The sequence below is a fragment of the Phragmites australis genome, chromosome 4 (assembly GCF_958298935.1).
Source record: "Phragmites australis chromosome 4, lpPhrAust1.1, whole genome shotgun sequence".
In the NCBI taxonomy this organism is placed as follows: Eukaryota; Viridiplantae; Streptophyta; class Magnoliopsida; order Poales; family Poaceae; genus Phragmites; species Phragmites australis.
In genome coordinates this window covers 20,131,993-20,204,081 of record NC_084924.1, presented here as the reverse complement: position 1 = coordinate 20,204,081, position 72,089 = coordinate 20,131,993, and positions in this window count along the sequence as shown.

The following is a 72,089-nucleotide window of genomic DNA, read 5'->3' as shown; positions in this document are numbered from 1 at the left end:
AAACCTTCAGAGGATAAGTCGAAGAGTCGTCCAACCTAATAAAAGGTGAACTAAACAACTAATGCAAAATCGTTCGATCAACGGCATAAATCTGTACAAGCCGAAGTTACCTGCGACTAAAAATCGGAGGGGGGGGGACGGCGTTTAAAAAAAACAAGAAGAACTACTATGCAATCACAGGAAACTGCAGCAAAAATCAGGGGGATGGTGTCGCTCGGTACGTCGAGTCCGAAGCCCCTCCCCTCCATAAGATTTGGAATGTCTCAAATCGCAAACGATGCTTCGGGCATGATGCCACCAAAGTGTAACAAAAGAAAACAAGTCATAATCTAAATACAAAATTTATTCCGCAGAGTGATCAATATCTAGATCAACAAAATCCTTATACCAACGGCTAAAAGTAAATTGAAAAGCAAAGCCTTCGCTGGCGTGAAAATGCGTCGTTGGGGCCAGTGGGGCCCCAACATGAGTCGAATATGATGGGGATGCCCGAAGATTATCTTCGCCGCCGTCGTGCTTTACTACTTGAGAAGAAGGGCCATGGCAATAGCAAAGTTGCGGCCGGCGCAGAAGGGGCTCTTCGTCTTGAGGCTCAACCTTTGGCTCAAGGAGCACATACGAGCCTTCAACGTCTCCTCTCGCCATACGGCGCAGATCGTGTTCAGCTCGGAGACTAGCTAGCATTGAAGGACTAAGGGATTTCCAAAACGCTTTCATCCTAGCATTCATATCATCATACGATCTACACTTCGCGTGCCAATACCGCTCCAGCTCGATATCGGCATGACGACGGTGAAAAGATTCCCAGCAAGACCAAGACACATAAAAATTGTCCCTCATCATGGTCAGGGGACAGCTTCTTCGGCTACCTGCGTAGTGTCCGAAGGAAGGACCTTGCGCAGGGAGCGCAACAAGTCAAAAACACTTTGATGTAAATATAAGATATATTACACCACGCCACCAATGTGTTACATCGCCAAAATCACAAAAGCAAAACCAAAAACAAAATGACGCTTCACGCTGAATCAGCCCACCTTTCCAGTATCTTCGGCCGTCACGGTTGTCGCTTTTGATGAGGGATCATCCCTAGCCTTGGCTTGGAAAAAAGATATTCGATTACAAATAATTTATTTATGACCTTCGACCAGATAAAAGAATATGAAAACCAACGTACCCCTTGTCGGTTCATCTCCGCTTCCTGAAGAGCGAGCTCGCGAACGTGCTTGCACCAGTAGTTGGTGGTAAATGATCGAGCGGTGCTCTTCGATGCCTTCATAACTGCCGAAGTTGACAAGTCCACAGGATACTGGAAGGAGGGCTTCTGAAGAGTAATATGATGGTCACAACCCGTCATCTCAATAGACTGCACGAGACTTCGGGCAGCAACCATCGTGCAGAAGTCACCATAAAGTTGAGCAGCAGGCAGAAGGCTTCCGCTGGTTTCATTGATCCAACCTATAAGTCCCCCCAGCTCGACAAGATCTATTGTTGTGGGAGTCACCGAGGCACCAATACCTTCGAAGGTATGGCTGATGGCTTTGCATGCAGCAACTGCATTTGGCTCGAGCTCCCCAATAACATTAAGAGCATCATCGGAAAAAGCCTTCGTTTTGCTCAATTCGGATTGCAGCCACTGCGTTTTTGCTTTCTCCAATGCACTAAGTGCCTGCAGGTGCACACTTGCGCCTCAGAGGACTGCAGGTTTTGGCGTAGGTAGTTTACTTCATTTTCAGAAATTTGCTTCTCCGAGCGAAGGGTGCTGAGCTCTTTTCAAGCTGTTCCAAGCGTGATTCAGCATCCTTCGCTCGACGCGATAACTCGCATTTTTGGCCTTCGACTTTTTCTGCCCGCTTTTGCAACATATCAATCTGTACGTGTGCACTCTGTGCCCAGGCTTCAGATCTCTCAGCTTGCTTACACTGAGCCCGGGATAGAAGCAAAGCTTGGAATGTCGAACACAAGTCAGCAAAATACTAAGTACAATAATATCCGAAAATAAAAATATACCTTCGCAATGACCATGTCGGAGGCATCGAGCAGCTCGTTAGCGAGCTTCTAGCCGAGAGGGATTTCGAGTTCGGGGAGGACGAAGGTGCCAAAAATCTTCTTCGCGTCATCAACCGCCCCAGCGCTTGGTTCAAAAGAGGCAGGCCTCAACGCCTCAGGCGCAATGGCCTTTGCGTCAAGTAGCCCGCCGAGTCCCATCAATCCCTTTCCGCTGCGGTGGGGCGAACTCGGTGTCAATGCTTCAGTCTCAGAGGACGAGCTCGAAGGTGAAGAGGGCGAAGAGTATGCCACCACTTCAACGTTGTCGGTACCCTCGGCTTCGGGCTCCTGAGTGGTGGCCTCGGGTACCGTCCCCGCCTCTATCAACTCCTCATCATCGCTCAGGATCAATGTTGGAAGATCGTTGCGGGAGCAGAACACTGACTTTGAGCCCTGGCCCTCCTGGGTGCCTTCGGAAGTTTCCCGCCAGGGCAAATCGCGTGACACAGCAGAACCCTCCGGAGATGTTTCTGCATGAGCAACTTCAGGTGCAACTTCGCGTGGCCTCTTCCGGAGGGTGAGAGCTTTCTTAGTCTGACCTCCCTTCGGCGATTGCTCAGGGTGTTTTCTTTTTGTTGAAGGGCCAACGGTGGCCTCTTCACCCGCGTCTGCTACCGGAGAACCTTCCCTACCACCCTGCAGCATGGTGGCGACCTTCGGCCGTTCAAGATATGATAGGCCTCAGTATTCAAAGACTCTATTCAGTCTTCGAATGAGGCCTTGTTCAGCACACAGCTGTGTTTCGCCTGGTGTAAACTTGCTGACCAGCATTACAGCCCTGGCCTCTACTTCGGCCACCGAAAAATCTGAAAAATATCAAAACCGTTAAGCAAGGACAGACATAAATTGTATGAGTTACTACGGATAAGCGAGTACCTGCGAAGCCATGTACAGCAGGGTGGGGTCGGCAAAGCCCCTCGGGCCCTTTTTCCCTGAACTCCGGAATATCCCAATCCCGGCTCAGGGGCCAAACTCCGGCAGCTATGAACCCACCAGATCATGAGTTGAAAGATATTTCGCACACCTGGCGAAGGCCTCGAGAGCCGTCTGTTGCGATGACTTCAGTCACACATCCGGTGCGCGGTTTCCCTTCACCTCTTTGTATTTTGATATGAGAAATTCCTCAGTGTCCACCTTGTGGTAGAACCACCATTGGGTCCAGTCACTAGGCCATTTGTTTTTATACACCACAATAGGCGTAGTTAGCCCAGCGCGATACACGAAATTCAAGCACCCATAGTGAGCCTCGCTCTGAACTTCGTGAGCAAAGGCAGGCTTGGGTTGGTGATGAAGTCGGTGTGCAGCAACGAAGGCCCTAGCGAATGCTTTCACACCTTCCAAACGAACTGCCCAGGCGAAGAGCCCCATCCTCACTGTTGCATTGGGGGTCAGTTGATGGAGATAGACTTCAAACAATTTCAGTACTTTAATGACCATCTCATCGCATGGGAGGCGAAGACCCACTCGGAAGTAATGCACAAACACAACCGCCTTGTCATCAACCGGCTCCGGTGTCTCCTGTCGATCAGGGAGCCGGACCTTCGAAACATCGCTAATTAACCCTTCCCTCACAAGGCCGGCCAGCACTTCGCTGTCCACCTTGGACTGCCCGATCCAGTATGTCTTCGGGCGAGAGGATCGAAGCTTCGGCGCCATCTGGTCCAAGAGATTGATCGAACAGTAGATTGCGCGAAGAGTTGAAAACCAGGGGCATCCTCCGAAAGGCTCGAGAAAGTTTAGTCGACTTCGTACGAGAGCGATGGCTTCAGCAAAGGCATGGTAAAAAATATTGACAGTGGCGTGATATTTATAGTGTAAGGCGGTGGCAGTTACAATTGCCCGCATCAAAATTGAACCGGCACCGAAAACCATGCTTCAGTATACATCAAGAACATTAAATGCAGGTGGTTACTGAGACCTTTCGGCAGTTACCAAGGAGCCGTCTGTCAATCTACAAATTAAAAAAATGCGTAAGGATAATAATAAAACAGAAATTTTTTCCTTATACAAAACAATAAAACTCAACGGCATGCATTGACCCCAATAGACTTCGACAGGCCGAAGGGGACGGCGTTGAGATATCTCGCAGGCTACAAGCTTAGCCTATCAAAGATAAACCTTACCAGTAGGGGGCTACTATTGGGGATGATCTCCCGCCCCCCATTTTGGAGGGAACCGTGAAGTCTACTGGAAATGCTGCGTGCTAGCCTTTGTGGTTTTGTTACAGGGAGTTCATCTGCTAGTGGCAAAGATCGTAGAGCTATATTGGTCGAAGGGTGTAGGCACACTCGCACCTTCAACCTCCCATACCGACGAAGTCAAAGGAGACCTTCGACTGAAGAGCGAAGCCCGGACCCGCAGTCCACAACGTTCGTAGCGGACGAAGATGCAAGCCGACCTTCGCCGAGGGACGAAGGCTATCCGACAGGCATCCGAGCGGAGGAGGCTTCGATGCCCTTCGGAGACATGAATCACCTTGACACAGTGGGCCCATTTTGGTCGCCCAGGGTACTGCTGTAATTATGTGATTATGCTCATTTGTATCATAATGCCCCGGATATTCCGGGAATGTAGCAGGTGCGGGGGTAGGATTTGTAAACAGCACCTGTGGTTGCCGGGTACGGGCTATAAATAGAGCCACAATGCACTCGGGAGAGGTATCAAAAAACTGTTCCGTCTCCAACACGTGTCGCTCTGAGAGCCCTTCGATATCTCCATATCCGAAGGCTCACCTTGTCTAGGAACCCGGTCCCAACAATACCCTTATCCACTAACTGAAATCCCGACGAATCTACCCCTTCTGGACCATAAGCAAGCTTTACTTTTCCAAAGAAAATCTTGAAGTACAACTTGTCCGACATACCTACGAACGATTGACAAAAAACTATACTGTTATTTTGGCCTACAACAACTAAATTCAGGAATGAATAACCTAAACATACTGTTATTTTGGCCTACAACAACCAAATCCAAGGTTTACGCTAGGAATCCATGGAAAAGTCTTTACAATGCCACTCTCAACATGATGAGGACATCACTACTACGGATACACACACTAGAAGTAATCATCCATAATGGATTGTTGCTGCACCATTGCAAGGTCCTACGACACGAGCTTGTGCATGTCAATTAAATCATGAGGTGAGCTCGTTCTTCTGTGTCCATAACCATACTTATGAGGATGGGATGTTACTAAATAATTCTTGTGATGTCTTATTACTCAGAAATATGGGAGAAGATAACTCAAGTTGAACCCTTGTTGGGGCTTGTCGGGAGCTTGTCGAGGCTTACCGAGAGCTTGTCGGAACTTGTCGGGAACTTGTCAGACTTCAAGTCTAGTTCCTACTCGTTCTCCTATAGTGGGATGGTTGGATCCTGAGTAGGAACAAGCTAGTTGGGTTCCATGGCAACTGCAACCTGGACTCTAAATTCGTTTTGGACTCAACAAATAGTCATGCCACAAAAGGAAGATATCTTTGTCATATGGTGTCCAATGGAAGTGTTTAGCCACATGTTGGAAAGATTACGTTGTGATCTTTCTAACGGATCCAACCCCATCAATATATTCCTCGTGAGCGACTTGGAAACCTCAAAACGAGTTGACAATGTAACATATAGAGTTTGAGTCGGATTTTGTTTCTTTAGATTGTGTTGTAGCATCTAAGGGACTTGCATGCCCATAAATAGCGGTTAGGTGCAGCCATAAGAGGTGAGTTTTGTTGAAGCATAGTTTTGCCTAGGTTTTGCAGAACTCCACCACATTAATATATTTGTTGGGGAGAAATACCATACCCCGTAGATATCACTAAAAGGTCGCCACCAGGAGCTCTATTGGAACCCTTGGGTTTAACTCCACAGAAGAAATCCTAACTTCCAGAGGCCATGGATCCGTCCAAAAGCTATCCATAAGATGGGAGAAGAAGTTGTCCTCCAAGGGAGGTAGGGTTGTCTCTAGGGACCCTCAACACCCTCGGAGATACAGCCTCCCGGAGCCCTCGATGCCCTTGAAGTCATAGCCTCCCGAAGCCTCTATCTCCCGAAGCCCTCGACGCCCCCGAAGCCACAGTCTCTCGAAGCCCTAGTCTCTCAGAGCCCCTGTCTCCCGAAGCCCTCGACGCCCCCAAAGCCACGGCCTTCCAGAGCCCCTGTCTCCCCGAGCCTAGGTATGCTCCCCTGGAACCCGGAGGGAGGGGCTGCCGGATCTTAGTGAAAGATCAACCAGAGAGTGTCCACTAGCTATCCTCCTCCAGCAAGGAAGTGACCGCATTCAATGAGATGCATGTGGGAGCCATCCTAACATCCCAAGTGCATGTAGGGGCCAAACTGACACCTTGGACAGTGCAACACCACAATAGGCGACTGGCTGGGCACCATGTTACTATATTGCCATGGTAGATAATATCTTCTGGTTAGGGATAAAATACATCCTACCTAGACCTATACCGAGTGATTCGACGGTCCTAGGTCCCTGTGGGATAACGATGGTTTGTATCGCTATCTTTGTAAGGGTATATTTATACATTTACACCCTGTATGGAACTATAAATATAGACCCTTAGCTATCAGACCAAGGGACCAATCCTTCTTGACCATCACATATCTGGTGTTCGTCCCTCTCCACTTCTTCTCTAAGCTTGAGCATGCTCCTGTGAGTGTACTCTCGCCACACTTGTTTGTGCAAGAAATATTCTTGCACCATCCATAGGGAACTAAACATAGAAGTACCAGGGGAGGTAGGACACCACCGAAAAACACCAAGGCACTAACCATAGCGGTTGTTCTTCACCGCTACACCCATGCAAAAATACGCATGGCAGTTGTGACCAAGCACACCATGTGCCCCCCACCAGCTTTGTAGCTAGGCTGAACGTCGACTCTCCGGATAACACCGACCCAATAGCTTGGGTTGGAATGGAGGTCCAGGCCAATGTGGAGGTCTTCTAGCAGTGGCATGGTGAGGACCTTACTTCACCCCAAGAGGTTATGCATAACGCTGTAGCCAGGCAGGCCGCCCTCAAATTGTTCTGGGCCTAGGGGCATCCATGCATGGGCCTAGCCCCAAGCTGTCTCCTGTGATGATGCCCAAAGCACCTTTGACGAGCTGACATCTTTGGAGAGTCTGATTGCCTAACAACCTCCTTGGCCCCCTCTTGCAAAATGAGGCTCCGAGGAAGCCCAAGATCCTAGGGTGCGCAGACCCTTCTTGCGCCGTCGACATGGCGGTCGCAAAATTGATTGCGTGCAAGGGGCTTCGAATCTGCCATGGTCTCAATGGCATAGCCAGGACCACTCCGACTCTCGGGGCTTGGTCGCCCGGCAGCTGCATCGGCCTTCCATGGTGGAAAATTGACCCGGGGGACCACGGGCTCTGATACGCGTAGCCCCCGCTAGCGCCCACGGTGCCAACCACAGGCTCCGGCACTCCAAGAGGGGTACCAGTGCATTTTGCATAGGACCTAATGTGGCCACAATACAGTTACCGAACCCTCACAGCTTTCCAGGAGAAATACCTTATGATGCGTGTTTGCCCAATCTTCCGATTGGTGGAGTTTCAATGTTGATGATCTAAAGGCTCCGAACAGAACAGACTGAGAACCCTCGCAACCACTACACCACTACTCCGTGGTTATCAACCATGCCAAGAAGCAATTGACCTCACCAAGAAGGCTTTTCCTGCAAGCGAATCAAGAACACAAGCAAGAATAGGTAGATGCAATCTGAATATTGCTAATTACAAATGAAGTGCTCGAGTTGGGGTCCTACAAACCGAACAAACGGCGAAACTGTATAAAACAGAACAATCTAAGCAAAACAAAGCCTAAACTATGATGGCTACTATGTATATATAGGGGGGACATGAGAAGGTTGACCTAGGGTTGTGCAGCCATGGAAAGAGGCGTGCACAACCTGGACTCCAACCCCGACAGATTATAAGACCCAACAGGGTCCAAAATTGTGACGTAGCACCTTATTCCTTTAACTCTAACTACACTATAAATAATATTTGGTTGAGCATAGATCCATTAGAAAGGGATCGTCATAACCTTTCTAGAATGTCCAAGATTGCCTAAAACGGATTTCGTATGAGAAAGTTATGCTCGTTTTACAGATGTGTTATCCTGAGACTTGACCACAACCACGACCGCGACTTTGACCACAACTAGACCTTAGTCTCGAGTCCGAGTAGACTTGGTGTTCGAGGGGTGATGTTTGGGTAAGGTTCTGGTGCTTTTCCCATGTTCCTAAGCAACAAAACAACATAAAACTTAATAGTATTTTATTCTCTACGAAGAAAATATGAACAATAAGGAACGAATTCACCATGTGTGTATCTGAGGGAGCCATGGGCACATCACCTTAGGAGACAAGCAACACACTTGATGGGGGAAAAGCTGGTAACAGGCAACCCAGGGGTCATGAAACTGGAGAAGGTTGTAGGTTATGTCTTCGGGCCTTCTTGAGCCCCCCTCTGCCAGCTATACCATCGCTGGCTCCACTGTCGATACAGTACCCCAACGATGAGGATTGAGTCAAACCAATGGCCCAGCCTCAGTGGAGTCCGACAGGTCTCCCACATGGAGGGCTCCACCCTAAACTCTGGATGATCAGAGTCCTCTGTGATCCTTCACGTGTACGGGTCAGTGAGGGAAGAGTCAGTTGCGGTAAAAGGATGCTGGGCCCTGGCAGGAGGGTCCGAGGTGCTCTGGAGGTCTGCAGGCAAAAATCCTTCGGGGGCCAACCTAGGCCTTCGGAGCCTCCAGAGCCTAATTGATGTGCATTTACCTAATCTTTCGAAAGGTAATATGATAAGTCAATTGGTAGAATTTCGACGTTAATGATCCAAAGGTTCCAAACAGAACAGATTGAGAACCCTCGCAACTACTACACCACTATTCCGTGGTTATCAATCGTGCCAAGACGTGGTTGACCTCACCAAGAAGGCTTTTTCTGTAAGTGAATCAAGAACACAAGCAAGAATAGGTAGATGCAATCTGAATATTGCTAATTACCAATGAAGTGCTTGAGTTAGGGTTGCACAAAATGAACAAGCGGCGAAACTGTATAAAACAGAATAATCTAAGCAAAACAAAAGACTAAACTATGATAGATACTTTGTATATATAGGGGGAACGTGAGGATGTCGACCTAGGGTTGTGAAACCATGGAAAGATGCGTGCACAACCTTGACTCCGACCCCGACACGATTACAAGACCCTAACTAGGTCCAAAATGGTGGTGTAGCACCTTATTTCTTTGATTCTGACTAAACTATAAGGAATATTTGGTCAAGCTCATATCCATTGGAAAGGGCACGTCGTAAGCTTTCTAGAATGTCCAATATTGTCTAAGACGGACTTCATATGAGAGAGTTATGCAAGTTTTACTGACGTGCTATCCTGAAACTCGACCATGACCGCGACTTCGACCACAACCATGATTAGAGCTCAGCTTCGAGCCCGAGTAGACTTGGCCTTCAAGGGGTGACGTCTAGGTAAGGTTGTGGTGCTTCTCCCACATTCCTAAACAATAAAACATTACAAGAATTTAGTTGAAATCCATCCAAGGAAGCATGAACAGCGAGAAATGAGTTCATCTGGTGGTCTAATTGTCGTGCATGTGTTCTTGTAATTGGATCTTATATGATTTGAGGATTATTGGCAGTATTGATTGTATCCAAAGGAGCTATGGGCTCATCACTAATAGGCTCCGAAGGCTTCATTGGCTGGAAGGATCAGCCCTTCCCCTGGTACGGGCTATGAGGGCCTCCGGGCCTCTGACTCTGCCAAGTTGGACTCATTTTGGCAAAGGTATGCCTATAACCTTCTTGTAATAGCTTGCCTAGCTGACTAATCTTCCATACGATAAGATCAGCGCACATAGAAGGTAGCAAGCCTAGTTGTTGAAAGCCCTTACAACTGATAACTGCCAGTGAAACTCGTAGATAGTAAAACCAAGTCATATCAAAGTTCGATAGTAGTGTATTAAACTTGGTTCTAATTGTGCCCTTGGTCGCAAACGCCATGTAGCACACAGTCGACAAGGCCCTCTAACAAATCGAAGGCATAAGCCTCGATGCCAGAGGTACATAAACTTAAAGATATATTCATAATTAACAGTAGACAACAAGACTTAAGTTATATCTCAGTTTGGCATGTGCTAGGAATAACCGTCTGACCTAGCTATAACTTATGTTGTAACTAGCTTTTCACTGACAATAGCAGACTATCAAACTTAAGCTACATCCTTGCTCAAATAGTATACGACACTAGAGCAATTCTTTTTTCTAGAGATTCTAGACATCCACGTACCCATAGGCATAGCATGCCTAGGTCACTTGGAAGACATTGAGCCTAGGTCTCCTAGAAGGCATTGCATAACCTCAGTAGGTAGTGGAGCCTACACACCTGCAGGCACATCATGCCTAGGTTTCCTATAAGGCATAGCATAGCCTCGGTAGTGTGGAAGCCACGCAACGGAGGGACATCCACGGTAGCAGAGATGTGTTGCACCCGAGGGACATCCACGGGTTGCAGATACGCCCACGCACTGATAGGCATAGCATGCCTAGGTCACCTGGAAGGCATCGAGCCTAGGTCTCTTGGAAGGCATTGCATAGCCTTGGTAGGCAGTGGAGCCTACACACCTACAGGCACAACATGATTAGGTTACATGGAAAGCATAGTATGCCTAAGTCACCTTGAAGGCATTGCATAGCCTCGGTAGTATGGATGCCATGCACTGAAGGGACATCCTCGGTAGAAGAGATGTGTCGCACCCGAGGGACATCCTTGGGTGGTAGATACGCCCACGCACCGATAGGCATAGCATGCCTAAGTCACCTAGAAGGCGTCAAGCCTAGGTCTCCTGGAAGGCTTTGCATAGCATCGGTAGGAAGTGGAGCCTACACACCTCCAAAGAACAGTATGCCTAGGTCACCTAGAAGGTAGAGTATGCCTAGGTCACCTATAAGGCATTGCATAGCATCGGTAGTGTGGATGCCATGCAGCAGAGGAACATCCTCGGTAGCCGAGATGCGTCGCACCTGAGGGACATCCTCGGGTGGTGGATACACCCACGCACTGATAGGCATAGCATGGCTAGGTCACTTGGAAGGCATCGAGCCTAGGTCTCCTGGAAGTCATTGCATAGCCTCGGTAGGTAGTGGAGCCTACACACTTGTAGGCATAACATGCCTAGGTTACCTGGAAGGCAAAGTATGCTTAGGTCACCTGGAAGGCATTGCATAGCCTCAGTAGTGTGGATGCCATGCACTAGAGGGATATCCTTTGTGGCAGAGATACACCTACAAGTGCAACATGCCTAGATTACCTCGAAGGCAGAGTATGCCTAGATCTCCATGAAGGCATGACATAGCCTCGGTAGTGTAGATGCCGCACACTCGAGGGACATCCTTGATGGCGGAGACATGCCTCGAGCCCTCAAAATTACCATCCAATGCCACTAAGCATCACCGAAGCAATTACATCCTCCGGCAAACCATCGCCCGGCTCTGGATGGCTCTACCTCTGGAGCCTCAAGACGGCTAAGGGCCGAGGGTGTCGTAGGCTGCTTCCCTCGGCCCACTTGTTGGCTTCACCCTCCTACGAACCGACACCAGGCTCCGGATGGCTCTACCTCCGGAGCCTCACGGCGACTAAGGGATGAGGGGGTCGTAGGCTGCCTCTCTTGGCCCACTCATTTGCTTTGTCTCCGGCAAACCGTCACCATACTCCGGATGGCTCTATCTCCAGGGCCTCGCGGTGGCTAAGGGCCGAGGGTGTCACAGGCTGCCTCCCTCTGCCCTCTCGTCGGTGTCGCCTCTGCCAAACTGTTGCTAGGCTCCGGATGGCTCTACCTCCGAAGCCTCGTGATAGCTATGGATCGAGGGGATCGCGGGGTGCCTCCCTTGTCCCACTCATCGGCTTCACCTTTGACACCCGCCAAAGGGATTGCATAAGAGCAAATCAACATGACTACATATAATATGAACAAGGGTTCCCGATCTTCCGAAAGGTTCTGGTAACTCTCGATTTGGTGGAAACGAGACACAAGTCGATCCGGCTTCCGAACAACACGATCCGAAACCCCGCAATCGCAGCACCACGTCTCCTCTGGTTATCAACCGGCGTTGCACGGTTGACCTCGCCAAGAAGGCTAAAATCCTTGCCTGCGAATCGAAGAACACAAGCAAGAACAAGGAAGAATGCAACCAAATTGCAGATGAATGATTAATCTCACGAGTTGGGGTCTCACAAACCGACGAAACGGCGAAACTGTTCTTGACAGAATAATCTAAGCAAAACCCAACCCTAATTAGGGCGGCGGCTACTGTATATAAAGGATTAGGGTCGGCCAAGAACCCCTAGACGCGTCCCTAATGGACTCCAACACGATACATGGCCCAACGGACCAAAAACGGTGACGCAGCACCGGGACAGATTCTAGACGCTGATTTGTTTCGACGTTTCCCGTTGACTCAGAAGGAATTTGGACCTCAAACCAACGCCATTGGTTTCCTTATGAAATTATCTTTCCAACCATATGTGAAACGTCGAAAACGGAGTCCGGATGCGTCCTGGGCGTCCGTTTTATTGCTCGCTGGTCCTGGAGGCCGAGGCTGATTCGGACTCGAGTTGGACTGGACCTCCTGCTGTTGTTGGACGTCCTAGCTGCTCCTCCACGCCTCCAAGCCTTCCTCTATGTGTTTCCTTGTCCTCTCCATGATTCCTAAACAACACATAATCATTAGGTAGTAATCTATTCTCAAAATTATATAAAGAGTTGCTTAGGAACGAGCTCACCTCTAAATTTAATTGTCGTGCGCGAGCTCTTGTGATTGGACCTTGAAAGTTCAATGGAGGATCATTGTATGTATCCGAGGGAGTGATGTCCTCATCAACATAAACCAACCAATACGAGAGAAGGCATACTAATATTAAGTGAAAGTCCACTCCGTGTAACATAGATGCTAATATGGAATCCTCTACGGCCCATCACACGGTCACTCAAGTCATCGGCTTCGCCTCCCGTTCCACTGCAGGGCTTCGGATGGACTGTCGTGAATCAAAAATCTGGAACAAATTTAGAGTGAGAGTCTGCATCGGCTTCAAATAAAAAAGAGGGCTCACTGCTCCTACCACCAAACAACTGTGACATGCGAAGAGGCCAGGGAAGGTACCGTACTTAGGGATGAAAGGCACATAAAACACATATCTGGCCACCTATTTGGAGAATTGCCCACATTTTGATCCGAGGAAAGACATCAAACAGTTCCTAAGGTTTCAGTTTCATTACTAATAATTTGCACATCCAAATGATGTTTACAAAGGGGGCATTGACGAATGAAAAACAAATCCTAAGAGAGCAATACAGGGGGAGAAAGAGTACAAGGTGATGATCATGGATACTACAAGCCCTATTAGTGGTGCATGTTACGGCTGATGCGCTTCATCTGCGGCCTACCACTATGGAAACTAATACAGCAGCTGATCCCTGAATCACCAGAGGAGGAGGAGGACGGAACAAGCTCTGCCGTGGCTCTCTTTCCCTCCTCCTCAACCTTTTTCTTCTCTGCCTTGATCACCTCCTTCTTCGCCTTCGCCTTCTCCTTCGCATCAATCTCCCTCTCCAAAGAATCCGAGTCAACCTTCTCTTCATCATCGGAGATGTTGATGGTCTCAGCTGGAGCATTCGCTTGGATCGGAGACCAAGGCGGAGCAATGGGCGTAACCCCCTCTGCAAAGAGGGGAGTACAATGGTCATCGGCTCCAATCCTACAAACACCAGCGCCGGCGCTAAGGGCGACCTCACAATGGAGAACATCGACATCTCCAACAATGAGGAGGAAGAAGACACCATGCAAAGTCAAGGAGAACCGCTCACCTACATAAATAGTGGTGACGAATCAACAGAGTGAACCCCGGCTTTATAGCTGGGCCAGCTAGTTGCACGCGCCTAGGGAAGGAAGCAAAATTGCCACGGGCGTCTATTCGTGGCAACTCTAGTTACTCCCCTAAGGGGCCCGTTGTCATGCCCTCGCTGATCCCCAGCCACATGGCGCCATCCTACGGTGGTACTCGGGCTTTTGTGCACACATTTCATCACATTTATGAGACAAGCACCTTTTGGCACATGCAAGAGTCATTGGCATAGAGCCCCAAGCAAGACTGCGCATGACCCTATCAGGCACATCACCATTAACTGAAGGGCTTGTGACCGCACCCGGCTGACCCATGTCCATCCTACGGTGGCACTCTGGGTTCCAACGCACACGTCTCGTCACATTGATGAGTCGAGCCCCTTTAGGCGTATGCAAGAGTCATGGGCGTAGGGTCCCAAGCGAGATTATGCATATCCCAGTTAGACACACTGTCGTTTCCACACGCCATCAGTACTTACATTGAGGATAAAGAAAAAATCTTTCCTCCATGCACGTCCCCTACTACAACGGCTCAAGTGGCAAGAATACTTACAACTAGAAAAGCTAAAGGGCTCGTTCCAGCCTCCGCATGAACTCCAAAACATGGTGCCTCTACGAGCATCACAACGAACTTTGGCCTTGGTGCAACCTACACCACCGAGCCTCACCGTTGAAAGGACAATGATGTCACCTAGAGTTGAGTGAATACTTATTTTTACAAAAATTCATCCCCTTTTACCGTTGGCCTAAACATGTAGTGGAAAATAAACTAACGGATTTTTTACAAGTGAAAATACTAAATATTCTAGGCTCAACTAGTGCACAATCACCCTAAATAAGTGTGAAAGTTATATTCCTAGGGTGACAAAAATTATTCAATTCTAGCAAAAGATATGCAAGAAAATATTAATTGAAAACCCTGAGTTTTCAAGTTAAATCAGGAACCACCGGGTTCAACAGAGAATGAACTCAAAATTGAAATTAAACAACGCCTAAAGGGTTCTAGCTCAAACAAAGTGAAGTCTTGTGTTTGAAGTGATTATTCCAAGTAGATCCACGGAGAACCTACAATCAATTTTACACGAGCAAGTACATCGAGAAATATGCACAAACATTGAGCAAGAACACAAGAACATGAAAACAAGAGAGGAGACACAAGATTTGTTTCCTGAAGTTCGGACACCTACTCTGGAGGTTCCTATGTCTCCATTGAGGGGCTCGGTCACACTTGAACTGGGTCTCTCTCAACCCTTTTCCTCTTCAAGCATGGTCACACTTGAGCTTAGCTTCTACTCTTGATTTCTTCCCTTGTAGAGGTGAAATCGAAGCCTTCAAAAACTTTCTGCTACCACCACAACCTTGGGTGCTCACCGGTGACACCTAACAGCCTAGGAGCTCTAAGCTCCAAGAGTAATAAACGCTTCGTGAACTTCTTGCTGATGAACTCAAGTGCTCAAGAATGGATTTTTGCTCACTTTCACTCAATCTTTCAATCTCTCAAACAACTCACTTTTCTTCTCAAAACTCTCACTAAAATGGAGTGGGGAGGAGTTCTTTTGGCTCTAGAGATGTTCTTTTTCGTACTCTTGCAGCGGCAACAAAGAATGGGGGTGAGAGGGTATATATAACTAACCCCAAAAAACTAGCCATTACACACCTTTTTGTACAGACCCAGAGTATCCGGGTCAACCAAGAGTCTCTAGGTTGGCACTAGAACGCGTAACAGAGAGCCCTGGCTGGAGTACAACTCAGAGGGTCCAAAACCCGAAGTCTCTGGGTCAACCCAGAGTATCCAGGTGAAACACTTAGGTGCTAACAGACCGCTCAGCTTGGAACCAAACCTGAAGACTCCGGACAACCCGAAGTATCTAGGTCTAGCACACCTAGCCCTCTGAAAAACAACAATAACTTTTGATCCCGAAGTCTGTTTTCAACGATTTTGGACTCATGGGAAGCTTATTCAGAGGGCTACACATTCCAATTTATGACCTCAAACACATTGGATCAAACTAAGAACACTCCGAAACCAAATTTGGACACTTACCGCACTAGGCACCTTAAGCTAACTCTCACTTTGGGTTGGTTAGAAAACTCTTGAGCACTGAAACACGAAAAATAGCTCACGGTGCATCTCTCTTAATAGTGCGACATACCTATACTCAATTTTAAAGATAAAACATGTTTGAATCACATTGAGCCTTTGAATACCTTCAAGTACCACTTCTTTCCTTCAAATTTAGAGGGTTGCCAACTTTTATATCATCGTCACTCCATTTCTTCTTGATTCTTCTTGTGATTGATATGAATCACCGATAGCTTCACATGACCTCGCACAGTATAGGTGCAAAGTCTTCACTCGCACTTCACCACCACCTTGGTCCTTCGGCGCCAAGCTATTTTCTTGCCCTTCGCCACCGGATGGTCCATCGCAGCCGAGTCTTGCTTGTCCTTCACCATCTTTTCATAGAAAACCACTTTGTATTTGACATCTTCAATAAATTCATTTTATCATATATGGAGTCCAATCTTATTCTTCACTCTTGGCAAATAGAATCTTAACTCAACTCATGCCTTCTTATGGACCATAACCCCAATTCACTATTAAGCAAAAAGCACATGGGTTAGTCTATAAAACTCAATTGACAACTTTTATATCTTAAGTTACTTGATCTCGATAAATAACTTATTAGCCTTCATGCATATTATCAATCTTATTGAGCTTCTCCTCCTCTTCATGAGCATCACCTAACATCACTAAGAGCTCATTTATCTTGATGCACCTTCAATTTCTCCATTTACCTAGAGCTCATGCATATCTTTCCTCCATGCATCACCTATGGAACAACCTACTAACAATTCTCAATAATGTTGCTAGTCCATAGGTATTGTCATTAATTACCAAAACCACACATAAAAGCTTGATGCACTTTCAGTCATCCCCACTTGGCTCACGGTTATCACTGAAAGACTCCTATGCGGATAGAGGCTATGACATGAGATATCCAGACTATAGGGACGAGCTAGAGTTAGTTCCTTCTACATCCGCTCACCCCTCCTTACCTCAGGCCAGCAAATGAGGGGGTACTATTGGAGGGAAATACCCTAATCCACAGATACCACTAAAAGGTCATCACCAGGAGCTCCGTTGGAACCCTTGGGTTTAAACTCCACAAAAGAAAGCCCAGCTTCCAGAGGCTGTGGGTCCCTTTGGAAGCTATCCCCAAGACAGGAAAAGAAGTCGTCCTCTAGGGGAGGGTGAGGTCATCTCTAGGGACCCTCAACACCCTCAGAGACAAAGCCTCCCAAAGCCCCTGTCTCCTGAAGCCCTCAGGGCCCCCGAAGCCACAGCCTCCCAAGCCCCAGTTTCCTAGAGCCCCTATCTCCCGGAGCCCTTGACGCCCCCAAAGCCATGGCCTTCCAGAGCCCCTGTCTCCTGGAGCCTGGGTAGGCTCCCCCACAACCCGGAGGGAGGAGCTGTCTGATCTTGGAGAAAGATCGACCAGAGGGGGCCCACCATCTCTCCTCCTCTGGTAAGAAAGTGACCGACATTCAATGTGATGCATGTGGGAGCCATCCTGACATCCCAAGTGCAAGTGGGGGCTAGGCTGACACCTTGCACAGTGCAGCACCGCAATAGGCGACCGGCAGGGTACCACATCCCTAGAGCCACTTGCACTACTGTATTGCCATGATAGATAATATCTTCTTGTTAGGGGTAAAATACATCATACCTAGACCCATGCTGAGTGATTCAATCGGTCCTAGGTCCCTGCGGGATAACGATGGTTTGTATCGCTACCTCTGTAAGGGTATATTTGTACATTTACACCCTGTATGGCACTATAAATACAGACCTTTTGGCCATCAGACCAAGGAACCAATCCTTCTGTACCATCACATATCTGGTGTTCCTCCTTCTCCACTTCTTCTCCAAGCTTTAGCACACTCCTGTGAGTGTACTCTCATCGCACATGTTCGTGCAAGACATATTATTGCGCCAACAATATCGTTTTTCATTTATATTCATAATTTCATATTGCCTTCAATTATTCTTCCTTGTTCTTCAGTTGCTTGCAGGGATAAGAACTTCGTGTTCAGGCTAATTGTGCCTACGGCAAGGTCGGTAACCTCTAGGAGTTTGTTTAGCGAAAGTCAAGGCACTCCATTATTTTATGAGTGTCATTAGATCATCAAAGTCATCTTCACCAAACTGGCATGTGTTTCTCATCGAAAGATCGAGACACCCATCTGCAGTGCATATCAAGTGGTATCATATTTCTAGGTTGATCTATGAGAGATTTTTGTTTCTCATAGTTAGTTTATTCTTTTTTTACAAGCTTTGCATCTGTTTGGTGGCGTGAACATTGTTGTGCACACCATAATGCTATTCCTACCATGTGGGAAGAATTGAAACAGCAAATGAGACATAAGTTTGTGCCTCCTTATCATGCTCGTGATTTGTTGAATAAGTTGTGACGATTAAATCAAAGAACTAATTCTGTAGAAGAGTATTATTAGAAATTGCAAACTAGTTTGATTCATTGTGGTCTTAATGAATTTTAAGATGCAATGATGGCTCATTTTATGGGTGGTTTAAACTGTGAATTTTAGGACATATTAGATTTCAAAGATTATAATAATATCACCCGTTTGTTCCATCTTGCTTGTAAAGTTGAACGTCAAGTGCAGGGATCCCAGAACAGGAATCGTACTAATATTTCTGCAGGTCGGAGTATGCCATGGACTTCTCGTAGTTTCGTTGTTTCGTCCAATTGTACCATGACATCAAATGAAACCGTCTCCCTCTACACCCACTTCAGAGAAAAGAGCATCAGTACCGATGAAAAGTGTTTTCGCAGCACCAGTCAAGAGTTCTTCATCCTCTATTGCTTCTACCGAGAAGACAAAGGAAACACAATGTCATTGCTACCTAGGTTTTGGTCACATGATGTGGGAATGTCCAAGTAAACGAGTAATGATTATTCATGAAGACGGCGAGTACGATTCAACATGCAATTTTGATGAGGAAACTTATGTTATGCTTGCTGTGAATGAAGAAGAAGGTCACGATACTGATCATGTTACGGAACACATCCATGACAATGATGTCGACCAGTATTCAAGCATTATAGCACAACAAGTGCTTAGTGTTCAACCAGCTAGTGTGAAGCAAAATTAGTGACACAATATGTTCCAAATCAAGGGTGTCATTAAGGAAAATTTGATTCGCATCATTATCAATGGAGGAAGTTGCAACAACTTGGCCATCATTCATTTAGTGCAATAGTTAGCACTGCATACACAACAATACCCACATCCATACTACATTCAATGGTTCAACAGCATTGGTAAGATTAATGTAACACGAACGGTGAGAGTACACTTCGCTTTGGGTTCATATCATGATTTTGTTAACTGTGATGTTGTGCCTATGCAAATGTGTTCTATGTTATTAGGTAGGCCATGACAGTATGATACAGATTGTGTGCATCGTGGTAAAACTAATCAATACTCTCTCATGCCTCAAGGAAAAGAAATTGTGTTACATCATATGACTCCAGAACATATTGTTAAAGATGATCTTGCTAGAACTCGTAGAGAGAAGAATTAGGAGTCATCTAAAAGTGAAAATCAGATTGTAGCCAAAGAATTTGAGAAATATAAGAAGAAAGATAAACCTACTACAACTAGGAAAGAAGAGACTAAACTAAAAGCGCTGAGTCTCCTTGCTACCAAATCTGATATGGATGAATTTGATGCTAGTAGTTATGTTTACTATGCTTTCGTGTGGAAAGAAGCTTTATTTTATTTGAGAATACGATTCCTTCTTTGCCTCCTGCTGTCGCTAACATTTTGTAGGAGTACAGTGATATTTTTCCAAAAGAAGTACCACCAAGATTACCACCGATATGTGGGATTGAGTATCAAATTGATCTAATCCCCAGTGCCGCACTGCCCAACCGTGCACCATACCAAATGAATCAAGATGAGACCAAGGAGATTCATTGCCAAGTACAAGAGCTTCTTGATAATTGGTACGTGTGTGAATCACTTAGCCCATGTTCTGACCCTGTTATTCTTGTTTCTAAAAAAGATGGTTCATGGCATATGTGTGTAGATTATAGAGCTATCAACTATATTATTATCAGTTATCATCATCCTATTCCTAAGTTAGATGATATGCTTGACGAATTGAGTGGCTCTATTGTGTTCTCTAAGGTTGATTTGCGTAATGGCTATCACTAAATTCGCATGAAATTAGGAGATGAATGGAAAATGTCGTTCAAAAATAAATTTGATTTATATGAGTGGTTGGTTATGCCGCTCGGTCCGACTAACTGAAAGGACAATGATGTCACCTAGAGGGGGGGGGGTGAATAGGTGTTTTTGCAAACCTTCATCCCCTTTTAATATTTGGCCTAAACTTGTAGTGGAAATAAACTAACGAATTTTTCACAAGCGAAAAACATAAATATGCTATGCTCAACTAGTGCACAATAACCCTAAACAAATGTGAAGGTTACAATCCTAGGGTGATAAAGATTATCCAAATCTAGCAAAATATGCAAGAAACTCTGATATTCTGATTTTACTATTCATCAGATGTTCTAATATTGTTCATTGAATGGTCCTATTTTACTGTTTATCAAAACTTTCGATCCGATCAAAATAACAGATTTAAATATCACAAAATTAACTCAACAAACATACAAATAAGGATACAAGCAATTAACCAATGTAATGCACAACAGTAAGGAAATACGGAGACAAAAGATTTGTTACCAAAGTTCGGATATCCATCGATATCCTACGTCTCCATTGTGGAATCTCGGTGACATTTGAGCCGGGTCTCTTTCAACCATTTTTCTCATGAGGTTACACACATGCACTCCTCGCTTCTACTATGGTCAACTCTTCCTCCACTCTGAAGATGGTAAGTTTCACAACCACTTATGGGCCTCCTCACAATCTTCACTTGAGGATATCACCAGCAATCCACTACCGAGCTGTCTAGGAGACGATGGTCTCCAAGAGTAACAAACTCCCAAACTCGCATACGATCAATGCCAAGTGCCCAAACATAAGAAACTAATGTGACACATGCGAGCAACCCAAGCTCCACACACCTCACTGTATCCTCACTAAGCCATAAAAGCTTGATTTTCACAAATTCTTAATAGATATGGGAGGGGAGCACTCAAAGGTGGAAAACCAAGTTCTAACACCTCTCACAAGCACCACAAAGGCAGCAAAACAACTTTCAAAGCTCTGCCCCCACGCAAGGAGCCAAAGGGGTATAAATACCCCACTCTGAAAAATTAGCTGTTGGACGGATCCTGCACTGATCAGAAGTTCCGATCCACTGTAAAAAAACTAGCCGTTGGACAGATCCTACACCGATCGGAACTTTCAATCCCATGTATCCTAAAAGTCAAATCCAGGCAAAACTCACTCCCAGATCTGCCGAAAACCACATATTGGAACTTTCGATACTAGCATCGAAACTTCTAATTAAAAACCATCCGAACCCAAGAGCACTAGATTTCTATAAATCGGACTTTTCGACTAACATCGGAACTTTTGATCCTCGGATCAAAACTTCCGATAAAAAAATATCTGAACCCAATAGCACCAAGTTTCTAGAAATCGAACTTTTTGATAGATCGAAACTTTCAATTCTAGGATTGGAACTTCTGATCAACACAGCCGACACTCAGAAAAATGACGATAACTTTTGATTTCAGATGTCCAATTTAGGAGATCTCAGAATCTATGGAAAGATTATTTAGAGGCCTACACATTCCTACTGAATTCATAATCTCAAACTATAGAAACATGACTCTCTTAGGGCATGTATGTATGTTTGATGATTAATGACAACATAGTCAATGAGACTAACAAGTTTGTCAAGTATATGCTTTAGTAGGCATCATGGATCCGATACATGAAGAAGCAACCAAAGCCAGAACAAAGATTGATTGAATTAGAGAAGTCCAAAGAAAAATGTGCATGCTGGATGGTCCGGCAATAGAGGTGTTGTACATATCGGAGCTTTTCAGCTCATGACACTTGTACACGTCGGATGGTCAGCTCAAAGGGAAGAAAACCGAAGAATACGCAGGAAGGGCTGGCAATATGAAGTTGAATACACTGGAGTATTTCTTGCAGAGAAGTCTACAAGTGTTGAAGAGTGAAATCAACACGCTGGATAGTTCGGCACTCTGAAAGTTAACACGTCAGAGTATTTTGTATAGAGAAGAAGAGTTTCAGTCTAGGTCAAGTGTACACGCTTGATGATCCGGCGATGGAGCTAGTGAACACACCGGAACATGTAGTGTTCACAGATTGTTCTGAGTGGAGTTCCAACGGCTAGTTTTTTAAGGATGTACACGCCGGATGGTCCGATGAGTACAATATTGTTTACACCGGATCATCCGGTGTATATAGTAAAGTTGAGCTGTTGGGGCAACAACTAGCCTGTGGGATTGAGGTTATAAGTACCCCTCCACTCAGTCATTTGAAGGGGCTGGAGTCCAGAGAAGCTCACATACACTTGAGAAGACATCCAAGCCACCAAAGTGCTTAGAGTGATGATCCAATGTAATTAAGCACAAGATTAAAGAGTGCTTAGTACTAATAGGCCTAGAGAGAGTTGTTGCTAGGTGTTGCTGCATAGCGAGTGGATCAAAGAGTGATCGTAGCTTGCATCAAGTGGTACACCAGCACCTTGGAGTCTTGGTGACTCGCTGACACCTTAGCCTTGGTGGCTCAAGCTTCTTGACCCTCCAACTTGGTGTGGAGCAGCGGCAAGAATCTTGTACAGGGACACGGAGACCCTTGCCTTGGTGGCTCAAGCTTGTTGACCCTCCGACTTGGTGTGGAGTGGCAGCAAGAATCTTGTACAGGGACACGGAGACCCTTGCCTTGGTGGCTCAAGCTCCGAAGTGAAGACAGCGGCAAGTGACCGGAAGAGAGGCTTGGTGTGAGCCTTGCCTTTATAACTTGGTGGCTCAATAGCCATGACCGAAAGAGTCTTGACGTCCGGGAGCATATCCTTGGTGGAGATCCAACATGGACCAAGGGTGATGTTTACGCCATGGATACCACGGAATAAAAATCCCTTGTACCGAGTTTGCTCTATCTACCCTTTTTAAGTTTCTGCATTTACATACTATAATTTACCTTCATAAACAGGTTGCAATCTCTTTTGAGTGGTAGAGTAGACATAGTAGATAAACCTAGAGCACATTTAAATAATTGATATTAGTTTATCTTGTGAAGTATGTGGAGCCATTTAGGCTTTTAAATGTCATAATTCACCCCTCCCCCTCTTAGGACGTCACCGACCCCTTCACAAACATATTAGATCAAAACTAGGAACACTCCGAAACCCGATTCAGACACATCCTCCTATTGTACAAAGCTTAATCCGCCAAGATTAAACTAGGTACCATATGGAACATGTCAAACATCACTAAGGCTTGGCTATAACCACTAAGGCCAACAACTCAAAGGGATAAATCTAAAATACCTTATAGATACCCCTGACTCTGAGGATGAACTCTCAACACAAACCCATCCCACACTAAGCACATGGTTTGAGCACTCGACACAACAATCGAGCAACGCTTTTAACAGCTCCTCTTGATAGTATGGCTATTGATCCTATAACCCGGTCTCCCACCAAACTCCTTGAGACTAGCAAAACTAGTAAATATATTCTAGTTATATCTTTGCCTTGAGATATCCCATCGGACTTGACGAATACATCATCTAATCCCCGATGCTTATCATAGCTCTTTCAGGCTCATCATCAACTCCTCTTCTCTTGATGACGATGATCATCCTCGCTTCCATATTGATCATCTCTTCATCTACCGGAAGCTTGATGAAGTTAACTTGATTGCTTCCCACACACCAAGCATGGAAGACTTCTCTTTTCACATCATCTTCATCCAATTCACCACCAAGCATGAACCGCAAGCATCAAGTACACAAGTTATCCACTAAGATTATCTTGATCTTGGTCTTCCAACTTGTCATATTGAATATCTCAATTCAACTCACACCTTATTATGAAACCTAACCCCAACTCACTCTCATGCACAAGGCACATGGGTTAGTCCATAAAACCTAATTGACAGTTTTATATCTTCACAAGTAACTTGGCCTTCACTTATTATCAATCTTCATATGGAACCTAACCCCACCCATTTTGAAGAAATTAGCACATGGGTTAGTCCATAAAACTCAATTGACAATATCATATAGTCACTTAATCTTCACAAGTGACTTAGCATTCACGCTTATCGTCAATCTTCTTGAGCTTCTCTTTCATCTCATGAGCATCACCCAGAGCTCAATGGCATCGATGCATTTCTTTGATCTCATGATTTTCCTCTTTCCTAATAAGGGTATTGGTTTGCGAGGAGAAAAAGAATGGCCATAAAAAATGACTCAACCTACTAACAATTTTCAACACAATTGTTAGTCAATAGGTATTATCATTAATTACCAAAACCATAATTAGGAGCTAGATAAACCTTCACTAACGCCCCTAGTACCCTTATGAGGTTGATAAGCAAGGTTTTGCGTGATTTCATTGGCAAATTTGTGGTAATATACTTTTATGATATTCTAATATATAGCACATCTATAGGTGAACATGTTGAACATCTACGTGTTGTTTTTTATGCTCTATGAAATGCGCATTTGTTTTGTAACCTCGAGAAGTGCATCTTTTGCACCAATCGAGTATCATTTCTTGGCTATGTTGTGACCCCACAAGGACTTAAAGTTGATAAAGCCAAGATCGAAGCTATTTGGAGTTGGCCAACCCCAACAATGATCACCCATGTGCGAAGTTTTTTAGGACTTGCTAGATTCTTCTATCTCTTTGTGAAGGATTTTAGTACAATTGCCGCACATATGAATGAACTTTACGAATAAGGATGTTCCATTCATTTGGAATGACGCACAAGAAGAAGCCTTCACGGTATTAAAAGATAAGTTGACACACGCTCCTTTGCTACAGCTTCCATATTTTAATAAGATTTGAGGCTATGGTGGAGGTTGAGCCTGAGATGCTTGTTGCATGTTGGCCATTGCTTGGGCCATCCCTTGCAATATCTAGGTTTGCATAGCAATGAGTTGCCCCATAGACATCAGAGGTGATGGTGGAGGTGGGGTTGTTGCGTGGTTGCCACTATCTTCGGGGTTGCTCCTGGTGTTGACCATCTGGTAGGAATAGGGCATAGATAAGAGGAAGACACAAGATTCTAAAGGAAGGTCTATGTTATAGAGACTTGCTTTACTTTTAAAACTCTTATTATATTAATTATTTAATATCTTCAAACCCTACTTCTAAGATGCGGATGTAGACAGGATGTCTAAGGGTGATCTTGCAACTCACATCTGACACACATAAGCAATAAAATCCATAAAAACCAAAAACTCCAAAACGACCTAAACGATACTATTGATCGATGTCTACTAGCTTACCAGTGGTTTACCTATCTGGTACACATGGTGGGGTTGCAGGTTCTCCATCTAAATCAATGTCTGGATATTCTGATCCTGAACTTGTGAGAGGCTCGAAGTGAGATCTCTTGCTTGGAGGCGAGGATGGTGTAGGTGTACCATCACATAGGCGATGATGAAGTATCATATTCTCTTCTTCGTCATCTTCCAAGTGATGGTATGTGGCCTTCAGTTCTTGCATAGTACTGTCATATTGTCGATCTAGGGTGATGGTGAATTGAACTTGTATTTGGAGCATAGTGCTTTCTTCATTGCAGTAGCATCGAACTCTAGTATTTGGGTTGGTGTCACTTTAGACATTGATGTAGCGGTACTCATGGTAGGGAGCTTGGCGTGCAGCGTTTTGTATGTCTTCTTCAAAATTGGACCTCCTTGTCTCCAAGGAGTATGTACATGCAACTCTAACTTCTCCCTTGTGTGAACGGCGTCCATAGATGAAGACAGTGACAGTCCACTCCGTACCATTGGCTTGCCTTGATCCCTCATACATCGCCTTCTTTTGTTGCCTATGTCAGTGAGCATGGATCAAAGCATCCTTGGTAAGATGCCTTGGTGTAATCCATTCACTAGTACAAAAATGATTTGTATAGACGGTTCAGAAACCCCGTGCGAGACACTTTTTTGAACTTTCTGTCAAAAAAAATCTATACAAATGATTTGTACAGATGGCTCGTTATTGGAACCGTATGTACTAAGTTTTCTGGAGCTAAACAATCTAGAAAAAATATTATCCTACCCACACCAGCTCCCTATATTATTATGTAGGTGCGGTCGCAAGTCACATGATTTTTCACACGAAATACCACGAGTGTGTTTCTAGGAGTCGAACCCGCAACCTCTAACCTCGCGCGAACCTTCCTTACCATCTCACCTGTCATTCTTTGCTAACCATTGTATGAAAATAATCTATATAAGATATATGCTCAAAATGAGTGGGACACTATTAGTACGTTTAGAACCGTCTATACTATTCTTTTTTGTACAGACGGTTCTAATTTGGAACCGTCTATACAAAAGGAATAATACAGACGGTTCTAAACTAGAACCGTATGCACTATTAGTATAGACAGTTGTAGTTTGTGTGAGGAACCGTCCAAATAGTATTCTAATTAATCATCAGGAGGATCATTATTCATAATCACAACCTCGACGATTAACCAGAATACCATTCCGGTAGTCCCGGCACGTGTTTTGTGCCCAGGATCGGAACACATGCCTTCCAACTCAAATATCACAACACAGTTTAATAGAGAGCAAGTAATTAAACTGGATTACAATTATTAAACATGCAGCTGCTTCCACAATTTACAACAAAATAAGAACAGCAACAACTAAGCAGCGGAAGAAAAACCTATACAACAAAAGAGTATGGAGCCGTATGCCCTTAGGCTCCATACCAAAAGCGTCGGAGTTCGGAGTAGAATGTGCTACTCCTGCCCGCCACCCGGATCGGCAGGCAAAAAGTAGCCGAAAACTGCCTCTTCCTCGCCGACCTGTGAACCTGAAAACAACTTAAGGGCAGCACCCCTTAGTACGAAGGTACTAGCAAGTCTTACACAGTATGAGTATATATATTCTCGACTCCAAGGATCATGCATTTAAAGCTGTAGCAAGGATTAAGACATGTTTAAGTTCATTAAGCGGTAAGCAACCTAGACTCTAGGTGTAAGCAACTGACTTAACCAACCACCGACTCAAACTCTGCCAACCAACTGACCACAACAGATATGTAAACAAGTGTATAAAAGTAAACCATTACCACCAAACCACCGACCACATACCGACCAAACCACCCCAATCCAACCATGCCACAACCCATATCGAAACTCTACGACCAAAATATGGTCGCTCGGTGGAGATAAGCAATAGCGATGCTCATGACCGAGAGCGCGGCAGTTCGAACTGATTATACACCCTGCAGGGGGATACTCCTGGACCCACACGACACAGGGACCATACGGCTTGTGCCACCCGCTAAGATGCGCACAAGGGGGTACCCGTGACAACCTTTCCCAACCAGGCCCAACCATGTGGATCAACCATAGCTCGGCGAGACGGTATTAGAACTACTCCTCGAGCAAACTAATACCGCTAAAAGCCCGGACTCAAACCGGACTCACACCGTCTATGACGAGGCCCACATGACCACGTCTGCGAAGGTAATCGGCTCGCCTACCATTATATCAGCATGTGGTGAGTAAGGTATGTGCTAAAGCCGACTACACCGATGATCGGTGCTTAACCGGTGCAAGCGGTCTACGGTGTCCGGGTTCCCTCCCCGAACTGCCTGAGGACTCCTCGTGAGCAGATGACACCCCTAACACCGCCCACACCTCGTCTCAACTCACCACTCACCAAACCGACTCATCATCAACACAACCATAAGTGTGAACAAGTAATAAGTCCTAGGCTCGCGACAACGGTGGACGCCGTCGTCGACTTCTACCGGAAAGCCTAAGTACCACTAAGCATAGCGAACTAAAATTAGACCGCGACGACACCACTAGGCTCCAATGGAATAACTCATGACACGTGACCGAAATGGAAGAATGCATAGGCATAGGTTCTACCCAACTCGGAACCCGACACACGCAATGTATACATAAGCGTAGATAACATATTAGATTTCAATTTGACACGGTGCAATATGATAGATGCTTGCCTTGCTGCCCTAGCTGCTGCTCACAGCTACCCGAGTCACGATCACCACTGCGGGAACCTCCGGGTACAGCCTCGTTCGCCGGGTCGAAGTTCCCTAAAAGAATAATCGCGTGCAATGATGAGTATGAAAGCCATGCAACAACGGAGGTGACATGCATTATGCCTTGCGCTTAAAACATCAAATATTTCCTAATTGCAATTAGCATTAACCATTTAAACATTTCCTGAAATACTTTAAAGCATAAACCAAAGCTTAAACCAAACTGGAAAGTTAATTATGCTTAACATGAGGGTGTATATTTTTACTGAACAGGAAACAATTTAGCAAGATTCACAAAATTGGATTCATCAATTTTGGAGCTACCAAGATTTAATTATGAATTATCAAAGCTTAAACATGCTTCATTTATTCAATAATTCCCAGAACACATTTCATGGCTGCTGGTATTTTTAACATGTAGATAATGATCATATAAACCCAACAAAACTGGTTTCACGAATTTTGGAGTTATATACATTTTTCTATGCATTATACAAGCTATCAGCCGATTTATCAATTAAACAAATATCCAATTTCGCATTTTCTGATTTTTCCGAATACTTAAACACCCTAAAACCTTTTTCCACTCGGGTTCGGCCAGCCGCTGTGACTGACAGTGGGGCCGGCGTATTTTGACCCGAGTCAAAATGGACTCGCGCCAGAACAGAGCGCAGCACGGCTGGCCGGGGCTCGGCTTGCGCCCGCCGGCGGCGAGCGGCGCAGTCCAAGCGGCTGGCAACGGCAGCTGCAGCTCCAGCATGTGCGCGGGGATCCATTTGAGGCACACGTCGCCACTGTCGACGGCCGGAGAATGGCTAGCGGCGGCGGACGGCGGAAACTATACGACGGCGGCTCGGTCTTGACTCGCCGACGACGAACGGCGGCGTAACACGCCTGGCCGAATGCACCTACGCGTTCCACGTGAGCATGTGGACCTAACGGCGTGCTCACCGGCCGACGAGCTCGACGGCGGCACGGCTGGCAGCACGCGCTGGGAGGCGGCGGCGGCTCGGCCATCGTGGACACACGCGCCGGTGACGGGACGGAGGAAAAACGCCGTGCGCAAAAGGTGTACAGGAGCATGAGGAAGCTCACCGTGCAGCAGGTTGGGCCGGAGAAGCGAGGGCACGGCGGGTCGACGGAGGACAGCGGAGCTCGGCTGCCGCCGTTGGAGAAGAAGGCGCGGACGGCTTCAATCCTTGCGGGAAACAGCCGGGGAAGGAGGGGAAACGGCGGAGGAGGGCTTTGGCGACCTCCCTCTGTGCTCTACCTTGCTCGGGCTCGGCGGAAAACACCGGCGGCGCGGTGATTTGGCCGGCGGCCAGTGCGTGTGCTCTGCGCTTTGATTTCCAGCCGCGCGAGAGAAGGAGCAGAGAGAGAGAGAGAGAGAGAGAGAAGAGGGCGGGGAGGGGAAGATAAGGACACGGCGCTGTGCTTGGCTTCCGGCAACGTGGCCTGGCCACCGAAGTCAAGATTTGCGGCGCCGCCTTGCTCTGTGAGAGCGGGAGAAGGGGAAGCAGAGGCTGCCTGAGCGAAGGGGATGACAGGTGGGGCCGATGAACAGTGACCGCCAGGCAAAAATATCTTCACTACTTTGGTTATCAAGGTGGAGGCCTTACTGTGGTCTAAAAATTGTGGAACAAATTTTGTTGGCTTCTATAAATCATGAACAATCCATTTTACCTTGTTTGACCCAAAAAGCTTGCACCAAATTCAAATGAAAATTCTCCAAAGAGGCAAGCTTTTCTAACTTGTGTTAATTTTTATGCCTTTAAAATAATTCCCAAAAATTTGGGAAAATTCATTGATATTCTCCTCTAGGCACCTACTAATTTCTAAAATTGTTTCCAACCCTATGTTGTATAGAAATATGGTGAGTTGCTTAACAACGCATCAACTAATATTGATTTTTACAATTTATTTAATTAAAAATTGCATGCCTAAAATTGCTCAAAACCAAGCAACTGATGCTAATGACGTCCATTAGCACTTAATTATATGCTTTGGAAATTCTGGGCCATGACAGTTTGTAACCATCTATACTGTAGTGTCCCACTTAATTGCAACAGTTCGTTGCTATTTTCTCAGACGGTTCTAGTTTGGAGCCGTCTATGGTACCCTTTGTATAGGCAGCTCCATAGATCTATCTGTACAAGGGCGTCCCACTAAATAGATTCTATAGTGATTAGAGTGGCGTACTTCATTGAGATCAAATTCCATCTATAGGTTCAAGTAAGGGTGGGATAAGTAATCTATTAGGGAAAGACGAAGATGAGGAGTCTTTGAGCATAGTTTTTATTTTCAAGATTTCATCTTTTTAGGGTTGATCGTGTTATCTAAGTGTTCTAGGTTAATATGGCTCTGATGCCACCTCTGTCAAGACTAATTTAAGCTGCAAACCAATCTCATCTATGTGTTGAGCCTAGGAATCAATCCCAGCATATAGTGACTTCAGTGATGATAATCATTACAATATCCATACCTTAATCAAATAAATCATCTTACAAAAGTGACCTTTGAGAGCCAAGATCCAAATAAAACTCTATAATTTAGCTACTTATGCTCTAATCCTTCACGACTTCTCCACATGCATGATCAATGTAGAATGCATCTTAGGATGATCCATCCTCAGCAAACTACTCGATACATTCTCCAACTGAGTGTTTAGTGATACCAAGAGTGAGTATTTATCGTACTCAGGAAGTTGTGAAGAAATAATATGCATATGAAGGCTTAACAATGATATGGCAATATAGCTCTTTTGCACAAATCCACATTTAAGTTAAAGAATTTGAAAAATAGTAATAATTACATAAATAATTGTAAATAATCAACCACCTCAAGATTTCAACCATCTTGATTTAACTAACTTTCCAACTCCTCAACTAAGGTTCCCACCAACAAGGTTGAACACACCTCAATCATAGTTCCCACCACCATAATTAAGCAAACCAATCAAAACACCAAGTTCTAATCATGTGAGGATTTCCATGTCACTCATAACCGCGAGTATGGCTGATTAACCAGTTTTACACTGTACAGAGGTTATACACTTTACCAACAATACGTTTCATCTTATTTTGCCATGCGTCCAATTGCTGACGGAAACTCTTACACACTTCTAGGATGTGCGCTAGGAATCCACAACAAAGCATTTACTATGTTACTCTCAACACATGTCTAATCGCTAAGGTTTCACCATCGTGAGAGTACACCCTTCACTTCAAAAGCCACCTCATGCGCCAATAGAACACCCTAGAAGTACACCCTTCCATTCCACACAACCGGATGGTCTACACAATGTTGAAAGTATGCAAAGTAATTGGATTGGCCCGTTCCATAGTAGGTTTGTGGTTGCATTGTTTATAGGAAAAGATCACTCTACGAACTGATTATTAGATTTGAGTAAAACCACCGTATCCTAACTGTACATCCTGTACCGATCTTATCATACCACATGCTCAAATCCCTATATCATGTTACTATAAAAATTATGCCATCATCTTTTATCATTGTTGCATCAGACCATTATCAAGTTTCGTAGAGCCATTATCATGATCATCATCCTAAAGTAAGGCTAAGCACCATCTACCCTTCCATATCCAAACCATAAGCAAGGCTAATAGGATGATATTGGAAATCTAGGGTAAAGCCTAACTCTTGGGATTTTTGATAAAATTATTAGCATGTATGGATGTAAAATAAAATACTTTAAAACTGGGATAAATATGTTCAAGAATACAACTTGTCTTCACTGTACTCAGTTGGCTCTTGAAATTCTTGATCCTGCAGCCCTTCTAGATCCTATAGAATGTTGACATCTACTCTAAAACATACGCGAAAAGGCAACACATAAACATCAAGATCCAAAATGCCAAATATCACATAACAAGTATCATCACATACAAGATCACACTTTTTCGGACAATCCGACAAAAGAACGGGTCAAGATGGGACTACGATCGACAAGTTACGACTTTTGAAAGATTAAAACAGGAATAAAAAGATTATCTACATATGAAATTATGTTAGTAATTTTGTAGAATTTTTCCGAAGTTATCTATGATTTTCTAGGATTTGTCTGAAATTTTTTAGATTTTTTTGAATTATAAAACTATACAAAATGTTAAACAAAATTAAATAAACCTATTAAAACATTATTACAATTATTTTCCTAATTATTCCTGTTTTCAAAAATTTTAATACTAAAAACTAATTATTGCACACTATATAACATATATGACATTAGTAACAGAAATAAATCAAAAAGAAAAATAATAAGGATGACTAGGCATGGCACACAAGCATAGTCGGCTGACGTGGCACTGCCACCCAAGCGAAGATGCTCACGCGACTTGCTGGCATGTCGTCTGATGTCGCTAACAGACTGTGTTAACACCGGCTAACAGCATCATTATGGTTATTAAATTCGAGCCATCCATCTCAGATCTAGTAGGCCAAAGGGGTACAAGACGATCTAATCCACCACACAACGCAGATCGAATGGTCAGCATGCAATCGTGCTCATCTCTGACACGACGGAGGGTGGCGACAACTACTCCGCGGTGGCGCACGGCTGGAATGTCACCGGAGTTGAGCTCCCATAGTCCAAAAAATTCTGCAAGCAGCGGAAAAGCATCATGGAAGGACAGAGAACTCACCTAGGACACATGTCGACATCGGCGAGTTTCTGGTAAGGCTGGCGACAGCGAGGTGCGGCTAAAATGCTAAGAGTTCATCGAAGATGGGCAATTGGCGGCGCATTCACCTCAGTTTTGTGGACAAAAGCTATGGGACGAGGTAAGAGCTTATGGGGTTGCATATTTATAGGCCTGAGAGGTGAAGGTCTTGATTCGAGTCGGTTTAGGGTTGAGAGGAGTCCAGTGGCGACACATGTCATCTCTTGGTTCAAATGCGCTCGGCTAGAGATAGAACATGCCAAAGATCACGGGTAGCTTGCGCAACTTATCCGAAGAAGCTCCAAACCAATTCTATATCTAATTTCGTCAGATTGCTTCAGATTTGAATTTGGTTTCCATGTTGAACTCGAGCTCTATCTCTCGTTTGACGCGGGCCCTGTCATATCTTGTCCAGACTACACCTTGTATACGTCTTGGCGATCCCAATTTGGCAGCTCAGGCTTGAGCTCATCCTCCATCCAGTTGGCGTCTTGCAAGGTGTTGCTGTCACGTGCGCTAACTAGGAAGCAGAGCGGAGCAGCGGGAGGAAGGAGAAGGGGGTGGCTCGGCTGGGTTAACATGTGCGCTTGGGCCAGTCCAGCGTCACGGCCCAAGAGGGAAGGGAGGGAGGCGACCTACCGGCTTTCCAGGCCGAGTGGAAAGAGAGGAGGGAGGGAAGGAGTTGTGCCGGTTGGGAAGAGGTCGGCCCGAGAGGCTTATATCCCTTTTATTTTTTTCCCTTTTTCTCATTTTCTAGCATTCCCTTGTGCATTCATGTATATACATATACATATACAATACATACACTTTTATACACATATATATATATATGCATACATATGTGCATATATATACCACTGCAACTTCCTGCTGGTTTATCATCTTGATCAACTTGTTAAAATTTAGTCGAGGAGGAGATGTACAGACTAACCTATGCATCACATTTTTTTGTATACTTGCCCATCGGTGAGGGGATGGGTATTCAGGATGAGGATTCGTGGAGATTAGCTAGAAAGGAAGTACAGCAGCAGAGCTTTTGACGATGACAACGACAGGGGCAGGGATCCAAAGCTTTCGAAATCTATTGAATGAAGTGATAACATAACATCGCAACACAGCTTAGACAAATCCAATCAAAGAATTGGGGAAACATATATCCTGATTTGCAAATGGAGAATTTTTATTTTGATGCATTCATGTATGAATTAACCACCATAATTATACAAGTGGAAGGCATTACGCACTAGCTGAGCTGCCAAGCGGGTCCTTCCTGAGGCATAGACCCCGCATGCCTACCGGATTGGATTCTCAGAGCTGTGTGCGTCCGGCGGCAAGGCTATGCTATTGGATGAAGGAACAGCAGTGCCACTTCCACGGCGTGTATTGAACGGGTAGCCACCGCCGGAGATGAAATTAGGCCAAGAGGAGCATAAGGGGATGGTATGCCCTCACTACCCGCCGCCCCCGAAGACCAAGAGCCCAAGATGGCCCTCCACCCCAAGGTCAACATCGGCGGCGGCGCTCGCATTGCGGCGACCACTAACTGGGCACGTTGACCGGCAACGTGCGTGCGAGGCCACGAGACTACGGATGCCGAGGAGGAGCGAGGAGGTCGTTCCGCTGGACCTCGAGGTGGTTGGGTTTGTGGGCCTTCTGCAGGTCGTGGATATGCTATAGGTAGTACTACTGTAGCCCCTCCCCTCCGCCGCACATACCCATCACCACCGCCACCTCGTCACCCGACGTCATTAGATCATAAATCCACCAAACATAATGGACTTGAGGGCGTCAGGCTTACCCTCCTTGCCTACCTGGGGCTGGGAGGTTGAGCGCAAACCATGGCGGCAACACGAAGGGACGAGGAGCAGAGAGTGGCAGAGGTGTCAGGAGGAGGTGTCTGTGATGCTAGGAGAATACCATAGGAGGGGACGGGCAGGGCGGGCAGTGAGAAGGGCAAATGGAGTATGGATGGTTTGGATGGGGAATGGTGGTGTGGTGGCGCCGACGCAGTGAGGGTAGGAGGAAGATGAGGAGGCGGTGTGGGGAGGAGCAGCATGATGCGGCAGCGAAATCGCTGGGTTTGTTAGGGAGGGTGGGACGACGGATGCACAAGTACAAGATAGGACATAGAGGACCCACTTGTTGGCGCGCTGTTTTTGTGAGGAAGGGCGAAACGTCAAGGGCTGACGAACGAGAAGCGGGTGGAAGAAGGGTAAAGGTAGACAAAAGAATTCATTAGAAATAAGTAGTATTTAAATAGGCATTTATTTTTATCAAATTAGAAATAAAAATATAAAAAATCCCACCCTATACATGTGTGGAAAAGCCGGCCGGGGCGACACGAATCAGATTTAGTGGTGTTTAAAAGTCATCAATCAGAAGATACGTCCTTGCGTACAAATCTCATGGAATGCCTTGCTCATAGATATCCTACAAATTCATGTAAAAAGCAACCGGACACCAGTTTGAACCGATATTATGTTTTACATTCATTCATTTTGGATTGCATTGGCATTTCAGTACAATTTGCGTGTTTTTCATATACAAACAGGCCCTAAATTTTGGAAGCGGCGGTGAGATTTTGCAAGTATGGATATCTTGGGTCAAGAACGCAGAAACGAGCTGGCGTCCTGGCGAGTATATTTTGCAAGTTTGGTTTTTTTCCCGTGTTCTTGAGGTGCCATTGCACATCGAGCTGGCGAGCTCGACACCACAATTCCTCCCAGGAACAAACCAAAAACGAAACACCTCCACGAAGACGACAGCAAACCGAATCCAAAGGAAATTCAGCAACTTTTTATTTTTCCTTCTGCTGCACCGATGCCAGGCAGCGCGGTAGTCAAATCTGAACAAGGACGAGCAGCTCGTCCACAAGTAGCGAGCGAATCGCCAGAAAAAACAAGGCGTGTGGACCACGGGCGGGCACGCGGGGTTCACCCAGCGGAGAAGCCTCCATCGGGCAAGGCAGTAACGAGCAACCACTACTATCGGGTGTAGTATAATAATTTTTTTAAAATAATGATTACAAAGTAAGATATAATATAGAGGAAATGATATCTATTCTTTATTTATTTTTATTTATAATGAGGGGTGTTGCTCCGTATATGTAGTGCTAAAAATCCTTAGGAGATATAATTAAATCTTTGAAGAGATCGAGATAGACCCACATTCGGTTGTAAAACTCTAGTTTTTCTAACACTCTCTCTTAGACACTTCTTGTGAAATACATATATCTCGGTAAAACTCTCTAAAAACCTAGTGGAAAAAATTAAAAAAAAGAGTACATAGCTCGCGACATGGTCACACAAATTGTCTCGTTAAAAACCTTAATATGAGAAATTTGAGGAAAACTCATTTAAGGAAAAAGTACACTTCACCCAAAAATGCTTCATATAATCTTTGTGATTAACTTTGGATACTAAATCTTCTTAACTATGTAGGATCGAATATGCGTAAAATACCTAATCAGATGGGATGAATGATTGCAGAAACCAAATTTAAAGACCTAGTCTTAGATTTTTCTTTCTTTTATTGTTTAGCTAGTCTAAAGCAAAAATCTACTAAATATCCATCTTTACTACAATGAGTGCAAGTGTACTTAACCCGATGTATGGATTTTGAAGAAGAAGCAACATTTGCATTCATTGTAGAGGATAAAAATCCAGCAGACTTAAATACAAGCTTCTTAGGTTTAGATTCAGTAAGAGTTTCAAATTTGCCACAGTCAAGAGCTCTAACTATAATGGGTGTATTTGTCTTAGAACGAGTATAGGGATCAAAACATAAACCTTGTTTACATGTACATGACTTAGATGAATCTAAAATTAGGTTCAGATTTTTTTTTCCCTTAGAAAAACGTTTTAAAGTTTTTTAAGTAATCAACCTGTTTAGAAAGAGCTGGGTACTTATTACAAGCAACACTCATGGGTTTCTTTTGTTTACGACAGTTACAGCATGAAATAACCTCATGAGTAATCATGTTATTAGCTATTCGAGAAACTCTAGTATTAGCATCATGCAACTTCAATTCAAAAATTGAGCAATTAGAACAGGAAATTGAATCATGCAAATGAAACGTTGAACAACTTGTATTTTTAACATGTTTGCAATTTAGCACAACAAGTTTCTCATTTTTCCCAGTTTCTTCTCTAAATTTATCAAGAGTAGAAGCATAAATATCTCTAAGAGAACTGAGCTCAGAATAAATTAAGTCAATTGATTTGCAAGCATCATCACATGAATTAAAGTCTTAAGTCTTGCAATTTCATAATTAAGGGATTCAATTAAAACATCATGTTTCTTAATTTTCTTGTTACGTTTCTGAGTGTACCAAGACAAACAATAGTATTAGATATATCATTATATGTAGGTAATACCTCGTTACCGTCACTGTCAAATTCATCCTCGGTTGAGCTTTTTTTGTTGCTTGCCATGAGACACAATCCAGTCAAATAATGTAATGTCTTGCTCTTAGATGTTGTGTCATCCTCGCTGCTCTCTGAATCAACATTACTCAAGTTGACTTGTTCGAACGTTGAAAGAACTCGATGCACAACCTTGCGATTGAGAAAGCTCTTTTTCTTCTTGTTGTTGAACGATCGCTTCTTTTTCTCCTTCTACTCTTTTGATGCTTTATCTGCAAGCTTAGGACAATTGGAATGAATGTAGTTGAGGTCACCACATTCATAGCATCTTTGAGGACCTCCATTTTCTTTCTTCCTCATACGCACATTCTGCAATGCTTTAGAGAACCGAGTATAAAGTAGTGCTAAATCTTCTTCAGGAATCAACTCAATCTGATCATCGATTAGTGAAGATATAGAAGATAATGAAAAACTTGATGAAGACGATTCAATATGAGACATGATGGGTTGAGAGACCAAAGCAATTGATTTATTAACGTTCTTCCTATCAAATACATCTAGCTCATGAGTTTTAAATTTAGAATGAAGTACATCTAATGTAAGTGAACTCATGACAGTAGATTCTCTAATAGATATAACTTTTATCTTTCACACTGACATATCTAAAGCTCCTAGTAATTGATGTGCATTCTCAGCATCAATACATGTAATATTAACAGTATGCAAATTACTAAGGATTTTTTAAAACCGATCAAAGAAATCATCTAGTGACTCACTAGGCTTCATCTCAAAATGCATATAATCTTTCTTAAACAAATCTGGACGTACCTCTTTAATAGTATTTGAACCTTCACGATAATCATAGATTGCTTTCCATACCTCGTACGCCGATTTGAGATGTATTATTCGATCGAAGTCGCTCCTTCCCAAGCCTTGGATGATCAGATTCCTTGCCTTGTTGTTCACCTCGACATGAGACATATTATGTGGTGTCACTTCATTATTCTCAGGGACCACATATGGCTTGTAGACTCTTTCCCAAATTACAAAACCCTTTGCTTCAATGTAGGCCTCCATATTCACCTTTCAGAACTGAAAATCAACTCCATCGAAGACACAAGGTTTTGTGGAATACCTATCTGAAGCCATACTTCTAATGACCGATTAAGATCAATTAGAAAGGTTTAAGGCTCTGATACCAATTGTAGGATCGAATATGCGTAAAATACCCAATCAAAGGGGGATGAATGATTGCGGAAACCAAATTCAAATATTTACTCACCAAAATCAAAACTTGATTTATACTAGGTATTCCACTCGAAACAGATTGCACAAGCTCTAGTAAAAATGATGTAGAAAAAGATCAGCTAGTCGGATTGCTCTCAATTTTGGTTAGAAGAAACTAGATTCAAATATGAAACTAACCAAGATTCGAGTAAATTGGATATGTGGATCAAAAGTTATTACTGGTCAAAGCAGACTGTGTCAACCAGAATCAAGTAGATCAAAACCTAGTCAAGTTAACAAAAAGTTACTTGAGAACAAACCAAATCCATTCGAAATAAACCAAGATGAAACTTCATAGAAACATGAAATTAATTGAAAACCAAAACCGATCATGCAGAATATAGAACAAAAAGAAAATTTCGAATCAGCAACTCATCAACTTATGAAACTTAGTTTTCATTGCATAAATGAGTTGACAAGATGCCTCTCCAAAATATCCAACAAGAATCTCCACGAAATCCCAAAACAACTCTCTCTCAAGTTTCTCTATCTCTCTGTTGCATTGTGCTTTCCCGTTCTGTGCTTCCCTACCCAATACAACATACCTCTCTATTTATAGGGTAGCCACATGCACAAACATAACCGAATTCAACTACAACTCTCTGTCGTATTCAATCAGGTCTCTATCATCCTCTAATCACAAAAGGACAAACAACTTCCGCTAGTTAAGCTAATTAGCTAACAACTCTTACGTAATCATCCATGCACATCTCCCATGCATACATGTATATACGTAACCAACTTAGAGTCCATCTCCGACACTAACTCTTATCTCAAGTCCAACCACCACACGAGTCTCCCGTGCCTACTCTAACTTGAACATGAATTAGTCTTCACGTCCTCTCATGATCAGATCGCCTCCTATGTCCATCGCGAAGCCTTGTCTCCATATGCATTTTTTTCTCAGCTAGAACATCCCACATGACATCCTCGATCACCACGACCTCAGTTCCTCCTCAACCTAGTCGTTGAACCTCAGTTCCTCCCTGAACTTAGTTCGTCGATCCGTAATCGACCACGTTCGTCTTCAAGCCACACCTGCACATGAATCAAACAACAATCGAGTATGAGCACAAGTCCTTACCGACTTGACTCAAGATCAGTTCATGCAACACCACGCAAACTCCAAGTAAAACTAACACGCTAACCTAAGCATACCCAACTAATGATAGCGCATCAAACCAACTATGCTATCCAAGAATATCTTAGCAACTCATGAACATCAACCAAATGTCATTATGCTAAATCACTTTGCTCTGCCAATTTCATCAATCAAACCAATTTTTCATAACATGATCTTAGAAACTAAGATTTAATTCTTCATATCAGTATTATGTGATAATTCTTCCCCTAAAATGTGCAACTCTCTAAGCCTCATCATCCTAATGCCACGAACACATATGTCAAAACTACATGCGGGGAGAGACTTAGTGAATAAATCTACAAGATTTTCACATGACATGATATGCATTACCTTTATTTCATTCATCTTATGCAATTCATGAGAATAAAAGAATTTGGGATTGGTATACTTCGTTACAATACTTTTCACATATCCCGATTGAACATGTGTGACACATGCAGCATTATCTTCATAGATAATGGTAGGGGTGTTAGTACTGTTCAAACCACATGACTGCTAGATATGATTGATCACTCTTCTAAGCCAAGCGCATTCCTGTGCAGCTTCATATAAAGTTATTATTTAAAAGTGGTTTGTCAAAGTAGATACAAGACTTTGCTTTGACGATTTCTAGGAAATTGCAGTTCCACCATATAGGAAAACATAGTCAGTCTGTGATTTCACTGTACTGCATCTGACAAGCACCCAGCATTTATGTATCCAACCAGACTTAGGTTCTGATTCTTTCTTCGGAACAATCCAAGATCTTTGCTACCTTGCAAATACCACAGAATATCCTGCAAGCCCTTCCAATACCTTTTAGTGGGCTCTGCATTGTATCATGCAAGTAGGTTTACTGCAAATGCTATGTCTAGCCTAGTGCAATTAGCCAAATACATCAGTGCACCTATTGCACTTAAGTATGGAAACTCCGGTCCCAATACTATTGAATATCTAACTATGGGGTATATACGCATAAGAAGTATATCATACACAGATAGGGTATGTACAACACATATTAAGCAGCTCCAGATATCACGGAACCAAATCAGCGGTATCTGATACACCCGAAATCAAGGAAGTACATACTAGGAAGGTTTAGATTGGTTACCCAACTCGGAACGATCAGTATCCAAAACAGATCTATCCACTTGGACGTCAAGGAAGATAACTCCCTATCGACTACGGCTAGATAGCAGTCAGTACCTCACCCCTATATAAGGCGGAAAGCCTAGGGGAAAGGAGAAGAGCAAGAAAGAGAGGAAAGCATCAAGACCTTAGCAGAGAAGCTACTCGACAACTTTAGCCCTAGGTTAGATTAGATCCGATCTACTCCTTATAATAGTCTTAGCCACATTGCTTGTACTCGAGATCAACAATATACAACAGCAACACCCCCACAGGACGTAGGGTATTACTCCAATCGGAGGTCTAAACCTGTATATATCGTGTGTCTCATCTCATGATTAATCCCTGCACTCGAAGGTACCCAATCAATATTATGAACATATTATCGGGAACTAATCTTCAACAGTTGACATGCCAGGTAGGGGCCTTCTTCTGTTTTGTATGATTAATCATGCCTCGGGCTCACATTTGAGTCGGATTCTCTGACACCGGCTTCTACGACCACTTCAAGTCGACAATGGACATCTTCGAGTCCCCTCCTGTAGACTCTGAGATCATCTTCGGAACTATAGTTTTCCATTGGGATGATCAAGGTGGACTGATCCACAATGGTACCCTCGAGTCTAGACCATTGGATGTGTACCGTGAGGTGAGACATCTCGAGTGGGATCCTGTGGAGCCTAATGTTCTCCACTGCATGGACACATAGTGACGAGGGTGGTGACGGTGACTCCAACACTAGCCAGAGCAGCTGAACAGATCGATTTTTGTATATGGCCAAAGGCGACGACCCCCACCAGCTGACCCAATGGCGGTGGATCCAAATGTTGTGGTCAACAACGGTGCAAAAATTCTTGAAGATCCGGTGACAGCCATCGCTGCCAATGGTAACAGCGTCGAGTTAACACCCAAAGGATCCGCAGCTGGAGCCTTATGTGCACCTGACATGATCCTCCATCGGTGGACTAGAGGAAGGCAGATGCCTCCTGGCCTTTCCTGACGACTTCTGGTGGGTGCACCTCCGCCCATGACCGCCCATAGCTCAAGGGATAAGCTACCTCCTAACAATCACCATGACGCTACATGGCTCAACCACAACCATGAGGCTACTTCTGGACACTAACGTGCAAGGAGCTCACCTGATTCTCAGATCCCTTCCAGAATTGGATCCGGCAAATCCAATAACTCCTATTGCCAATCAAGTCAAGATCCTACTCGATGCGTCTTAGATCCAAGTTGCTCAAGCAAACAATCCCTGCAACTTCAGGCCCCCATTAGGTACTGTCCCGGCTCGAGGAGAAACGGGCGGGAATGCTTCGAGTAGAGGAATCTAAGATGGGAAGCTCAGGTGATCGAGCCCGAACAAAACACTATGGGCCAAACTATAGCTGCCCTATCCATAGGCGCAGAAATTAGGAAGACCTGAGAAACCGTATTCCTCACAACTAGCATGATTTATGTGTGGCGATCAAAAACCGCCGTGAGGAATGTCGTGAAGACAATTGCCGCTACTACGACCGCAGATCTATAGGACGATATGGTCGACATGACTCCCCTGCTCGAAAAGACAGGCGTGACAATCCCCACCACCTCTCCTAGAGAGTTCAACGGGGGTTGTGAGGTTTTCGTATGCAAACTTCGGTCAATTCGATGGTCCGAGAAGTTCAAAGCGGACCCGATCCAGAAGTACGACAAGAAGATCAATCCCAATGAGTGGTTGCAGATCTACACCACTGTCATTCGAGTAGCTGATGGTGACAACCGAGTAATGGTCAATTATCTGTTAATCGCCCTTGATGGACCCGCAAGGTCTTGGTTGCCAAACTTGCCACCCAACTCGATTTGTTCGTGGGCAAAACTTAAGGCTCATTTCATAGCCAATTTCCAAGTCACATTCGAGCGCCCATGAATGGAGAACGATCTCCACTAGCTGCACCAAGGCGATGACGAATCCCTTTGAGATTTCATCCGCCGATTCAGTGACAAAAGTAACATGATCCCAGACATATCTAATGAGACGATAATCATCAACTTCAAACGTGGTGTTCAGGACACAGATTTGCATGGAAATATGGCTACTCAGCAGATCCGTACGGTCAAAGAGTTTTTTGAGTTGGCCGATAAGTGCGCAAAATGAATTGGATCCGGCAAATCCAATAACTCCTATTGCCAATCAAGTCAAGATCCTACTCGATGCGGCTCAGATCCAAGTTGCTCAAGCAAACAATCCCTGCAACTTCATGCCCCCATTAGGTACTGTCCCGGCTCGAGGAGAAACGGGCGGGAATGCTTCGAGTAGAGGAATCTCAGATGGGAAGCTCAGGTGATCGAGCCCGAACAAAACACTATGGGCCAAACTATAGCTGCCCTATCCATAGGCGCAGAAATTAGGAAGACCTGAGAAACCGTATTCCTCACAACTAGCATGATTTATGTGTGGCGATCAAAAACCGCCGTGAGGAATGTCGTGAAGACAATTGCCGCTACTACGACCGCAGATCTATAGGACGATATGGTCGACATGACTCCCCTGCTCGAAAAGACAGGCGTGACAATCCCCACCACCTCTCCTAGAGAGTTCAACGGGGGTTGTGAGGCTTTCGTATGCAAACTTCGGTCAATTCGATGGTCCGAGAAGTTCAAAGCGGACCCGATCCAGAAGTACGACAGGAAGATCAATCCCAATGAGTGGTTGCAGATCTACACCACTGTCATTCGAGTAGCTGATGGTGACAACCGAGTAATGGTCAATTATCTGTTAACCGCCCTTGATGGACCCGCAAGGTCCTGGTTGCCAAACTTGCCGCCCAACTCGATTTGTTCGTGGGCAGAACTTAAGGCTCATTTCATAGCCAATTTCCAAGTCACATTCGAGCGCCCATGAATGGAGAACGATCTCCACTAGCTGCACCAAGGCGATGACGAATCCCTTTGAGATTTCATCCGCCGATTCAGTGACAAAAGTAACATGATCCCAGACATATCTAATGAGACGATAATCATCACCTTCAAACGTGGTGTTCAGGACACAGATTTGCATGGAAATATGGCTACTCAGCAGATCCGTACGGTCAAAGAGTTTTTTGAGTTGGCCGATAAGTGAGCAAAATGAGTTGAAGCGCAGGTGCACGCTAAAAACCTTCAATCTGGCAAGGAAAAATCCAAGGCCTCAGTCGAGGTGGCGGAAAGTGGTTTCCCATCCATCAGAGCAACCACCAAAACTTCGACGAGTGTTATGTGTTCAAGAAGAAACATAATGAAAAGATCAAGAGAAATGCTGAGTGTGGTAATGAGCAGGCTAATCCAAATGTTGAGGGTGATGAGCCCCAGATCCACGAGGCTGACCACAGCTTGGTGCACATCTTCGGAGGATCCATCACGTATGAGTCCAAAATGCAGTACAAGGCGGTCGAACGAGAAGTCAACCTGGCCCTAACTAGGCCCACTCGGTATCTCAAGTGGTCGGAATAGCCGATCACCTTTGATAAAACCGACCATCCGGCCATGGTACCACATCCTGGTCAATACCTGGTCGTGGTTCAGCTGACCATACTCAACGTCAAAGTTACCAGAACTCTGGTTGATGGTGGTAATTCAGTCAACCTAATCTTCTCCAAAACCTTGGACAAGATGGGACTTCAGAGATCGTAGCTTAGGACTGGAGTCGAGCCTTTCCATGGCATAACTCCCAACTTATCAAACATGCCTCTCAGCTAGATCGAGCTGCCGGTCACATTTGGCACGCCCAACAACTAATGTACAAAAAAGGTGACGTTCGATGTCATGGACTTCGAGACAGCGTACAATGTGATCCTAGGCCGCCCAATGCTGGGCAAGTTCATGGCAGTGGTTCACTATGCCTACCAAACACTCAAGATCTAGGATCCCAATTGGGACGTTATAGTTAAAGGAGATTAGTGCGCAGTGATCCGATGCAACAAGCAAAGCCTAGATATGGTCGAACACTTCAGTCGAGCGGCCACCACTCCTAAGGACACAAATTCTAAGCGTCAAAGGCACCAAGGTGTCCTCGAGGCCGATTCCAGGCTCGTAAGTCTTGCTGGCACTTCTAAATTCGACGACGCTAAAGGAAAGACTAACGACGGAGCAAACAACAAAAACATTAATGGTTGCATCAAAGCAGTGCCCCTCGACCTGTCTAAACCATCCAAGACATTTAAGGTTGCAGCTAATCTTGATCACAAATAGGAACTCTAGCTCACCACCTTCCTCAATGCAAACCAAGACATGTTCCCATAGCAATCATCCGATATGCCTAGGGTCCCCAGGGAGGTGATCGAGCATCAACTAGTTGTTAAACTTGACACCAAACCTGTGGTGTAGAAGCAGTAAACATTTGCGGAAGATAGGAAGCATGCCATCCAGGAGGAGGTCGATAATGTCACAGGTGAAGAAACAAAAGCAATACTTTTATAGAATAAACGTTAAACTCTTACAACAATTGACATATATTATCTTCTATGAAGATATCTTCAGCGGAACAGAAGCACTAGTACCCAACAACATCGCAGGCAACCGACCGGAAAACAGTTAGGGCTAAAACAAGTCTAGGGTTAAATCTGGAAAAAGAAAAGGGCCTAAATTGAATTAACAAAAAGTTCAGGGACCTTTTTGTAAAAACAGAGGGACCTAAATGTAAATATGAAAAAGTATAGGGACCTAACTGCAAAAAGATAGGGCTCTTTTTGTTATTTTAGAAAAGTTTAGGGGCTAAATTGCAAAATTACCAATTAAAGGAATTATCTGGGATTTTTGGAATTATCTTTGTACTGGAAAAGCTTGAATTGCTGACTGAGCTGGCATGGCTGACATGGCACAATGACAGGGATGACACATCAGCATATATGTCGACGTTGCAAGATGAGGTGGCAAGGTATTGCTGACTGGTTTAAGTGGCAACACGTGCCAGCTTCTGGTTGGTTGACCGAAGGGGTAAGAACAGATCTAATCTGGGCTGAGGGCTTCGGATCCGACGGCTGGGGAAGGTTTGGGCGGTCGGCAGGGTGGTTCTCGGCGGAGCTGAGCTCAGGCACGGCGGTGGCTCGCCGGAGACAAGCGTTAACCTCGTCGCCGGCCTCGGATCACGACGACAAGCGGCGGAACACGATGAGAAGGAAATGGCGATCTCGTTTTGGAGTTTACTGAGGGCGGCGCGGCACGGGAAGGTGGTCGACGATGGAAGGGGGCGGCGGCTGCTTCGGGAACTTGTCGGAGAAGGCTCTCCGGTGGCGCAGAGATCAAATCGAAGACGGGAAAAGCTTCTGCGGTGGTAGGCACTCGCGATGGTGGGCTCGAGATGCGCTACAAGGCTCTGGAACGGCACGGTGGTGAGCTCGGTCTAAGCGGCGGTGAGGGCAGCTCGGCAAGCTCTGAACTCGGCGTCTAAGGCTCGGGTTTTGGCGAATTCTGGTTGAGATGCGTTCGGGGAGGGAGGCTCTACTTATATACGCATCTCGGGGTGTCCAGGGCAATGGCGCAGCGAGATCAACTCGGACACGGCGGCGGGGAGTTGTATCCGAGCTCAATTCCGCGATTTCCTTAGAGATAAGGCTGGCTAAAGATAGAGGGGATCCCGGGGATATGATTTGGCGGCTTTCTAGAAGTTCTCGGGTTCGGTTTGGGCTCGGATTCGAACGGAAGACGGCAACCGACACATTCCCGTGTCTGCGTTGGAGTCCGACTGAGGAGGAAGAAGGTCCTAACATGCGGGACCCGCATGTCAGTGGCTCGGGTGAGGCAACTCGGCGCGTGGGCTGGCGCGCGGAGATGGGCTGAGGCAGGCAGCCCGGGTGGGAGGGGAGGTCGGCGGTGGCTGGGCCAAAGCCGAGGTGGGGCTGGGCCGAAAAGGAAAAAGACAGCCCGTGAGAGGTTTTATTCTTTTTCTTTTACTTTTGAATTCAAAATCTAAATTCAAATTCAAAATCCAGGCAAAAACTCTTCAAATAAATTCATCAAAAATCAAATAAAATGCTACTTGCCTAATTCAGCTGAATGCAAAATATTCACTTATATCCTATGCCATTTATACCTTCTTTCATATAAAATAGGGTTTTCTCTCTTTTAAAATATTTAAACTCATTTTGAACTTAACAAATATTGAGAAATTTTAGAATTGGAAAAATTAGGGTGTTACAAACCTACCCCCCTTGGAATGAATCTCGCCCTCGAGATTCACCTGGAGCAGAGAAGAGATGAGGAAACTCCGCCTTCAGATCTTCTTCCCTTTCCCAAGTTGCTTCATCTTCCGAGTGGTGACTCCATTGCACTTTGCACATTGGTATTACCTTGGTTCTGGTTACTCTTTCTGATCTCTCAAGAATCTTCTCAGGGTATTCTACATAGGAGAGATCTTCTTGAACATCTAATTCCTCCATAGGTAATTGCTCTTCCGGTACTCGAAGACACTTCTTCAACTGGGAAACATGGAAAACATCGTGCACATCTGATAACTGAGGTGGTAATTCCAACTGATAAGCCACCTCTCCCCTTTTATCCAATATCTTGAAGGGTCCAATGAATCTTGGCGACAACTTTCCTTTAACCTTAAATCTACGAAGACCCCTTATAGGAGAGACCTTAAGATAGACGAAATCTCCAATTTCGAAAACCAATTCTCTTCGCCTATTATCAGCATAACTTTTCTGTCTGGATTGTGCAATCCTCATATTTTCTCGAATCACCTGAACTTGTTTTTCTGCATCTCGTAGAACCTCTGGGCCAAAAACCTGACTCTCTCCCATCTCATTCTAGAACAGCAGTGTTCTACATTTCCTTCCATACAAGACTTCAAAGGGAGACATTTGGAGGCTTGTTTGATAACTGTTGTTATACGAGAACTCGGCATAAGGTAAACTTTTGTCCTAACTTTTTCCATACTTAAGAGCACACGCTCTCAGCATATCTTCCAATATTTGATTTACTCTTTATGTTTGACCATCTGTTTGAGGATGATAGGCAGAACTAAAATTCAACTTTATGTCCATAGACTCATGTAGCTTCTGCCAAAACTTAGAGGTAAACTGAGTTCCTCTATCCAAAACAATCTTCTTTGGTATTTCATGCAAACATACTATTCTTGATATATACAACTCTGCTAGTTTAGCTCCACTATATGTGGTTTTTACTGGAATGAAATGGGCGACCTTTGTCAAGCGATCAATCACCACCCAAATAGAGTCATATCCATTCTGGGTACGGGGCAATCCAACAATAAAATCCATACTGATTTCTTCCCACTTCCACTTAGGTATCTTCAAGGGTTGCAGTAAACCTGCTGGTCTATGATGTTCTACTTTGACTTTTTGACAAGTATCACACAGAGCTACGTATTCTGCAACTTCTCTTTTCATTCCATACCACCAATAACAATCCTTAAGATCATGATGCATCTTGGTACTCCCAGGGTGAATGGAATAAGCTGATTCGTGAGCTTCTCTCAGAATCGTCTTTTTAATATCTTCCCGGTTAGGTACGCAAACTCTCTTTTTGAACCATATTGTACCTTGACTATCCTCCGTGAAACCTGGAGCTTTAACCTCCTTAATAAGCTGTCTAATTTCCTTGAGCTTCTCGTCCTCCAGTTGACTTTTCTGAATTTCTTGTTCAAGGGTACAATCTAATTCCATGGTGGTTGTTTCCATGTCTGCCACAAATCCAAGGTTGAGCTTTTCAAACTCTTTCCATAACCCAGGTTGATTATCTTGAACCATCATCGAATTGCAGTAACCTTTCCGGCTCAAGGCGTTGGCCACACCATTTGCTTTTCCTGGGTGATAGTGAATTCCCACATCGTAATCCTTAATCAACTCCAACCATCTGCGCTGACGAAGGTTTAGATCCGGTTGAGTGAAAATATACTTCAAGCTTTTATGATCCGTGTATATTTCACATCGTTTTCCAATGAGGTAATGCCTCCAAATCTTCAGGCATGAACCACAGCTGCTAGTTCTAAATCATGTGTGGGGTAGTGCTCTTCATGCTTCCTTAATTGTCTTGACGCATAGGCCATGACTCGACCTTCTTACATAAGAACACATCCAAGTCCTTGTCGCGAAGCATCACAGTAGATGTCAAAGTTCTTGCTAATATCAGGTAGTACTAGCACTGGGGCCGTAGTCAATCTCTTCTTCAATTCTTCAAAACTTGCCTGACAAGCAGGACTCCATTTAAACGCCACATTCTTTTGAAGCAAAGAGGTAAGAGATCGGGCTATCCTAGAGAACCCTTCTATGAAACGGCGATAGTACCCTGCTAATCCAAGAAAACTTCTAATTTCTGACACGTTGGTTGGTGGTAACCAATTCAGTACATCCTTTACTTTACTGGGGTCTACCGCTACAACTCCAGCGGTTAAGATATGGCTAAGGAATGCGACTTGGTCTAACCAAAAATCACACTTGCTAAGTTTGGCATAGACCTGATGTTCTTTGAGTGTCTGTAGCATAATTCTCAAATGTCCTTCGTGTTCTTCTTTGCTTCTGGAGAAAGTTAGAATATCATCAATGAACACCATCACAAACTTGTCAAAATAATCCATGAATACCTTGTTCATGAGATTCATGAAATAGGCTGGGGCATTGGTCGCTAAAACAGTAGTAAGGGAGGAGAAGAAGGGATCCTCACCTTGCTTTTATGGTCGAGGAAGGAGGATTCGTGGAGAAGACGACGTAGCGCATCATGGGCGGTGGCGGTGGCGGCAGCGATGGCTCCGGCGAATGGCGGCGCTCCGACGATGCACAGACATGGCAGCAGCACTTCTAGGGCTTGGGGGTGTGAAATAGGGATAGCAGTGGGCGTGCTACTCATATTTATAGGGCTAGGGTGGCTGGTTGAGGTGGAGTCCAAACCGAAGACGAATCGGATTCGGGTTCGAGTCGGTTACGATTCTCTTTTTTGCAGCTCTCTATTTTGAGGATGATATCTTCATTGTACAGACTCCAACTTGGACGTTTCCTTATTCTAAATTGTAGTAATCGAAAAGATATACAACTTTGGTAGTCATTAGAATTTCTGAAAACGTCATCTTGATTTCCAAAAATGCGCCACAAGATAAACTGTTTGAACTCGGACTTATCTACGCAGCACTGATTTCGGAGGCCACAACTCCTATCTCCATTATCCAAAAGAGGACTTCCATAGATTCAAATCGAAGCTCTCGATGAGACCTAGAAATTTGGTATTGTCAAGATTTGCATTTGAGGCCGTTTTGAACTCCGAAACTTCATGGGAAGATGAGGCTACCCAGGACTCCGTGAAAATTTGCAGATTTCATGGATCCTATGTGTTAGGCCTTCTAGAAGAATTGGCTAAGGGTTTGGACTTGAGTAAGATTGAGCCCAAAGACATTTGCAGAGAAATTTGAATAGGGTTTGAATTTGAATTGAGTTCGGAATGAATTTAAGAGGAACGAAAAATAAGGTTGAACAAGATAGGAGTAGATAAGGAATTTGAATTTGGATTTGGGTAGAATTTGAGAAAGATGAGAGATTGACTTTAAACAATAATTTGGATAAGATTTAAATTGAACAAGAGAAGGGTTAGGTATAATCAAGGATTGAATAGATGATGAATTAAAAGATTTTGAACTCCAACCATTAAGATCCTTAACTTATTCGTTACTGAGTTTTGTAGAAACCTTTTCAAAATCTTTTTCACTCAAAACGCCAAAAAGAAAAAGAACTCTAATATATTTACCTGGCTCCTAGCAAAACTCAGTATGCAATGCACATAAAATAATAACCTATATTGATTGATTGATTAAGAAAATAGGTTTTAAACCTATACTACTGGTGAAGCTATTCAATAATCTTGGAAAATTTTAAAAAAATTTAAATTCTGAAAATCAGGGTGTTACAGATAAGCTTCTAATGGCGGGCTTCATTCGAGAAGTGTGTCATCCTACATGGCTCACAAATCCTATCCTTGTCAAGAAAGCTAATGACAGTTGGAGAATGTGCGTCGACTTCAGCGACCTCAACAAGGCTTGTCCTAAGGATCCTTCTCCTCTCCCGCGCATCAACCAGATCATTGACTCTACAGCAGGCTACGAGTTGCTATGTTTTCTAGATGCCTATTCAGGGTATCACCAAATTAGCATGGGATTAGAGGATTATGTAACACCCAAAAATTCAATATTTGTAATAATTTAAAATTTTGCTAGAAATTAATCAGGTGTTGCAACTTAGCTCAATAGGAAATTAATTTCTAAATTTAACTTGGCCTAGAAAAATTGTTTGATTGCATTCATGCCGCTATAGATGCAATAAGATTTTATTGGGTGGAAAAAGTTTGCAAATTTCGCAAGATATCGCCGCTTTAGTACCTCATTTTGAAAAATGTTGAAAATTCAAATGGAAAAGGCTTTGGAAATTAAGAAATTGTGCTTGGGCCTAATTCTCTTCCCCGGCCCAGTTTCCCTTCCTCCCCTCCTTTCTTTTCCCTCCCGCGTGGGCCGGCTTCTCTCTCAGCGCCAGCCCAAGCCGGCCGAGCGCCCGCTGAGCTGACCTCTCCAGCCGGCCCGTTGCCCCCGCTCTCACTGCCGCGTGGGACCCACCGAGCCACGAGACGAGCCGCCGCCTGATCAGCTCCTCTTCTCCCTCCTCCAGCCACCGGACTCCCGAGCTCCCAAATCCCGCCGCCGCTTCAAATCACCGCCTCCCCGCGCATTGATGCGGCAATCAAAATACATGGCTGCGTTCCCCTCTCTCTTTTACCCTCAGTCCGACTGTTTCCCCCTTGATTCCCGTCTCACTTGCATGGAAACTGAAGCTTGGATTAAATTTGGGGCCGTCGGCCAATCTTCTCGAATCCGGCTGTCTTCCTCCCCCTTTTGGCTATTTAAGCCCTCCTTCGGCATCCTTGCTTCATTCCCCACCCGAACCACCCTTTTTTCCCTCGATTTGCACTCGGGTTTGAGCCCTCTGCCGAGACCGTCATTGTTGACGGTAAGAAGCTCGACTGCCGCCCATTTCCTCTATGGCCGAGCCTCAATTGACCATGTTCTTCGCTCAAACGGTGTCGTAGGGTCTCGGTCATCGTCCCTCGGTGCTTTTGGGGTGTCTCTCGAACCGGACACCACTTCCACCGAGACCAAAGCACCGCCGGCCTCCTTCACCGTCCCCAGCCGTCTCCAGAGCTCCTCTGCCGCTGTCGAGCCTGTGGTGAGACTCCCCTTTTCCCCCTTTCTCTCTTCTGCCGCTCACCGTTGAGCTTTGTGGCCTGATGCGCCGTTTGGCGCATCGCCGGTGAACTCGCCGCTGCACCTTCGTTGAAGCCACCGGCACCGCCCCTTTTTAAATCTCGACCGTCGGATCTCCAGCCAACGGCCGGATTAGACCAGCCGAATGCATTGTCCCTTCGGTCCACCATGGACCGATGGACCGATGTTTCTTCCATGGTCCACAATCCCCGTGAACCTTTTCCATGTCTTTTTATTTTAAGAAATAAATCTGTTCACTTTATGACATCATAAATCCAATTTTCAGTATAAAAACAATTCGGATTTTCTCTGATAATAAGAAAAATTGTAGAAACATCCCTGGAACTCAAACGCTCACAACTTTTTGCTCGTAGCTCCAATTTAGATGATCTTTGCGCTCATATTCTCGTAGCGACATGTAGATTCTGTTTATAGGGTTTTTCCCTAGTTTTAGGTCTGTTTGGTGTACTGTTCTTATGTATGATTGTGTGCTCATGTAGACGATTCAGTCCAGGACTTCGGAAACTTTCAAGAAGAAGATTTTGAAGGACTTGTGCATCACTTCGACGAAGGCAAGTGTCTTGACCCTGTTGCAAACCCAATTTTTATATAAAAATAGTCTTTATCCAATATGCATGCTGTTTTACAAAATGGGTAGTATAGCAAATACTAGTGTTAGTTGTAGATTTTTTATCCTTAAAATAACATCATGTTTATGCTTAGCCATTCTTCTAGATGAACATGTAGCGTGTAGGTGATGAATCATGAGTTATGAACTAAAAGTTGATATAGGAAGTATGACATGAAAACTTGATGAGTAATGTTGGCCTGATCTTCCGATAGGTAGTGATAAGTCAGTGGGTGGAGAACTCGACGTTGATGATCCAAAGGCTTCGACCCGAACAGATCGTCTCCCTTGCAATCACTACACCACAGCTCCGATGGTTATCAACCGTGTCGCGCGGTTGACCTCACCAAGAAGGCTGAATCCCTGCAAGCGTACCGAGAACACAAGCAAGAACGTAGAAGATGCAATCTGAAATATTACGAATAGAATTCAAGCACTCGAAGTCGGGGTTCCACAAACACTTGCGGCGGCCTAGTCGGTCCGGAACAAGAGCGAAAATCTCACAACTGTGTGTAGATTAATATCTAAGTAAAACTCAACCCTTAATTAGGGCGGCGGCTACTGTATATAAAAGACTAGGGTCGGCCAAGGACCCCTGGACGTGTCCCTAATGGACTCCAACAAGTTACACGGCCCAACGGCCCAAAAGATGGTGGCACAGCACCCTGACAGATTCTGGATGTCTACTTGTTTCGACCATTCCCGTTGACTCAGAAAGAATTTGGACATGGGACCAGTACCGTTGGAAAGCTTATCTCCTTAGCTTTCCAACTATGTGTAGAACGTCAAAAACGAAGTCTGTATGCGTCCTGGGCGACAATTTTAGTGAGGACTGGTCCTGGACTCCGAAATGGACTCGAACTGGATTGGGCCTCCACCTTGGCTTGGGCGCCCATGCTGTTCTTCTCCCGTGTTCCTAAGTAGCAATATATCATAATTATTCAGTAGCATCCCATCCTCATCAAAGTATAAAGGAACACTAAGGAACGAGCTCACCTCATGATTTAGTTGACGTGCATGAGCTCGTGTCATTGGACCTAGTGTTGGAGGAATATTCGGTGTGTGTGTGTATCCGAAAGAGTGATGTCCTCATCATCCTCCTCCTCTTGAATTGGAGTCATCCTTGACGCAATGTCATCTTCTTCTCCCAAGTAAGGTTTTAAATCTGAAATGTTAAATGTGGGACTAACCCCATAATCTGCAGGCAACTCAAGCTTATATGCATTATCATTGATCTTTTCCACAATTGTAAAAGGACCATCAGCTCGAGGCAGCAATTTAGACTTTCTCAAATCAAGAAACCTATCTTTGCGCAAATGTAACCACACAAGATCACGAATTTCAAAAGTAATATGTTTCCGACCTCGGCTACCATAAGTTCTATACTTCTCATTCATCTTTTCAATTTTTTCCTTAGTCAACTCATGCATTTTCAGAATCAAATCAGCACGTGTCTTAGCATCAAAATTCAATTTCTCGGATGTTGGTAAAGGAAGTAAATCAATAGGGGCACGGGGGTTAAAACCATACACTACCTGAAACGGACTTACCTTGGTGGTGGAGTGAACTGATTTGTTGTAAGCGAACTCAATATGGGGTAGACACTCTTCCCACATCCTCAAATTTTTCTTCAAAACAGCCCGCAACATGGTGGATAATGTGCGGTTCACAACCTCCGTTTGTCTTTCGGTTTGAGGGTGACATATCGTCGAAAACAGCAGCTTTGTCCCAAGTTTATTCCAAAGTGTCCTCCAAAAGTGGCTCAAAAATTTTGCATCACGATCCGAAACAATGGTGTTAGGCACTCCATGCAAGCGAATGATTTCCCTGAAAAACAAATCAGCTATGTAGCATCATCGCTCTTGTGACAAGGTATAAAATGTGCCATTTTGAAAAACGATCCACAACGACAAATATACTATTCCTCCCCCTCTTGGTCCTAGGCAATCCTAAAACAAAATCCATAGAAATATCCTCCCAAGGCACACTAGGAACAGGAAGAGGCATATAAAATCCATGTGGGTTCAAGCGAGACTTAGCTTTATTGCAAGTAGTGCAGTGTGCCACGTAGCGCTCGACGTCGCGCCTCATCTTAGGCCAAAAGAAGTGAGTAGCCAGTACATCCTCGGTCTTCTTCACTCCAAAATGTCCCATCAAACCACCTCCATGCGCTTCCTGCAAGAACAATAGGCGAATAGAGCTAGCTGGGATGCATAGCCTGTTAGCACGGTATAGTAATCCATCATTCAACACATATTTATTCCAAGTTCTTCCTTCGTTACAATGTTCAAAAGCATCTTTAAAGTCCAAATCAGTAGCATATAATCCTTTAATTGTTTCTAAACCAAAAATCTTATGATCGAGTTGGGACAACATGGTATAACGTCTAGATAACGCATCTGTAATGACATTGTCTTTACCTTTCTTATGTTTAATGATATAAGGAAAAGACTCTATAAATTCAACCCATTTAGCATGACGTTTGTTCAGTTTGGCTTGGCTTCTAATATGTTTCAAAGCTTCATGATCAGAATGAATAATAAACTCCTTGGGCCAAAGATAATGTTGCCATGTTTCTAAAACTCGCACTAAAGCATACAACTCCTTATCATAAGTCGAATAATTAAGAGATGGCCCATTCAATTTCTCACTAAAATAAGCAACAGGTTTACCTCCTTGTAGTAGCACTCCTCCAATTCCAATGCCGCTAGCATCACATTCTAACTCAAAAGTCTTACCAAAGTCCGGAAGTTGGAGTAGAGGTGCATGCGTAAGCTTATCTTTCAGCGTATTAAAAGCTTGTTCTTGTGCTGGCCCCCATTGGAACGGAACGCCCTTCTTTGTCAACTCATTGAGTGGGGCAGCAATGGTGCTGAAATTTCTCACAAAACGCCGATAGAACCCTGCAAGGCCATGAAAGCTTCTCACCTGTGTGATAGTCCCAGGGGTCGGCCAGCTCTTGATGGCTTCAATTTTAGCTTCATCCACTTCAATTCCCTGTGGAGTAACAACATAGCCAAGAAAAGCAACTCTATTCGTGCAAAAGGTGCACTTGTCAAGGTTAGCAAACAAACGTGCCTCTCTCAAACCAGTAAAAACAGCACGTAGATGATCAATGTGTTCTTCATATGACTTGCTATAGATCAAAATATCATCAAAGTACACCACCACAAATCTTCATATGAAAGCACGTAAAACCTCATTCATCAATCTCATGAAAGTGCTAGGTGCATTAGTTAAACCAAAAGGCATCACTAACCACTCATATAGACCGAACTTAGTTTTGAAAGCAGTTTTCCATTCATCTCCCAATTTCATTCTTATTTGGTGGTAACCACTACGCAAGTCAATTTTCGTGAAAATAATAGAACCACTCAACTCATCAAGCATGTCGTCTAGCCTAGGAATAGGGTGACGATACCTTATTGTGATATTATTAATGGCTCTACAATCAACACACATGCGCCATGTACAATCTTTCTTAGGAACCAAAAGAACAAGAACAGCACAAGGACTAAGGCTCTCTCGTACGTACCCACGGTCCAAAAGGTCTTGGATTTGTCACTGAATTTCCTTAGTCTCCTCCGGATTGGTCCTATATGCAGCGCGGTTTGGCAAAGTCGCTCCTGGGATCAAATCTATTTGGTGCTCTATCCCTCTCAATGGTGGTAGCCCCGGGGGTATCTCAGCTGGAAAGACATCCTTATACTCCTGCAAAAGGTTAGTGACAGCAGCAAGCAAAGAGCTAGGTATATCATCAATTGAAAATAAAACCTCTTTGCATACGAAAGCATAGCACAAAGTATCATTATCTTGAATTTCAGTAAGGTCAGATTTAGTAGCAAGCATAACACCACCCTTTAACTTAATGCCTTCGGACCTAGGTGTGTTCTTCTCTTTCTTAGGTGGAAAAACAGATTGAGCTACTTGCTGATTTTCAGATTCCAAAACACGTTCTTTCTTTTCTTTTTCAGCTAAAGCTTTATCACATTGCACAATTTCAGCAGGTGTCAAAGGAAGCAAAGAGATTTTCTTTCCCTTGTGCATGAGAGAGTATTTATTACTTCTACCATGGTGTGTAGCATCGGTATCAAATTCCCAAGGACGGCCTAACAAAAGTGAACATGCTTGCATAGGCACTACATCAAAATCAGCATAATCATGGTAGGAACCAATAGAAAAATGTACTCTCGCAGATTGTGTTACCTTAACCTTACCGCTGTTATTGAACCACTGAATGTAGTATGGATGAGGATGTGCACGTGTTGGCAAGGAAAGATTCTTCACAAGATCAGAGCTCAAGAGGTTGTTGCAACTCCCGCCATCAATTATGGTACGAACACGTGCATCTTTGACAATGAGGAATGTCTGGAATAGATTATGGTGTTGTAGCTGCTCCGCTTGCCCCATTTGAGAACTCAAAACTCGCTTCATAATGAAGGTGCATGCTGCATAACTCTCCGTGGCAGCGGTACCACTAATCTCCTCCCCCTCACTATCCATGTCATGATCGGCTGCAAGATTAGCTTCAAATGCATATTCTTCCTCGACATCACTATGACTAACATATCCACCATCTGCTGTTACGGAGTATGCTCGCTGGCTTGGGCAATCCTTCATGACGTGGCCAATACCTTGGCAGCGACGGCACACAATGCCCGTTGTACGACCCGTGGTAGCTGCACCTGAAGAAGAGCGTGACATCGGATCCTACGAAACAGTAGATTTACTCACCTCACGTGATGGTTGTGGTGCTCCTGCTGAACGCGCCCGAGTGTTGGAGGAGGGGGCAGCAGATCGTGTAGATGTAGAAGGGAATGTTGTTGCTTGTCCCGATGGTACTCGTGAAGTAGATGTACTCCCAAAATTGTTCCGCAATTTCTGCACCTGTTGTCGACCCTGCAGTTCTTTTTCTGCCAAGATAGCAAAATGGAACAACCTATTGGTAGTATTGTAATCTTTATAATCAACAAGGTCCTGAATTTCATGTCTCAACCCGGAGTAAAAACGAATCATGGTATCCTCATCATCCTCTTGTATACTACAACGAAGCATAGCAATTTGAAGCTCTTGATAGTAATCATGGACAGATTTAGGACCTTGATTTAAGTGCTGCAATTTCTTTTTCAATTCACATGTATAATCAGGAGGAATAAATCTATTGCGCATGGCACGCTTTAGTCTAGGCCATGATTCAGGTTCTAAGCCACTAGAAACTAGACCATTCCACCAAATAATAGCATAATTCGTGAACTCACAAGTGGCTAGTCTAACTCTATGTATTTCAGGAACCATATGAGAACTATACTTTTGATCAACCGTCATTTCCCAATTCAAATAAGCATCAGCATCATATGCACCATCAAAAGGAGGCATTGAAAACTTAATCTTAGAATAAGGATCATCGCGACCGTTGCGATTAACATTATTACCTCCATTACCTTGACGACGTTGTTGTTGGCCACGACGTAATTGTTCAGCATGAGGACGTTGCTTCGCACGCGCATCTTGCCCAACAAAAACCTCACCATCTTCTTGGTCACCATCATTAGTATCATCATCATCATCATGTGAATGGTCATCATCCTGTGGTGGCTGTCGCAACTCAAGGTCGTTGACTCGCGTGACGAGGTTAGCAATGCTTGTTCTAATGTCTGTCAATAGCCTAGTATGATCCTGCAAGGCTTTGTTGAGTTCTTCCTTGGACACACGATCCTTAAAATCCGACGGAGAGCCATCACCTGACATGGTTAGTAGAAAACAAAGGACAACAAATATTATCCCTATCAACTACTAGGTTGTGGAAGGTGGAATCACACACACTCAAGCGTCTTACCACGCTCTTACAAATGTTCTTACCAACGCAGCAAGGAGGAACAACCGGTGACGAGTCTGGAAGCGTGGGATGATTGCAAGAGTGAACCTGTTCGGATCAAAGGAGGTGGAGTTTGGAAGGCACAATATGGTAGCAAGGATTAGCAATAATTGTAATCAGAAGAGCAAAGCTAAATAAGTGTCCAAAGTATGAATCACAGTTGCTGGTCTATCACGTGTCCCTAGTCCTAGCACAAAAGCTGAAACAAAGCTAAAAAGGATGATCAGAAAAAAACACAGCAAACAGCACAATTATCTGGGTGTTCTCTATGTGCTCCTCTTTTTTGTCTTTTAGCACTAGTAGGAATCACGAATTTTTTTTTGTATTTTTCTGATATTTTTTTCTGAACTAGGAGCACACAAGCAACAACCACAGAAATTTTCAGCTCAAACGGATGCAAGATGTGGCCTACAGAAAATCAAGCACGTTCTCTGAAAAGCGTGCGGAAACTTCACGGCTTGAATACTCAATCTTCCGAGCCGAATTTGGGAAAAAAATTTTGGTGGAACTTGGCGAAGCGGGGGAGCAACGGATGTAACTTTTTCTGTAGATGTCCGTGAAATTTTTTTTTGCCTAATTCCGAGTCCGTATGAGAAAGTTATGGCTGTTTTACTGAACCCCTGTCGAGTTAGGGTTTTTTTTTCAAGCAACTCTTGCAGAAATTGACATCTTTAAGGTATTGCCAGCAATAGGATCGCGAGATGAACAAGGATGGCAGCGGTGGCAAGGCAATTGATACAAGGCGGCTTGCGACCTATCTAGGGTTGGCGTGGCAGAAAGTAACACAAGGCAGCTCGCGGTGGCAAATCGAGTAATGTGGTGGCTCGACTTGTTGGTGGGGATGGTGGCGATGGGATAGCGGCGTGATCAAAATAGCACGGAGCATTGACTAAAAACCAAGAACACGACTCTAAAACTAGCAACAAGACTTGACCACGGATACAAACTCAACAACGCGCAACTGAAAACAAAAATTGCAAAGGCACAAAGGGTTCTAGGGCAGCGGAAATTGACGGAATTTTTTTTGGCTTTTTCTGGACTCTAGGTAATGAAAAACAGACTAATCTAAAGGGAAAACGAAATTACCTAACGGCAACCTGAAAATCTGATACCAGTTGATGAGTAATGTTGGCCTGATTTTCCGATAGGTAGTGATAAGTCGGTGGGTGGAGAACTCGACGTTGATGATCCAAAGGCTTCGACCCGAACAGATCGTCTCCCTTGCAATCACTACACCACAGCTCCGATGGTTATCAACCATGTCGCGCGGTTGACCTCGCCAAGAAGGCTCAATCCCTACAAGCGTACCGAGAACACAAGCAAGAACGTAGAAGATGCAATATGAAATATTGCGAATAGAATTCAAGCACTCGAAGTCGGGGTTCCACAAACACTTGCGGCGGCCTAGTCGGTCCGGAACAAGAGCGAAAATCTCACAACTGTGTGTAGATCAATATCTAAGCAAAACCCAACCCTAATTACGGTGACGGCTACTATATATAAAAGACTAGGGTCGGCCAAAGACCCCTGGACGCGTCCCTAATGGACTCCAACACGTTACACAGCCCAACGGCCCAAAAGATGGTGGCGCAGCACCCTGACAGATTCTGGACGTCCACTTGTTTCAACGATTCCCGTTGACTCAGAAAGAATTTGGACATGGTACTAGTACCGTTGGAAAGCTTATCTCCTTAGCTTTCCAACCATGTGTAGAACGTAAAAAACGAAGTCTGTATGCGTCCTGGGCGACGATTTTAGTGCGGACTGGTCCTGGACTCCGAAACGGACTCGAACTGGATTGGGCCTCCACCTTGGCTTGGGCGCCCATGCTGTTCTTCTCCCGTGTTCCTAAGTAGCAATACATCACAATTATTCAGTAGCATCCCATCCTCATCAAAGTATAAAGGAACACTAAGGAACGAGCTCACCTCATGATTTAGTTGACGTGTATGAGCTCGTGTCAATGGACATAGTGTTGGAGGAATATTCGGTGTGTGTGTATCCGAAAGAGTGATGTCCTCATCAAAACTGATGTTGTTAAGGGAGTTAACAACAAAGATAATTGGGGTTTTGGGCAAGAAAGGGCTATTTTTCCTGGCATGGTTGGTTGTTTGGAAATGTTTGGTAATCTACCCTTATGGGGTTATTGGCGGTCTTGCCCAGACCATTTTAAGGACCGGTTCGTGGAGCAACCATCCATGACAAACAGAACAACCGTGAGACCAATATGGTACGGCTTGGCCTAGTAATTAGATGTTCTCCCAGTGTTGTATGAGCCGATTGGATGTGTAGATAAGGAAGGGTTACTTCCCGATTCTACCCGGCACAAGAGGGGGCTTCTGGGGTGGAGGGTTACTCCACTTATGTACGGCGGTAAAACCTCAGTGGGCAAGTGCATACTGGGAGACTCTTTGGAAAAGCCTCGTAGTGATCTCTTGGCGCACACCCCGGAAGTGTGTAAGGTACCAGCAGGTACCGGCAACAGAGAAGAACACAACTCGTGGGTAAAGTGTATAAACTCTGCAGAGTGTCAAACTGAATATTCAGCCGTGCTCACAGTTATGAGCAGCATAGACCCTCTCATGATTAGTTGGGTGGTTGTTTTTCTTGGTTGAGAATTGGTTGAATTCTCGAAGGTTAAAGATAATCTTTTGTACATCTTTTCCTGTTTAAAATAAAATTTGCTTTTCCATAGTTCAGGGATAAAATCGGCTTTTATGCAAATAAAACCCTAGAGAATAGGAAACCTTGTTTCAATCCACAATATCAAATTTAATTTTCCCCCACTTCTTGAGTATTGGAAATACTCACGCTTGATGTGTCAGAAGGTGAAACTTTTGAAGAATTCCCTGAGGATGACTTCCCTGAAGATGATGTCGAGTTCTACGTTTATGGAACTCCCGGTCAGCTGCCTGTTGGCTTGGAGCTGCGCCGTTCTTTTCCGCTGTGGTGTATTTTCTTTAGACCCGTGTGTGGTCATTTTGTAATAATTAGTGTTGTAATAAGAAGCACTGTGTCTGTTATGCACTAATGAAGTCACTATATGTATGAATAAACTGATCCTGGTATACATATAGTTTACATCTGGTTTTGGTCTTAAAACCGGGTGTGACAGAAGTGGTATCATAGCCGTGTTGACTGTAGGTCGCAAGCCTAGCTAGAAATGGTCGCGTATTAAGGATTAATTTAGAAAAACTATATTTGCATAATCTTTGTTTACCCTTGAGCTTCATTTTATTGCTTTATTGAAAATGTTTTACTGATACTCTCTTGTTTCCAAACTGTAGATGGCCCGCATCAAGAAGACTGCCCGCAAGACCACCGGCGGCTATGTTCCTCCCCGTGCCCCGGTCACCTTTGCACCCAACGCCTCTGCTAGACCCAGCCGTGGAGTCACTATTCCTAAGAATGGAAGCAAGAAGCTGTATCATTCCAAGGGATTCGAAGCAGGGAAGGCACCAATGATACGGGTGGAAAAGCTGCAGCGTCTGGGGTACACCAAGGCAACTGTCTACCACGGTCTTCGTTAGACTCGTCCAGGATGTGAGGAGTGGTTGGTGGAGGTGTGCATCAATGGTTCTCCATAAGGCGACAACAACTATGAGATCGTGGGCATCCACAAACCAATGGCCGTCCATGAAAGCTTCGAAGCAGGGATCAGAGACGTAGCAAGGCAGGCACTGGCTCGTGTCTGTGAGCACCATAGGAGCACTCTGAGGGGGACTTCCTACGACTACTTCCCTCATCGGGAGCGTGGAAGCTGGGATATCAAGGTGAAGGGAACAACCCACAAGCATAGCGGTGTGGCTCAAGAGCAGGTGCTGTTGGCTACGACACTGCATGAGGACCTAGATGAAGCTTTGGATGAGCTTCAGGACACCCGCAAGCACCTTCGAGATGCTGAAGCACAGATCAGAGAGCCGCAAAATAGCCTCAATGGGATGTCTAGCTCTTCTGACTCAGAGGACCAGTTCGTCCACTCGCCCTCTCCCAAGAGGCTGCGCCGCAGTGTTCCTTCTAGCGAGGAGTCTTCGGAGGACGACGACCAGTCAACTGCTAAACCATCCATCGGTTCGCAAGCTTAGGAGACCACCTGGAGCCAGTTTAATAAGTTGTCTAGATCGTTTGTGTCGTCTGTTCTAGTCTTTGTGTGGTCGTGTCTGTTTTGTGATCAATGTTTGGAGTTGGATCTTTACGTGATTGTTGATGTAAGGTGGATGCTCTTTCTCCATGTTGCATCAGTTATCTTATAATATAATAAATAGTTGGGAGGCTTTTGCTCTTGTTCTATCTGTCTCAGTCATATCTTGTCATCTTTGCTTTTTCCCCCTGTTCTCCACTCATACCTTGGCAACCAGCAGATAGTGAACACCAGGAGAAACCCCCGTGCCGACAACAACAATGTCAACAACAACCAGCAACTGCCGCATCCTCCTCCACCACCTCAGTTCAACATGGAGCAAATGATGGCCATGCAAACGCAAATTCTTCAGGGACTAGCTTAGACTATGGAAAATATGCAGCAGGCCCCCGTGCACATGCAAGCTCCTCCTCCCCCACCACAGAATAGGTTGGGAGAGTTTATGAGAACCAAACCCCCAGTGTTCTCATAGGTCGTGGAAACCAATGGATGCTGACGACTGGTTGAAAGCCACGGAGAAGAAACTCCGGATAGCTCAGTGCAACGACAGGGAAAAGGTCTTGTTTGCTTCACATCAACTTTCCGGACCAGCGGCAGATTGGTGGGACGCATATGTCAATGCCCATGAAGATGCACAAGCCATTACATGGGCGGAGTTTCGGACCAACTTTCGCATTCACCATATACTAGCTGGGGCAATGAAACTCAAAAATAAGGAATTTCATGAGCTTAAACAAGGAGCTATGTCTGTGAGTGAATATGTGGCAAAGTTCACACAACTATCAAGGTATGCCCCCGAGGATGTCGATACGGATGAGAAAAAGCAGGAAAATTTCCTAGAGGGCCTGAATGATGGTATCCAATATGCATTGCTTCCCCAAGACTTTGCAAGCTTCCAGCCTAAGGTGAATAAAGCCCTGGTGGTTGAACACAAACGCCGCCAGATGGATCATAAGAGGAAAATGTCTTCTCAAGGCCAAGGCTCAAGCAGTCACTCTCGACCCCGCTATAACCCACCTCAACAAGGACCCATGTTCTGCCAACAGAACCAGCATCAAAATCAGAACCAGCATCAGAACCAGAACAAGCTACAGATGCAAGCTCAGCGCTCAAACTTCCAAGCCCCTTGTCAGACCCAACCCCCGGGGCCTCAACAGAAGTTTGGCGATCAGGCACCTTCCACCAGAAAGGCATGTTTCATCTGTGGTGAAGTAGGGCATTATGCCAATAAATGCCCGAGGAAGAAACCCAACAACCCTCCCATGCAGTATGGCAATGGAAATGCTCCAAATCAAGGACAGCATCAAGCTCCAGGTCGCAATGGGAACCAGGCACCAGCTCCAACCAACCGGGCTCAACAGAACTACGCACGTGGGCGAGTCAACCATGTCACTACTGAAGAAGTCCAAGAAGCGCAAGATGTGGTGCTTGGTATGTTCCTTGTCAACTCAAACCCAGCATCAGTTTTATTTGATTCAAGAGCATCGCATTCATTCATCACTACAGATATGTTGCAAAGTATAATCTGCCAATTGTGCATATGAAGCAGCAAATGATTATTAGCTCCCCTGGAGGAGAAATGAGGGCAACGTATATATTCTCAAAGCTAAGCCTTTTATATAAGGGGGTAGACTTCTTAGCCAACCTTGTAGTTCTGGAATCCAGTGGAATTGATGTTATTTTGGGTATGGACTGGCTGGCGAAATATAAGGGAATCACAGACTGCGCCAGAAGAGCATTTCAACTGACTAACAGAGAAGGCACGCAGGTCAAGTTTGTTGCAACTATACCCTCGGCAGAAGAATGCTCACTAAATCAAATGAAGGGTATTCCTGTAGAAGAGATCAATGTGGTGAACGAGTTCCCGGACGTTTTTCCCGATGATCTTCCAGGTATGCCGCCAGATCGTGAAATAGAATTTGTGATTGAGTTAGTGCCAGGAACTGCACCTATATATAAGATATCTTATAGAATGGATGCCAATCAGCTGGCAGAGCTCAAGGAGCAAATCCAAGAGCTGTTAGACAAAGGGTTTATCTGCCCTAGTTCTTCGCCCTAGGGAGCTCCAGTCATCTTTGTACCAAAGAAAGATGGAACGCAAAGGTTGTGCATAGACTATCTGGCTCTCAATGAAGTAACTATCAAGAACAAATACCCACTGCCTCACATTGATGGTCTGTTTGATTAGTTGAAAGGAGCGTGTATTTTTTCCAAGATTGATCTTCGGTCCGAATACGACCAGTTAAAGATTCGCGCTTCGGATATTCCAAAGACCGCGTTCGTTACCTGATATGGCCTTTATAAGTTCACGGTGATGTCTTTTGGCTTGACAAATGCACACACATACTTCATGTACCTAATGAATAAGGTCTTCATGGAGTTTCTGGGCAAGTTTTTCATGATGTTTATTGATGATATCCTGGTCTTCTCCAAGGACGAGGAAGAACACGAGGAACACTTAAGGATGGTATTACAGAAACTCAGAGAGAACCAGCTCTATGCCAAATTGAGTAAGTGTGAGTTCTGGTTGACAGAAGTACCCTTCCTTGGTCATATTATTTCATCAGGAGGTGTGTCCGTAGATCCATCCAAAGTAAGGGATGTTATAAACTAGAAAACCCCGCAGAACATTTCGGAGACCCGCAGTTTCTTGGGTTTCGCAGGGTATTACCGCCGATTTATAGAAGGTTTTTCCAAGATAGTGAAACCAATGACAGAACTACTAGAAAAAGGAGCATAATTCAAATGGACAACCACTCGAGAAGCCAGTTTCAATGAGTTGAAGGAAAAGTTGACCACCGCGCCAGTTCTTATTATGCCAGATACCCAGAAGCCGTTCTCTGTGTATTGTGATGCGTCTCGACAAGGGTTGGGATGTGTACTTATGCAAGAAGGTCATGTGGTATCATATGCATCCAGACAGTTGAGGAAACATGAGGAAAATTATCCGACCCATGATTTGGAGTTAGCTGCAGTGATTCATGCCCTAAAGATTTGGAGGCGCTACCTCATTGGCAACTGATGTGAAATACATACGGATCATAAAAGCCTAAAATATATTTTTACCCAACCGGATCTTAATCTGCGGCAACGTAGATGGTTGGAACTAATCAAAGATTATGATGTGGGAATACATTACCATCCTGGGAAAGCAAATGTTGTGGCAGATGCCCTGAGTAGGAAGGGTTATTGCAATATGACTATGTTGCAAGGAAGTCAGCCAAAATTATGCAAGGAGTTTGAGAGGTTAAATTTAGGTTGTGTTGCTGACATGGATGCAACAGTAATAGAAATGAAGTCACAATAGGAACAAGACATCCGAAAAGGACAATGGGAAGATGAGAAAATAAAGGAGATCAAAGAACTCATAAAAACAAATAAAGCACCGGGATTCTCAGAAGATAATCAAGGAACAGTGTGGTTTGGGAAAAGAATTTGTGTGCCCAACCAGAAAATTTGAAGGATTTGATTTTACGAGAAGCACATGATTCTGCATATTCCATTCACCCCGGAAGCACCAAGATGTATCAGGATCTGAAAGAGTATTATTGGTGGTATGGTATGAAGAGAGATGTCGCAGAATATGTAGCTTTGTGTGATACCTGTCAGAGAGTAAAGGCAGAACATCAAAGGCCAGCAGGATTATTGCAACCCTTGAAAGTTCCAGAGTGGAAGTGGGAAGAAATTGGTATAGATTTCATCGTTGGGTTACCCCGTACTCAAGCAGGCTACGATTATATCAGGGTAGTGGTGGACCGCTTAACGAAAGTTGCGCATTTTATCCCAGTCAAGACAACATATTCAAGTGTGAAGCTTGCCGAGTTGTATATGTCAAGGATTGTGTGTCTACATGGGGTACCCAAAAAGATCATGTCAGAGAGAGGTACCCAATTTACCTCTCGCTTCTGGCAGAAGCTGCATGAATCCTTGGATACGAAACTGAACTAAAGTTCCGCATATCACCCCCAAACCAATGGACAGACAGAGAGGACCAACCAAGTGTTGGAAGACATGTTAAGAGCCTGCACCTTGAAGTACAAGCAGAGTTGGGATAGGAGCTTACCATATGCAGAGTTTTCTTACAATAACAGCTACCAAGTCAGCCTCAAAATATCTCCATTTGAAGCTTTGTATGGTAGAAAGTGCAGAACTCCGCTGTATTGGAACGAAACTGGAGAAAGCCAAGTGTTTGGGCTAGAAGTTCTTAGAAGAGCAGAAGAGCAGGTTCAGGCCATACGGGAAAACTTGAGGACTGCACAGTCCTGACAAAAGAGTTATGAAGATAATCGAGGGAGAGAATTGACTTTTGAAGTGGAAGATATGGTGTATTTGAAAGTCTCACCTATCAGAGGTCTCCGCAGGTTTAAGGTTAAAGGGAAATTGGCACCCAGGTATATTGGACCATTCAAGATAGTCGCTAGACGTGGAGAGGTAGCATATCAGCTGGAACTACCATCTGCACTGGCTGATGTGCATGACGTATTTCATGTATCTCAATTAAAGAAATATTTAAGAATGCCAGAGGAACAGTTGTACCTGGAAGAAGTGGACCCAAAAGAAGATCTGACATATGCAGAATATCCTATCAGAATTCTGGACACTACAGAGCGAACGACGAGAAGAAAGGCTATCAGAATGTGCAAGGTTCAATGGAGTCATCACTCAGAAGATGAAGCAACCTGGGAGCGAGAAGATGATCTGAAGGCAGAATTCCAGCAGCCGTTCGAAGATCAACCCGAATCTCGAGGGCGAGATTCATCCTAAGGGGGGTAGGTTTGTAAGACCCAAAAATTCAATATTTGTAATAATTTAAAATTTTGCTAGAAATTAATCAGGTGTTGCAACTTAGCTCAATAGGAAATTAATTTCTAAATTTAACTTGGCCTAGAAAAATTGTTTGATTGCATTCATACCGTTATAGATGCAATAAGGTTTTATTGGGTGGAAAAAGTTTACAAATTTCGCTAGATATCGCCGCTTTAGTATCTCATTTTGAAAAATGTTGAAAATTTAAATGGAAAAGGCTTTGGAAATTAAGAAATTATGCTTGGGCCGAATTCTCTTCCCCGGCCCAGTTTCCCCTCCTCCCCTCCTTTCTTTCCCCTCCCGTGTGGGCCAGCTTCTCTCTCAGCGCCAGCCCAAGCCGGCCGAGCGCCCGCTGAGCCGACCTCTCCAGCCAGCCCGTCGCCCCCGCTCTCGCTCCAAGCCGGCCGAGCGCCCGCTGAGCCGACCTCTCCAGCCGGCCCGTCGCCCCCGCTCTCGCTGCCGCGTGGGACCCACCGAGCCACGAGCTGAGCCGCCACCTGATCGGCTCCTCTTCTACCTAATCCCGTCGCCGGACTCCCGAGTTCCCAAATCCCCACTGCCTCCCCGCGCATTGATGCGGCAATCAAAGTGCATGGCTGCGTTCCCCTCTCTCTTTTACCCCAGTCCGACTGTTTCCCCCTTGATTCCCCTCTCACTTGCATGGAAACCGAAGCTTGGATTAAATTTGGGGCCGCCGACCAATCTTCTCGAATCCGGCCGTCTTCCTCCCCCTCTCTGCTATTTAAGCCCTCCTTCGGCATCCTTCTTCATTCCCCACCTGAACCACCCTTTTTCCCCTCGATTTTCACTTGGGTTTAAGCCCTCCGCCGAGACCGCCATTGTTGACGGTAAGAAGCTCGGCCGCCGCCCATTTCCTCTATGGCCGAGCCTCAATTGACCATGTTCTTCACTCAAACGGTGTCGTAGGGTCTCAGTCATCGTCCCTCGGCACTTTTTGGGGTGTCTCTCGCAACCGGACGCCGCTTCCGCCGAGACCGAAGCACCGTCGGCCTCCTTCACCGTCGCCGGCCGTCTCCGAAGCTCCTCTGCCACCGTCGAGCCCGTGGTGAGACTCCCCTTTCCCCCCTTTCCCTCTTCCGCCGCTCACCATTAAGCTCTGTGGCCTGATGCGCCGTTTGGTGCATCGCCGGTGAGCTCGCTGCCACCCCTCCGATGAAGCCACCGGCACCGCCCCTTTTTAAATCTTGACCGTCGGATCTCCAACCAACGGCCGAATTAGACCGGCCAAATGCGTTGTCCCTTTGGTCCACCATGGACCAGTGGACCGATGTTTCTCCCATGGTCCACAAGCCCCGTGAACCTTTTCCATGTCTTTTTCTTTTAAGAAATAAATTTGTTTCGCTTTATGACATCATAAATCAAATTTCCAGTATAAAAACAATTCGGATTTTCTCTAATAATAAGAAAAATTGCAAAAACACCCCTGGAACTTCAAACGCTCACAACGTTTGCTCGTAGCTCCGATTTAGATGATCTTTGCGTTCATATTCTCGTAGAGACGTGTAGATTCTATTTATAGGGTTTTTCCCTAGTTTTAGGTCTATTTGGTGTACTGTTCTTATGTATGATTGTGTGCTCGTGTAGACGATTCAGTCCAGGAGTTCGAAAACTTTCAGGAAGAAGATTTTGACGGACCTGTGCATCACTTCGATGAAGGCAAGTGTCTTGACCCTGTTGCAAACCCAGTTTTTATATAAAAATAGTCTTTATCCAATATGTATGTTGTTTTACAAAACGGGTAGTATAGCAAATACTAGTGTTAGTTGTAGATGTTTTATCCTTAAAATAACATCATGTTTATGCTTAGCCATGCTTCTAGATGAACATGTAGCATGTAGGTGATGAATCATGAGTTATGAACTAAAAGTTGATATAGGATGTATGACATGAAAACTGATGTTGTTAAGGGAGTTAACAACAAAGATAATTAGGGTTTTGGGCAAGAAAGAGCTATTTTTCCTGGCATGGTTGGTTGTTTGGAAATGTTTGGTAATCTACCCTTATGGGGTTATTGGCGGTCTTGCCCAGACCATTTTAAGGACCGGTTCGTGGAGCGACCATCCATGGCAAACAGAACAACCGTGAGACCAATATGGTACGGCTTGGCCTAGTAATTAGATGTTCTCCCAATGTTGTATGAGCCGATTGGATGTGTAGATAAGGAAGGGTTACTTCCCGATTCTACCCGGCACAAGAGGGTGCTTCTAGGGTGGAGGGTTACTCCACTTATGTACGGTGGTGAAACCTCAATGGGCAAGTGCATACTGGGAGACTCTTTGGAAAAGCCTCTTAGTGATCTCTCGGCGCACACCTCGGAAGTTTGTAAGGTACCAACAGGTACCGGCAACAGAGAAGGTCACGACTCGTGGGTAAAGTGTACAAACTCTGCAAAGTGTCAAACTGAATATTCAGCCGTGCTCACGGTTATGAGCAGCATGGACCCTCTCATGATTAGTCGGGTGGTTGTTTTTCTTGGTTGAGAATTGGTTGAATTCTCAGAGGTTAAGGAAAATCTTTTGTACATCTTTTCCTGTTTAAAATAAAATTTGCTTTTCCATAGTTCAGGAATAAAATTGGCTTTGATGCAAATGAAACTCTAGAGAATAGGAAACCTTGTTTCAAGCCACCATATCAAATTTAATTTTCCCCCACTTCTTGAGTATTGGAAATACTCACGCTTGCTGTTTCAGAAGGTGAAACTTTTGAAGAATTCCCTGAGGATGACTTCCCTGAAGATGATGCCGAGTTCTAGGCTTGTGGAACTCCCGGTCGGCTGCCTGTTGGCTTGCAGCTGCACCGTTCTTTTCCGCTGTGGTGTATTTTCTTTAGACCCGTGTGTGGTCATTTTGTAATAATTAGCGTTGTAATAAGAAGCATTGTTTCTGTTACGCACTAATGAAGTCGCTATATGTATGAATAAACTGATCCTGGCATACATATAGTTTACATCTGGTTTTGGTTTTAAAACCTGGTGTGACAGATGAGCAGAAAATGGCTTTTACTACTCCCTTCGGTGTATTTTGCTATGTAAAGATGCCTTTCAGTTTAAAAAATGCTAGTGCTACATATCAAAGGTGTATTCAAAACTATCTACAACCCCAAATTGGGCTCAATGTAGCATACATCGATGATGTTGTAGTCAAATGAAAAACCGGAATCGTATTGGTTGACAATCTCAAGGAAACATTTGACAACCTCAGGAAGTATCGCATGATGCTCAACCCTGAAAAATGCATGTTTGGTATACCGTCGGGCAAGCTTCTCGGCTTCTTGGTGTTAAGTCACGGCATTGAGGCCAACCCGCGCAAAATTGAGGCTCTCGACCAGATGCAGTCACCTCGAATACTGAAAGAGGTTCAAAAACTGACAGGTTGCATTGCTGCTCTTAGTCGATTCATTTCTAGGATGGGCGAGCGAGGGATGCCTTTCTTTAAGCTCTTGAGGAAACAATACCGATTCGAGTGGATAGAAGAAGCGAAGCGCGCCTTCCAGGACTTAAAAAGGTATTTATCGTCTCCATTAATCCTTACACCACCTAACGAAAAAGAGGAGCTCTTTTTGTATATTACAACTACCCCAAAAGTTGTAAGCATGGTACTGGTGGTCGAACGGGAATGTCCCGAGAAAAAGGCCAAGGTCCAGATACCTATTTACTATGTGAGAGAGGTTCTACTTGATGCTAAGCTACGATACCCGCAAGTACAGAAGCTGATATATGCAGTCTTGATGCCTTCCTGGAAATGACGATGAACCCGCTAAAGGATGTAGCACGCAATTAGGAAGCTACTGGACGAATCGCGTAATGGGCAGTAGAGCTAAATGAGTTCGATGTAAGCTACGCACCACGCACCAGCCTGAAATCCGGAGTGTTAGTAGACTTCATCACCGAATGGACAAACGTTGAGGAAACAAGAACAAACATGGTCAAAGATCATTGGATGCTCTTCTTTGATGGATTTCTCACGCTCCAGGGCTCGAGGGCTGGCATTATACTCAAATCTCCAATGGGCAACAAACTCAGGTACGTTGTTCAATTATACTTTAAAGCTTCTAATAATGTTGTAGAATATGAAGGACTGGTAAATGGGCTCCGCATAGCTACATCACTTGGAATTAAATGACTTCTTGTGAAAGGGGACTCACAGCTAGTCATGAACCAAGTTCAAAAGGAGTACCAGTGCTCAGATGACAAGATGGCGTCTTACTTACTCAAGATACAAAAGGTCAAGGAAAAGTTCAAAGGGCTAGAAGTAATCAGAAGGAGTGATAACTCTGATGCTGATGAACTTGCTAGACTCGCTTCTTATCGAGCACCGGTACCCATGGGGTCTTCGTTGAGAAACTCCTTAAACCATCTAACCCGATAGTTCGGCAAACGGATGCTATCCAACCCGACCAGTAGTCTGGCCATGTCAGTGAGGCAGAACCCACAGACAGAGATGCTGCACTCCTTGAACACAACCTAACTTGGATGACTCTGTACCAAGACTATCTCGAGGTTCGAGACATCCCTGAGGATGATGCGTCTGCAGAGAAAATTGCTCGTAAATCTAAGCTCTATGTTTTGGTAAATGGCAAGCTCTACCAAAAGGGGAGTAATGGAATCTTGAT